Genomic DNA, 72,089 nt, shown 5'->3' on the forward strand with positions numbered 1-72,089 from the left:
TGAAAAAGTAGGAGCCTGTCTAGTTGCACTGCCACTGTTGCAGAACGTTAGCCAGTAGCTAGCTGTTCATAAAATGTAGATGGCTGCTAGCAAACTGACAGGCTAAGTTAGTATTGTTTGCATAAATTGAGAAGTTGGCCAAAACACACAAGTGCTTTCAAAAGCTCGACGTTTGTCAGCAGCAGCAGGGAGAGAGAAGAGTGAAGTGAGCTTGCTGCTCCCCCATGTTTTTTGAGAAGGTTTCAGGAGTTTACAGAAGCAACCAAACGCGTCAATTTCAGACGTGATACAATGTACATTATTGATGAAGCCACATACATTAGACTGCCTAGAGCTTGAAACAATGTGACAGACGTAACTGGTGGGTTATGTCAGAACTTGAAGATCCCATTTTTATTTAACCAGGTAAGCCAGTTGAGAACAAGTTCTCATTTACAACTGCGACCTGGCCAAGATAAAGCAAAGCAGTGCGATAAAAACAACAACACAGTGACATATGGGGTAAAACAAAACATAAAGTCAAAAATACAACAGAAAATATATATACAGTGTGTGCGAATGTAGTAAATTATGGAGGTAAGGCAAAAAATAGGCCATAGTGCAAAATAGTTACAATTTAGAATTAACACTGGAATGATAGATGTGCAAAATATGATGTGCAAATAGAGATACTGGGGTGCAAATTAGCAAAATAAATAACAATATGGGGATGAGGTAGTTGGATGGGCTAATTACAGATGGGCTTTGTACAGCTGCTCTGACAACTGACGCCTAAAGTTAGTGAGGGAGATAAGAGTCTCCAGCTTCAGAGATTTTTGCAGTTCGTTCCTGTCATTGGCAGCAGAGAACTGGAAGGAATGGCGGCCAAAGGAGGTGTTGGCTTTGGGGATGACCAGTGAGATATACCTGCTGGAGCGCAGACTACGGGTGGGTGTTGCTATGGTGACCAATGAGCTAAGATAAGGCGGGGATTTGCCTAGCAGTGATTTATAGATGACCTGGAGCCAGTGGGTTTGGCAACGAATATGTAGTGAGGACCAGCCAACGAGAGCGTACAGGTCACAATGGTGGGTAGTATATGAGGCTTTGGTGACAAAACGGATGGCACTGTGATAGACTACATCCAATTTGCTGAGTAGAGTGTTGGAGGCTATTTTGTAAATGACATCGCCGAAGTCAAGGATCGGTAGGATAGTCAGTTTTACGAGGGCATGTTTGGAAGCATGAGTGAAGGAGGCTTTGTTGCGAAATAGGAAGCCGATTCTGGATCTAACTTTTGATAGGAGATGCTTAATGTGAGTCTGGAAGGAGAGTTCACAGTCTAACCAGACACCTAGGTATTTGTAGTTATCCACATACTCTAGGTCAGACCCGCCGAGAGTAGCAGCGTTCGGTTGAAGAGCATGCATTTCGTTTTACTAGTGTTTAAGAGCAGTTGGAGGCTACGGAAGGAGTGTTGTATGGCGTTGAAGCTCGTTTGGAGGTTTGTTAACACAGTGTCCAATGAAGGGCCAAATGTATGTAACCGGTGTGAAATGGCTAGCTAGTTAGCGGTGCACGCTAGTAGCGTTTCAATCGGTGACGTCACTCACTCTGAGACCTTGAAGTAGTTGTTTCCCTTGCTCTGCAAGGGCCGCGGCTTTTGTGGAGCGACGGGTAACGGTGCTTCGAGGGTGACTGTTGTCGATGTGTGCAGAGGGTCCCTGGTTCAAGCCCAGGTAGGGGCGAGGAGAGGGACGGAAGCAATACTGTTACATGTATACAAAATGGTTTCATCCGCATAGAGGTGGATCCGAGCGTCACCAGCAGCAAGAGCAACATCATTGATATACACAGAGAATAGAGTTGGCCCGAGAATTGAACCCTGTGGCACCCCCATAGAGACTGCCAGAGGTCCAGACAACAGGCCCTCCGATTTGACACATTGAACTCTATCTGAGAAGTAGTTGGTGAACCAGGCGAGGCAGTCATTTGAGAAACCAAGGCTATTTAGTCTGCCAATAAGAATGCAGTGATTGACAGAGTCGAAAGCCTTGGCCAGGTCGATGAAGACGGCTGCGCATACTGTCTTTTATCGATTGCGGTTATAATATCGTTTAGGACCTTGAGCGTGGCTGAGGTGCACCCATGACCAGCTCGGAAACCGGATTGCATAGCGGAGAAGGTACGGTGGGATTCGAAATGGTCGGTGATCTGTTTGTTAACTTGGCTTTCAAAAACTTTCGAAAGGCAGGGCAGGATGGATATAGGTCTGTAACAGTTTGGATCTAGAGTGTTACCCCATTTGAACAGGGGGATGACCGCGGCAGCTTTCCAATCTCTGGGGATCTCAGACGTTACGAAAGAGAGGTTGAACAGGCTAGTAATAGGGGTTGGGACAATTTCGGCGGCTAATTTTAGAAAGAAAGGGTCCAGATTGTCTAGCCCAGCTGATTTGTAGGGTTCCAGATTTTTCAGCTCTTTTAGAACATCAGCTGTCTGAATTTGTGTAAAGGAGGAGCGGGTGGGGGGGGCATGGGCAAGTTGCAGCGGAGGGTGCAGAGCTGGTGGCCGTTGTAGTGGTAGCCAGGTGGAAAGCATGGCCAGCCGTAGCAAAATGCTTGTTGAAATTCTCGATTATTGTAGATTTATCGGTGGTGACAGTGTTTCCTAGCCTCAGTGCAGTGGGCAGTTGGGAGGAGGTACTCTTATTCTCCATGGACTTTACAGTGTCCCAAAACTTTTTGGAGTTAGTGCTACAGGATGCAAATTTCTGTTTGAAAAAGATAGCCTTTGCTTTCCTAACTGATTGTGTATATTGGTTCCTGACTTCCCTGAAAAGTTGCATATCGCGGGGGCTGTTCGATGCTAATGCAATACGCCACAGGATGTTTTTGTGCTGGTCAAGGGCAGTCAAGTCTGAGGAGAACCAGGGGCTACATCTGTTCTTAGTTCTAAATTATTATTTTTGAATGGGGCATGCTTATTTAAGATTGAGAGGAAAGCACTTTTAAAGAACAACCAGGCATCCTCTACTGAAGGAATGAGGTCAATATCCATCCAGGATACCCGGGCCAGGTCAATTAGAAAGGCCTGCTCGCTAAAGTGTTTTAGGGAGCGTTTGACAGTGATGAGGGATGGTCGTTTGACCGCGGACCCATTACGGATGCAGGCAATAAGGCAGTGATCGCTGAGATCCTGGTTGAAGACAGCGGAGGTGTATTTAGAGTGTACATTTGTCAGGATGATATCTATGAGGGTGCCCATGTTTACAGATTTTGGGTTGTACCTGGTAGGTTCGTTGATAATTTGTGTGAGATTGAGGGCATCTAGTTTAGATTGTAGGTTGGCCGGGGTGTTAAGCATGGGCAAGTTGCAGCGGGAAAAAAAAAGCATATCCCAGTTTAGGTCACCAAGCAGTACGAACTCTGAGGATAAATGGGGAGCAGTCAGTTCACATATGGTGTCCAGGGCACAGCTCGGGGATGAGGGGGGTCTGTAGCAAGCGGCAACAGTGAGAGACTTATTTCTGGAAAGGTGGATTTTTAGAAGTAGAAGCTCAAACTGTTTGGGCACAGACTTGGATAGTATGATAGAGCTCTGCAGGCTATCTCTACAGTAGATTGCAACCCCACCCCCTTTGGCAGTTCTATCGAGACGGAAAATGTTGTAGTTGGGGATGGACATTTCTGCATTTTTGGTGGCCTTCCTAAGCCAGGATTCAGACACTGCTAGAACAGCAGGGTTGGCAGTGTGCTAACGCAGTGAATAACTCAAACTTAGGGAGAAGGCTTCGGATGTTAACGTGCAAGAAACCAAGGCTTTTACGGTTACAGAAGTCAACAAATGATAACGCCTGGGGAGTAGGAGTGATACACCATTTTGTATACATCTGGCCCTTCATTGGACACTGTGTTAACAAACCTCCAAACAAGCTTCAATTCCATACAACACTCCTTCAGTAGCCTCCAACTGCTCTTAAACACTAGTAAAACTAAATGCATGCTCTTCAACCGAACGCTGCTTGCACCCGCCCACCCGACTAGAATCACTACTCTCGACGGGTCTGACCTAGAGTATGTGGACAACTACAAATATCTAGGTGTCTGGTTAGACTGTAAACTCTCCTTCCAGACTCACATTAAGAATCTCCAATCCAAAGTTAAATCTAGAATCGGTTTCCTATTTCGCAACAAAGCCTCCTTCACTCATGCTGCCAAACATGCCCTCGTAAAACGGACTATCCTACCGATCCTTGACTTCGGCGATGTCATTTACAAAATAGCCTCCAACACTCTACTCAGCAAATTGGATGTAGTCCATCACAGTGCCATCCGTTTTGTCTCCAAAGCCCCATATAATACCCACCACTGTGACCTGTACGCTCTTGTTGGCTGGTCCTCACTACATATTCGTCGCCAAACCCACTGGCTCCAGGCCATCTATAAATCACTGCTAGGCAAATCCCCGCCTTATCTTAGCTCATTGGTCACCATAGCAACACCCACCCGTAGTCTGCGCTCCAGCGGGTATATCTCACTGGTCATCCCCAAAGCCAACACCTCCTTTGGCCGCAATTCCTTCCAGTTCTCTGCTGCCAATGACTGGAACAAATTGCAAAAATCTCTGAAGCTGGAGACACTTATCTCCCTCACTAACTTTAAGCATCAGTTGTCAGAGCACCTTACCGATCACTGCACCTGTACACAGCCCATCTGAAATTAGCCCGCCCAACTACCTCATCCCTATATTGTTATTTATTTTGCTCATTTGTACCCCAGTACCTCTATTTGCACATCATCTCTTGCACATCTATCATTCCAGTGTTAATACTAATTGTAATTATTTTGCACTATAGCCTATTTTATTGCCTTACCTCCATAACTTGCTAAATTTGCACACACTGTATATTATATGTATTTCTGTTGTATTTTTGACTTTGTTTTGTTTTACCCCATATGTAACTCTGTGTTGTTGTTTTTATCGCACTGCTTTGCTTTATCTTGGCCAGGTCGCAGTTGTAAATGAGAACTTGTTCTCAACTGGTTTACCTGGTTAAATAAAGGTGAAATAAATAAAATTAAAATAAACTGGGGGCTACAGGGCCTAGGTTAACCTCTACATCACCAGAGGAACAGAGGAGGAGTAGAATAAGGATACGGCTAAAGGCTTTAAGAACTGGTCTTCTAGTGCGTTGGGTACAGAGAAAAAAAGGGGCAGATTTCCAGGCGTTGTAGAATCGATTCAGGGCATTATGTACAGACAAGGATATGGAAGGATATGAGCACAGTGGAGGTAAACCTAAGCGTTGGGTAACGAGGAAAGAGATAGCATCACTGGAGGCACCGATTGAGTCGGACGCAGGCAATAAGGCAGTGATCGCTGAGATCCTGGTTGAAGACAGCGGAGGTGTATTTAGAGGGTACATTTGTCAGGATGATATCTATGAGGGTGCCCATGTTTACAGATTCGGTCTCCGCGTGTATGGGGGGTGGGACAAAGGAGCTGTCTAAGGCAGGTTGAGCTGGGCTGGGGGCTCTACAGTGAAATAGTACAATAAGAAATAACCGAAACAGCAATAAGCAAGGCATATTGACATGGGAGAGAGGTATAAAGCAATCACAGGTGTTATTCGAGAGAGCTAAGACAACAGCTGGTAATGGCGACAAAATTTGGGCTGAGGCTAAACATAAACAGGATGCGGTACCGTATAAAGGAACAGTCCAGCAGGCATCAGCTGTATAGCTGAGTTATCATAAGGTCCGGTGAACAGCAATAGGAGAGTTCGGAGGTAGTTCGGGGGCTGCTACAGCACTGGCGAGCAAGAGGCCCGGCTTGCGTGTGCTAGTGGGCCGGGGCTAGCAGATGGATCTTCGTGGTCGACGTCGTAACGGGAAGCCTGTTGAAACCACATCAGACGATTTCGTCGTCAAACCAATCGTGTTAGATCGGCGGGGCTCCGTGTCAACACTAGGAGGTCCCGTCCGGTTGACAGAGAGGTAGATAGCCGGGAGATGGGCCTGGCTCGAGGCTAGCTCAAGGCTAACTGGTGCTTGCTAATGGGGCAATGGTAATTAGCCAACGACAACAGCCATTTGGTTACAGCTAGCTGGTTGCGATGATCCGGCGCTAGGGTCCAGTGATTCCGGCAGAAAATCCGATATGCTCTGGGTTGATAGCACGCTGTGAAGACTGGCCGACAAATTGTCCAGGCTAGAGCTAGTGCAGTAGTGGGTAGTGCAGGCCACGGACAATGGTGAAGACGCTAACGGTGGCTAATAGCAAGTAGCCATTCGGTTGCAGCTAGAATAGTTTCAGCTTAAGGTTCTTAATAAAAGTTATAAAGAAATAATAGAATCCTTTCCACGTTGGGTAAGGCGGGTTGCAGGAAAGTATATTTAGTTATAGAATGAAAAGTAAAATTGAGAAATATATACAAAATAGACAAAAAACTAAAAAAAACTGCCAATTTACACAAGGACACAGACAAAAACACGATCGCACTGCTACACCATCTTGGATTGATGACCCCCCATAAGAAGCAATGCTGTGTAGCAAAGAACACATTCTAAACAGATGATATTGTCAAAGCTGAAGTTGGACTGCTAAGGAGCCAGGTCAGGTGAGTTTCATTGGGTACAACAGGTGTATGCTGATAACTTGCCAGCAAGTCTTGTGGTTGATTGTTTTGAGAGGTTGCACAGACTTTGTGTATGAGACCTGTCAGCAGGATAGAGATGTTTAGATTTTATTTAACCTTTATTTAATCAGTTTAGTTATCCTAATAGAATTGTACTTATACCGACTGCATATAGCTTAGTCTGTCATGCTTTTGAACATCAGAGACTGGACCTTCACATACTCGTTATGCTGAAGAGCAAGTTTATCAAGTCTCTCACACACTCCTCTTCCTAGACTGCCCATCTTAATCTTTTATTTTTATTGGCCAGTCTGAGATATGGCTTGTTCTTTGCAACTCTGCCTAGAAGGTCAGCATCCCGGAGTCGCCTCTTTGACGTTGAGACTGGTGTTTTGCGGGTACTATTTAATGAAGCTGCCAGTTGAGGACCTGTGAGGCACCTGTTTCTCAAACTAGACACTCTATTGTATTTGTCCTCTTGCTCAGTTGTGCACCGGGGCCTCCCACTCCTCTTTCTATTCTGGTTAGAGCCAGTTTGCGCTGTTCTGTGAAGGGAGTAGTACACAGTGTTGTACGAGATCTTCAGTTTCTTGGCAATTTCTCGCATGGAATAGCCTTCATTTCTCAGAACAAGAATAGACTGATGAGTTTCAGAAGAAAGTTCTTTGTTTCTGGCCATTTTGAGCCCATAATCGAACCCACAATTGCTGATTCACCAGATACACAACTAGTCTCAAGAAGGCCAGTTTTATTGCTTCTTTAATCAGCACAACAGTTTTCAGCTGTGCTAACATAATTGGAAAAGGTTTTTCTAATGATCAATTAGCCTTTTAAAAAGATAAACTTGGATTAGCAAACACAACGTGCCATTGGAACACAGGACTGATGGTTGCTGATAATGGGCCTCTGTACGCCTATGTAGATATTCCATTAAAAATCAGCCGTTTCCAGCTACAATAGCCATTTACAACATTAACAATGTCAACACTGTATTTCTGGTCAATTTGATGTTATTTTAATGGACAAAAAAATTGCTTTTCTTTCGAAAACAAGGACATTTCTAAGTGACCCCAAACTTTTGAACAGTAGTGTATACACAGTACCAGTCAAAAGTTTGGACACACCTACTCATTCAAGGGTTTTTCTTTATTTTTGCTATTTTCTACATTGTAGAATAATAGTGAAGACTTCAAAACTACTACAGTTCAGCATTCAACACCATAGTGCCCTCTAAGCTCATCACTAAGCTAAGGATCCTGGGACTAAACACCTCCCTCTGCAACTGGATCCTGGACTTCCTGACGGGCCGCCCCCAGGTGGTAAGGGTAGGTAACAACACATCTGCCACACTGATCCTCAACACGGGGGCCCCTCAGGGGTGCGTGCTCAGTCCCCTCCTGTACTCTCTGTTCACCCATGACTGCATGGCCAGGCACGACTCCAACACCATCATTAAGTTTGCCGACGACACAACAGTGGTAGGCCTGATCACCGACAACGATGAGACAGCCTATAGGGGAGGAGGTCAGAGATCTGGCCGTGTGGTGCCAGGACAACAACCTCTCCCTCAACGTGACCAAGACAAAGGAGATGATTGTGGACTACAGGGAAAAAAAAGAGGACTGAGCACGCCCCCATTCTCATCGACGGGGCTGTAGTGGAACAGGTTGAGAGCTTCAAGTTCCTTGGTGTCCACATCACCAACGAACTATCATGGTCCAAACACACCAAGACAGTCGTGAAGAGGGCACGACAAAGCCTATTCCCCCTCAGGAGACTAAAAAGATTTGGCATGGGTCCTCAGATCCTCAAAAAATTATACAGCTGCACCATCGAGAGCATCCTGACTGGTTGCATCACCGCCTGGTATGGCAACTGCTTGGCCTCTGACCGCAAGGCACTACAGAGGGTAGTGCGTACGGCCCAGTACATCACTGGGGCAAAGCTTCCTGCCATCCAGGACCTCTATACCAGGCGGTGTCAGAGGAAGGCCCTCAAAATTGTCAAAGACTCCAGCCACCCTAGTCATAGACTGTTCTCTCTGCTACCGCACGGCAAGCGGTACCGGAGTGCCAAGTCTAGGTCCAAAGACTTCTCAACAGCTTCTACCCCCAAGCCATAAGACTCCTGAACAGCTAATCATGGCTACCCGGACTATTTGCACTGCCCCCCATCTTTTTACGCTGCTGCTACTCTGTTAAGTATTTATGCATAGTCACTTTAACTCTACCCACATGTACATATTACCTCAACTACCTCAACTAGCCGGTGCCCCCGCACATTGACTCTGCAACGGTACCCCCCTGTATATATAGTGGTCCTCTGTAGCTCAACTGGTAGAGCCTGGCGCTTGTAACGCCAAGGTAGTGGGTTCGATCCCCGGGACCACCCATACACAAAAATGTATGCACGCATGACTGTAAGTCGCTTTGGATAAAAGCGTCTGCTAAATGGCATATTATTATATAGCCTCCCTACTGTCACTTTATTTTACTTCTGCTCTTTTTTTCTCAACACTTTTTTTTGTTGTTGTTTTATTCTTACTTTTTTGTTTAAAATAAATGCACTGTTGGTTAAGGGCTGTAAGTAAGCATTTCACTGTAATGTCTGCACCTGTTGTATTCGGCGCATGTGACCAATACAATTTGATTTGATTTGATTTGAAAACTATGAAATAATGTAGTAACCAAAAAAGTGTCCTATTTGGTAAAAGACCAAGTCCATATTATGGTAAGAACAGCTCAAATAAGAAAAGAGAAATGACAGTCCATCATTACTTTAAGACATGAAGGTCAGTCAATGACTGAGTAGCACATGGAGGGGGAACCTGAGGACCAAGAGGAGGAATCTGAAGCCCAGGGAAGGTCCACTTTCCCTCAGTCCTCTGTGCTTTGGGAGAAGTGTATCCAGCAGAGTATCTATGTGGACCTGAGTGAAGACGAGAGCCTCCACTTCAGTGACCTGGAGGGCTCCTTCAAGGTGAATCTCTCCCAGGCAGAGTCGGCTGCCTCTGGGAATAGCATCCATCTCAATGGTAAGACATACCCTGTTAACTTGCTCTTATATCTGTCTAGTAACTCTGTAATTACTCTAGTAATCTCGGTTAACCCAGAACTAAAATCTTGCTTAATGTGTTCAGATGCTTATGTTTACGTTGTCTATCCATGAGAGATTATTACTCTAGCAACACTATTGTTGTTCTTTAGCAACTGCGTTGTAAAAAAAAAACTTTAAAAACTATGCAATTACTAATGTAGACGCTATGTAACAACATGAATCCATAAAATGACTGGAGCTAAAACTGTTCCTGAGGAGAATTGCAAAATAGCTGACGTTCTGTCAAGAGACCAAGCTGGAGCATTGCATTTAAGACACAAAGTTAGGTTCTGATTTGCCAGCAATGGTTGGAGAGGTCAATATCATACAAGGTTCCCTCCAGATAGAAATCACCACTATGATCCCTGCATCTTTGACTCCAAAGGAGAGAGAGAGTAATGTTGCTTTTATTGACTCTTAAACACCAGAGGCTGTCCCCACATGCAGTTGTCCTGTCGGTGAAACCCCACACCCAGATATCACCCAGCTGCTGCTCCGCCACTTCTCCCAGGGCGAGCTGCTCTGCTCGGGCAGGCTGATCGAGGCAGAGACCCTGCCGGAGGTGTCTCTCCTGGAGAGCATGGACGAGACAATGCTGAGCAGGGGCCCCTGGCGCAGCAGCACAGGGAGCCCCAGTAATAATAGTGAAGCAGCCCCACGACGCAGCAGCGCAGGGAGCCCCAGTAATAATAGTGGAGCAGCCCCATGGCGCTGCAGCGCAGGGAACCCCAGTAATAATAGTGAAGCAGCCCCACGACGCAGCAGCGCAGGGAGCCCCAGTAATAATAGTGGAGCAGCCCCACGACGCAGCAGCGCAGGGAGCCCCAGTAATAATAGTGGAGCAGCCCCACGATGCAGCAGCGCAGGGAGCCCCAGTAATAATAGTGGAGCAGCCCCATGGCGCTGCAGCGCAGGGAACCCCAGTAATAATAGTGAAGCAGCCCCACGACGCAGCAGCGCAGGGAGCCCCAGTAATAATAGTGGAGCAGCCCCACGACGCAGCAGCGCAGGGAGCCCCAGTAATAATAGTGGAGCAGCCCCACGACGCAGCAGCGCAGGGAGCCCCAGTAATAATAGTGGAGCAGCCCCACGACGCAGCAGCGCAGGGAGCCCCAGTAATAATAGTGGAGCAGCCCCACGACGCAGCAGCGCAGGGAGCCCCAGTAATAATAGTGGAGCAGCCCCACGACGCAGCAGCGCAGGGAGCCCCAGTAATAATAGTGGAGCAGCCCCACGACGCAGCAGCGCAGAGATAACACATCTCTCTCATATCGCTCTTTTAGGCTGAATATGATAAATTGCTGACTAAATATGCAGAGGCTGAAAACCTCATTGATCAGATGAGACTCTACAATAGTCTTGTCTTTGTTCTGTTAAATAGACTTAGATAACCTTCATACTATTGTCACTTTTGAAACAATCTCAAAAGGTGTCAATAGAAATGTTGTACAACTTGTAACCATTTCTTTCAACAGACACAAGCGCTATCTGATCTTACCCTGGAGTTTGACTGTGGTGACCAAGAAGACCTTCCGGGTCCTGTTGGAAGCCATTTTGGATCTACGCTCCTCCCCAACGCCCCATCTCCATCAGGCAATATGCTGTCTCTGACATCTGATATTATGACAGGTCTTCGCTCTGTTACAAATTAGCTGGCAAAGAGCCACCTGTTTCCTTAGTAACAAATGGGGTCGGATGACATATGATTCTGGTTACACACACAGTCACAACCTAAAAGTGAGGATTCACCCCCTAAAAATTTTTTTAAGACTGAGGATTCAAGGACAAAGTATTGAAAAATAAGAAATAAATAAAAGATGACAAACATATTACACAACCAGTTTACGTGAGATGATGCAACCATAGCAATGACTTTAGTTATTTCTCATTATATGATATTTTTTCACATTAAATCATCATCAATTAAAATAAAATACTTTCCATTTTCAATGCTGTAGAATTTAGGCCATAGCATAAGCTGGATCTGCATCGTCTCAGCTTTTGTTATGTTTGCAGGACAATTAGCTGAGGAGCCAAACCAACAAAACCACTCTAAACAGCCTAACACTTCTTCAACCCACACTGACCAACCGAGTCCCAGTGAAAGGGAAAGGATGGCCAGGGAGTTGAGGGATATTATCAGTCAGTTTATGTAGAAGGTAACCTGGAAAACAAACCAAAGCTTTATAGTGGTGCATTATCACCCTTAATTAAAATGATACTGAATTTAACAGGTGGATTAATTCTAAATGTATCTGAACACAATGTCAATTACTATTGAAGAGCAACAAATGGTTAATTGATCTACATTTACTTAAAAGGTATATTTCTGTTCAGGACTGTGTTCTAAAGTTTATAAAGTGCCTGGCTGAGCTGGTTAGACAGTGAATTGCACAGTCAGATGGAACAGAGTAAATAGGCATTTTAATGTCATAGATGTAGCTGGTGGTAACTTTTGGAATAGACACCGCTGGAATGCGGTTTTAAACAATCAGCATTCAGGATTAGACCCACCCGTTGTATAATAACAGTTGATTCTCATATCCTTGATTCTATAAGTATATTGTTGTGTCATAATGCTATATCCAACCATGGCCGTTGTCCTGTGTCCAGGTGTTTAAGAGTATGATGGATGCCCAGGACTAGCTGGAGAGGAGGTACATCTGTAAGAAAGAGGAGCACAGAGCTCTGGAGATGCAGAACTACATGGGCCTCGCCAGGAACACAGGCCAGTTCGACCCCGAGAGGTTAGAGGTCAACTGATGTACAGTATCTTATTGTGTGTGAGGAGGTTGAGTTAAACAGTACATGTCTGCCTGACTCACTGTCACGATCGTTGAGAGATGGGTCAGACCAAGGTGCAGCGTGGTATGCGTACATATTTATTAATGACGATAAACACTTGACAAAACAACAAAAGCAACGTAACGTGAAGCTCAAACAATGGCTACACACTAACAAGCCAAACACAAGTCAAGATCCCACAACTAAGGTAGGCAACATGGCTACCTAAGGATGATCCCCAATCAGAGACAACGAGCGACAGCTGCCTCTGATTGGGAATCACACCCGGCCAAACATAGAAATACACATTCTAAACATAGAATCTAATAACATAGATCTCAACCTGAACTCACACCCTGACCCAACCAACAAGAGTTCTCTAGGTCAGGGCGTGACACTCACACTAGGGCCAACCAGAACCGTACTGTGCTGGCTCGGCTGTTTTCTTTTCACATAGACCTTTCCAGCACTTTTCCAACAACAATGGTAGATGTATAACCAGGTCAGTACAGTACAGCATGGCTTTGCACAGTTTTGCCATATAGTGTGAATTAGGCAGTTCTGGCTGAAAGCAGAAACAGACTGACACCCAGGCTAGGTTTGTGTAGAATTCAGCATAATGCCAGGGATATTTTATGCATATTATTGCTTATTTTGTGTGTATGAAGTATCTTAGTCACTTTAATAATGTTTACATATCTTGCATTACACATTTCATATGTATATACTGTATTCTATACCATTCTACTGTATCTTAGTCCATGCCGCTCTGATATCGCTCGTCCATATATGTATATATTCTTAATTAATTCCTTACTTATATTTGTGTGTATTGGGTATATGTTGTGAAATTGTTAGATATCACTTGTTAGATATTACTGCACTGTCGGAGCTAGAAGCACAAGCATTTCGCTACACCCGCAATAACATCTGCTAAACACATGTATGTGACCAATAACATTTGATTTAATTTGATATTCAGGATAGGGATGCACCTAGGGGACATTAAAGGGCTGATTCACAGGAACGTGTGTGAGCAACGCCTCTCCCCTCCCCTCCCCACTCATCCTCCACCCCCACACCCCCGTCACTGTGTGGGGAGCCCAGTTCCCCGGGTCTGCTCACCCCCTCACCTCCACCACCCCTGCATGAGGTAACGTAACACACTCACTCACTTACTTCCTGCATCAACATGTGTTCTGTGAAGCAGTAGTCCTGATCCATGTTAGAGGGGTTTGTGTGAGCAACATGAGATATGGACGTTGACCAATGCAGCAGTAGTCCTGATGAACAGGGCTGCATTTCATTCCCAAAAGTTGCGTTCTCCCTTCTGCCACCGTTCACTCCCCCTCACAGATCTGATAGGACTGAGTAAGTGAAAGCAATATCATGTAAACTAGGAGGAGCTATTGACTAACCTATCAACACATCTGGGGAGGGGACAACTTGTTAGAGTGAAATGCAGCCCAATTCCTTGTTTTGTAAGTGGAGGCGTGTCTTGCTCTCTCATTGAGTGACAATCATTTCCGTGGCTCATGTTTTCACAGTGAGGACAGTCAGGACATGCTAGCTGCTCAAAGTGTGTGTGTGTGCGTGTGTGTTGTCTAATGAATCTCTCTTTGGTCAAGGTCTCACGTTCCAGGATCCAGGCCCCTGTTTTTAACACTGGGGGTTTGAGCCAGAGGAGAGGGAGGAAGAGCAGGAGTATGATGAAGAAGCCAGTGAGGTCCATGGACATGATGGTTTAGACCAGCGCTGCGATCTCACACCTGCTGACCCCCTACTGAACAGTACTGGACACAGCAGCGTCAGTTTACCGTACACATCCCACTTCTTTGTTTCTCTATATGCCTTTTACATTCTTCACTGTTTAGTGTTAATCATCTACAGTGGGGAAAAAAAGTATTTAGTCAGCCACCAATTGTGCAAGTTCTCCCACTTAAAAAGATGAGAGAGGCCTGTAATTTTCATCATAGGTACACGTCAACTATGACAGACAAAATTATTTAAACAATTCCAGAAAATCACATTGTAGGATTTTTTATGAATTTATTTGCAAATTATGGTGGAAAATAAGTATTTGGTCACCTACAAACAAGCAAGATTTCTGGCTCTCACAGACCTGTAACTTCTTCTTTAAGAGGCTCCTCTTCCTCCACTCGTTACCTGTATTAATGGCACCTGTTTGAACTTGTTATCAGTATAAAAGACACCTGTCCACAACCTCAAACAGTCACACTCCAAACTCCACAAGACCAAAGAGCTGTCAAAGGACACCAGAAACAAAATTGTAGACCTGCACCAGGCTGGGAAGACTGAATCTGCAGTAGGTAAGCAGCTTGGTTTGAAGAAATCAACTGTGGGAGCAATTATTAGTAAATGGAAGAGATACAAGACCACTGATAATCTCCCTCGATCTGGGGCTCCACGCAAGATCTCACCCTGTGGGGTCAAAATGATCACAAGAACGGTGAGCAAAAATCCCAGAACCACACGGGGGGACCTAGTGAATGACCTGCAGAGAGACACACTACGCCGCCAGGGTGTCAAGAATGCTGTAGGTGGGTGTAGTGGTGGAATCAAGCGCAGGACACCGAAGTATAGTCCAAAAGACTTTAGTTCAAATTCCAACAAGGAAAATACGAACAACACTTGCCCGAAGGCGAAACTACGCACGAAGGCGACACAAACAAAAGGCGCACTAAACATGTGCGTAAACGCTCCAACACAGTGGAGTGAAGCTCAACCGAGCGAAAGCAAAACAAGCACAACACACGACAGAAATAATCACACACAAACACAGACACACCCAACGAGACTTAAATAGAACACTAATGAGGACTAACTAGACACAGGTGTACAACATCAAAACCAAACCAAACGAACATGAAACATAGATCGGTGGCAGCTAGTACTCCGGGGACGACGACCGCCGATGCCTGCCCGAACCAGGAGGAGGAGCAGCCTCGGCCGAAACCGTGACAGTACCCCCCCCTTGACGCGCGGCTCCAGCCGTGCGCCGACCCCCGGCCTCGGGGACGACCAGGAGGACGCGGAGCAGGGCGCGGCGGGATGGTCCCGGTGGAACTCCGACAGGAGAGATGGGTCTAGTATGTCCCTCCGCGGCACCCAGCACCGCTCCTCCGGGCCGTACCCCTCCCACTCCACGAGATACTGGAGACCCCCCATCCGGCGTCTGGAGTCCAAGATGGACCGAACGGTGTACGCCGGAGCCCCCTCGATGTCCAATGGGGGCGGAGGAGTCTCTCCTATCTCATTGTCCTGGAGTGGACCAGCTACCACCAGCCTGAGACGAGACACATGGAACGAGGGGTTAATATTCTTATATTCAACAGGTAGATGTAACTTATAACACACCTCGTTCAATCTTCTCAGGACTTTAAAGGGCCCCACAAACCTTAAAATTAGAAGCAACATTCTGCTGGAAAGTCAAATTCCATTACAGTTTTGCTTTGTAACCCAGTCATCATATCATACCAATAACTTTAAACAGTTACAAAGCAAACACAGCGCCGGAAGAAGATGGCTGCCGTTTTACAGCCCTCTAACCAATTGTACTATTATGTGTGTTTTTCCGCGTTATTTGTAATTTATTTTGTACATAATGTTTCTGCCATCGTCTCTTATAACCAAAGAGAGCTTCTGGATATCAGGACAGCGATTACTCACCTCGCATTGGACGAATATTTTTTCTTCAACGAGGCGTTCGCGAAGGATATCATACAGACACCCGACAAGGCCCAGATCCCCGTCATTCGCGTGAGGAAGAGACGGAGATATCGCGGACGCAGATCCGGGTGCCTCGTAAGGATCCGACGGCGAGCGAGTAAACTGCCTCTCCCATCAATCCTATTAGCCAACGTTCAATCTTTTGAGAATAAAATTGACGATTTAAGATTACGGTTATCCTACCAACGGGACATTAAAAACTGTAATATCTTATGTTTCACGGAGTCGTGGCTGAACGACAACAATGATAACATTCAGCTAGCGGGCTATCAATCAATCAATTTTATTTTATATAGCCCTTCATACATTAGCTAATATCTCGAAGTGCTGTACAGACACCCAGCCTAAAACCCCAAACAGCTAGTAATGCAGGTGTAGAAGCACGGTGGCTAGGAAAAACTCCCTAGAAAGGCCAAAACCTAGGAAGAAACCTAGAGAGGAACCAGGCTATGAGGGGTGGCCAGTCCTCTTCTGGCTGTGCCGGGTGGAGATTATAACAGAACCATGCCAAGATGTTCAAAAATGTTCATAAGTGACAAGCATGGTCAAATAATAATCAGGAATAAATCTCAATAAAGCTATACGCTACATCGACAGGACAGAACTGCAGACTCTGGTAAGACAAGGGGTGGCGGTCTCTGTATATTTGTAAACAACAGCTGGTGCACAAAATCAAATACCAAGGAAGTCTCGAGGTTTTGCTCGCCTGAGGTAGAGTATCTTATGATAAGCTGTAGACCACACTATTTACCAAGAGAGTTTTCATCTATATTTTTCATAGCTGTCTATTTACCACCACAAACCAATGCTGGCATTAAGATTGCACTGAATGAGTTGTACAAGGCCATTAATCAACAGGAAAACGCTCATCCAGATGCAGCGCTCCTAGTAGCCGGGGACTTTAATGCAGGGAAACTTAAATCCGTTCTACCTAATTTCTACCAGCATGTTAAATGTGCAACCAGAGGGAAAAAAACTCTAGACCACCTTTACTCCACACACAGAGACGCATACAAAGCTCTCCCTCGCCCTCCATTTGGCAAATCTGACCATAACTCTATCCTCCTGATTCCTGCTTATAAGCAAAAACTGAAGCAGGAAGCACCAGTGATTCGGTTAATAAAAAAGTGGTCAGATGACGCAGATGCTAAGCTACAGGACTGTTTTGCTAGCACAGACTGGAACATGTTCCGGGATTCTTCAGACAGCATTGAGGAGTACACCACATCAGTCACTGGCTTCATCAATAAGTGCATCGATGATGTCGTCCCCACAGTGACCGTACGTACATACCCCCAACCAGAAGCCATGGATTACAGGAAACATCCGCACTGAGCTAAAGGGTAGAGCTGCCGCTTTCAAGGAACGGGACTCTAACCCGGACGCTTATAAGAAATCCCGCTATGACCTCCGACGAACCATCAAACAGGCAAAGAGTCAATACAGGTCTAAGATTGAATCATACTACACTGGCTCTGACGCTCGTCGGATGTGGCAGGGCTTGAAAACTATTACAGACTACAAAGGGAAGCACAGCCGCGAGCTGCCCAGTGACACAAGCCTACCAGACGAGCTAAACCACTTCTATGCTCGCTTCGAGGCAAGCAACACTGAAGCATGCATGAGAGCACCAGCAGTTCCAGACGACTATGTGATCACGCTCTCCGTAGCCGATGTGAGTAAGACTTTTAAGCAGGTCAACATTCACAAGGCCGCAGGGCCAGACGGATTACCAGGACGTGTACTCTGAGCATGTGCTGACCAACTGGCAAGTGTCTTCACTGACATTTTCAACATGTCCCTGACTGAGTCTGTAATACCAACATGTTTCAAGCAGACCACCATAGTCCCCGTGCCCAAGAACTCTAAGATAACCTGCCTAAATGACTACCGACCCGTAGCACTGACGTCTGTAGCCATGAAGTGCTTTGAAAGACTGGTCATGGCTCACATCAACAGCATAATCCCAGAAACCCTAGACCCACTTCAATTTGCATACCGCCCCAACAGATCCACAGATGATGCAATCTCTATCGCACTCCACACTGCCCTTTCCCACCTGGACAAGAGGAACACCTACGTGAGAATGCTATTCATTGACTACAGCTCAGCATTCAACACCATAGTGCCCTCTAAGCTCATCACTAAGCTAAGGATCCTGGGACTAAACACCTCCCTCTGCAACTGGATCCTGGACTTCCTGACGGGCCGCCCCCAGGTGGTAAGGGTAGGTAACAACACATCTGCCACACTGATCCTCAACACGGGGGCCCCTCAGGGGTGCGTGCTCAGTCCCCCTCCTGTACTCTCTGTTCACCCATGACTGCATGGCCAGGCACGACTCCAACACCATCATTAAGTTTGCCGACGACACAACAGTGGTAGGCCTGATCACCGACAACGATGAGACAGCCTATAGGGAGGAGGTCAGAGATCTGGCCGTGTGGTGCCAGGACAACAACCTCTCCCTCAACGTGACCAAGACAAAGGAGATGATTGTGGACTACAGGAAAAAAAAAGAGGACTGAGCACGCCCCCATTCTCATCGACGGGGCTGTAGTGGAACAGGTTGAGAGCTTCAAGTTCCTTGGTGTCCACATCACCAACGAACTATCATGGTCCAAACACACCAAGACAGTCGTGAAGAGGGCACGACAAAGCCTATTCCCCCTCAGGAGACTAAAAAGATTTGGCATGGGTCCTCAGATCCTCAAAAAATTATACAGCTGCACCATCGACAGCATCCTGACTGGTTGCATCACCGCCTGGTATGGCAACTGCTTGGCCTCTGACCGCAAGGCACTACAGAGGGTAGTGCGTACGGCCCAGTACATCACTGGGGCAAAGCTCCCTGCCATCCAGGACCTCTATACCAGGCGGTGTCAGAGGAAGGCCCTCAAAATTGTCAAAGACTCCAGCCACCCTAGTCATAGACTGTTCTCTCTGCTACCGCACGGCAAGCGGTACCGGAGTGCCAAGTCTAGGTCCAAAAGACTTCTCAACAGCTTCTACCCCCAAGCCATAAGACTCCTGAACAGCTAATCATGGCTACCCGGACTATTTGCACTGCCCCCCCACCCCATCCTTTTTACGCTGCTGCTACTCTGTTAAGTATTTATGCATAGTCACTTTAACTCTACCCACATGTACATATTACCTCAACTACCTCAACTAGCCGGTGCCCCCGCACATTGACTCTGCAACGGTACCCCCCTGTATATATAGCCTCCCTACTGTCACTTTATTTTACTGTATATATAGCCTCCCTACTGTCACTTTATTTTACTTCTGCTCTTTTTTTCTCAACACTTTTTTGTTGTTGTTGTTTTATTCTTACTTTTTTTGTTTAAAATAAATGCACTGTTGGTTAAGGGCTGTAAGTAAGCATTTCACTGCAATGTCTGCACCTGTTGTATTCGGCGCATGTGACCAATACAATTTGATTTGATTTGATTTGATTTGAATTTGACTTTCCAGCAGAATGTTGCTTCTAATTTTAAGGTTTGTGGGCCCTTTAAAGTCCTGAGAAGATTGAACGAGGTGTGTTATAAGTTACATCTACCTGTTGAATATAAGAATATTAACCCCTCGTTCCATGTGTCTCTTCTCAGGCCGGTGGTAGCTGGTCCACTCCAGGACAATGAGATAGGAGAGACTCCTCCGCCCCCATTGGACATCGAGGGGGCTCCGGCGTACACCGTTCGGTCCATCTTGGACTCCAGACGCCGGATGGGGGGTCTCCAGTATCTCGTGGAGTGGGAGGGGTACGGCCCGGAGGAGCGGTGCTGGGTGCCGCGGAGGGACATCCTAGACCCATCTCTCCTGTCGGAGTTCCACCGGGACCATCCCGCGCGCCCTGCTCCGCGTCCTCCTGGTCGTCCCAGAGGCCGGGGTCGGGCGCACGGCTGGAGCCGCGCGTCAAGGGGGGTACTGTCACGGTTTCGGCCGAGGCTGCTCCTCCTCCTGGTTCGGGCAGGCATCGGCGGTCGTCGTCCCCGGAGTACTAGCTGCCACCGATCTATGTTTCATGTTCGTTTGGTTTGGTCTTGATGTTGTACACCTGTGTCTAGTTAGTCCTCATTAGTGTTCTATTTAAGTCTCGTTGGGTGTGTCTGTGTTTGTGTGTGATTATTTCTGTCAAGAATGCTGTAGGTGGGTGTAGTGGTGGAATCAAGCGCAGGACACCGAAGTATAGTCCAAAAGACTTTAGTTCAAATTCCAACAAGGAAAATACGAACAACACTTGCCCGAAGGCGAAACTACGCACGAAGGCGACACAAACAAAAGGCGCACTAAACATGTGCGTAAACGCTCCAACACAGTGGAGTGAAGCTCAACCGAGCGAAAGCAAAACAAGCACAACACACGACAGAAATAATCACACACAAACACAGACACACCCAACGAGACTTAAATAGAACACTAATGAGGACTAACTAGACACAGGTGTACAACATCAAGACCAAACCAAACGAACATGAAACATAGATCGGTGGCAGCTAGTACTCCGGGGACGACGACCGCCGATGCCTGCCCGAACCAGGAGGAGGAGCAGCCTCGGCCGAAACCGTGACACAGGGACTCAAATCCTGCAGTGCAGACGTGTCCCCCTGCTTAAGCCAGTACATGTCCAGGCCCGTCTGAAGTTTGCTAGAGTGCATTTGGATGATCCAGAAGAGGATTGGGAGAATGTCATATGGTCAGATGAAACCAAAATATAACTTTTTGGTAAAAACTCAACTCGTCGTGTTTGGAGGACAAAGAATGCTGAGTTGCATCCAAAGAACACCATACCTACTGTGAAGCATGGGGGTGGAAACATCATGCTTTGGGGCTGTTTTTCTGCAAAGGGACCAGGACGACTGATCCGTGTAAAGGAAAGAATGAATGGGGCCATGTATCGTGAGATTCTGAGTGAAAACCTCCTTCCATCAGCAAGGGCATTGAAGATGAAACGTGGCTGGGTCTTTCAGCATGACAATGATCCCAAACACACCGCCCGGGCAACGAAGGTGTGGCTTCGTAAGAAGCATTTCAAGGTCCTGGAGTGGCCTAGCCAGTCTCCAGATCTCAACCCCATAGAAAATCTTTGGAGGGAGTTGAAAGTCTGTGTTGCCCAGCGACAGCCCCAAAACATCACTGCTCTAGAGGAGATCTGCATGGAGGAATGGGCCAAAATAACAGCAACAGTGTTTGAAAACCTTGTGAAGACTTACAGAAAACGTTTGACCTGTGTCATTGCCAACAAAGAGTATATAACAAAGTATTGAGAAACTTTTGTTATTGACCAAATACTTATTTTCCACCATAATTTGCAAATAAATTCATAAAAAATCCTACAATGTGATTTTCTGGATTGTTTTTCCTCATTTTGTCTGTCATAGTTGACGTGTACCTATGATGAAAATTACAGGCCTCTCTCATCTTTTTAAGTGGGAGAACTTGCACAATTGGTGGCTGACTAAATACTTGTTTTCCCCACTGTACATTCCTGTAATACTACACTGTGTACCATTTACATACTTGTTTTTATGCCTCATGGCCCTAAGTAGAAATCCTGTCTAGGGGAGTGATATTATCTCTATTTTCCATGACATTGACATGAATTGCAAGTTACTGTACATTCAGATATTCTGATAATCATCTGTGGACCGTTGATGGATGATGTAAATGGATAGTATGTGCATGCTTGTATGCCCCTGTCCACACGTGTGTGTGTGTGTGTGTGTGTGCATGCGTGCGTGTGGGTCCGTGCGTGTGCGTTCACGCGTGTACATGTTCATGTGTGCTGATAGCAGGCATGCTCCCGGCCCTCCCATGGGAGATTTTGTTACATCCAGGTACAGAGGTAGTGGTGGGTTTCGTAAAGAGTAGGAAAAGTTTGTTTTAGTCTCTGTGTTTCTCTCTGTTCCCCCTGAGGCTTTCACAAGCTCTCTGGAGAGACATCACCAACACAGAGGAAGAGGAGGAGGAAGAAGAGGAGAGGAGCTCGGGTTTATCTGAGGGGATAGCTCATGATAGGGTTCTGGAGTATTTGGCTCGCCAGAACCCGGTATCGCAAGATAGACTATGGACGCCTGACAGGTTAGTGTTTTGGTATTGTTTTGGTAACCCAGACAGTGAGTGTGATCTGGGAGGTAGTGGGAGTCTGACTTGTCTCCTGCTCCTCTGATGTCATGACCCAGTCCCAGACCCTCACCACATCCCAGGTTAGTGACAATACATTGACTAATTCCCTAACTGGCACAGATGGCTGTACTATAGGTAATACAGCTTACTACTTCCTGAGTGTTGGAAGTGACGCTGATGTTTGGGGTTCTTTCTGGGATGTAGAGGATGGTGACTCCTGAAACAGACAGTGGGTTTGGGAGCTCTGATTTGAGTCGTCCAGCCACAGGACTTTCCCAACCAAAACTTGATACAGAAAGGTCCAGGTACATGCATACCTGGAGTGAGACAAGCTATCTGAGTGGACAGGAATGTGTTAATAATTCAACTGGGTGAAATTCATGTTATTGTTTTTATCACCCATCCTCAGGCTCCTGCTCCAGTGTGATGCGACCGCCAGTCCTGTGAGTGACAGTGAAGGCTCCTGCTCCAGTGTGATGGGACCGCCAGTCCTGTGAGTGACAGTGAAGGCTCCTGCTCCAGTGTGATGGGACCGGCAGTCCTGTGAGTGACAGTGAAGGCTCCTGCTCCAGTGTGATGGGACCGGCAGTCCTGTGAGTGACAGTGAAGGCTCCTGCTCCAGTGTGATGGGACCGGCAGTCCTGTGAGTGACAGTGAAGGCTCCTGCTCCAGTGTGATGGGACCGCCAGTCCTGTGAGTGACAGTGAAGGCTCCTGCTCCAGTGTGATGGGACCGCCAGTCCTGTGAGTGACAGTGAAGGCTCCTGCTCCAGTGTGATGGGACCGCCAGTCCTGTGAGTGACAGTGAAGGCTCCTGCTCCAGTGTGATGGGACCGCCAGTCCTGTGAGTGACAGTGAAGGCTCCTGCTCCAGTGTGATGGGACCGCCAGTCCTGTGAGTGACAGTGAAGGCTCCTGCTCCAGTGTGATGGGACCGCCAGTCCTGTGAGTGACAGTGAAGGCTCCAGTTCCAGTGTGATGGGACCGCCAGTCCTGTGAGTGACAGTGAAGGCTCCTGCTCCAGTGTGATGGGACCGCCAGTCCTGTGAGTGACAGTGAAGGCTCCAGTTCCAGTGTGATGGGACCGCCAGTCCTGTGAGTGACAGTGAAGGCTCCTGCTCCAGTGTGATGCGACCGCCAGTCCTGTGAGTGACAGTGAAGGCTCCTGCTCCAGTGTGATGCGACCGCCAGTCCTGTGAGTGACAGTGAAGGCTCCTGCTCCAGTGTGATGGGACCGCCAGTCCTGTGAGTGACAGTGAAGGCTCCTGCTCCAGTGTGATGGGACCGCCAGTCCTGTGAGTGACAGTGAAGGCTCCTGCTCCAGTGTGATGGGACCGCCAGTCCTGTGAGTGACAGTGAAGGCTCCTGCTCCAGTGTGATGGGACCGCCAGTCCTGTGAGTGACAGTGAAGGCTCCTGCTCCAGTGTGATGGGACCGGCAGTCCTGTGAGTGACAGTGAAGGCTCCTGCTCCAGTGTGATGGGACCGCCAGTCCTGTGAGTGACAGTGAAGGCTCCTGCTCCAGTGTGATGGGACCGCCAGTCCTGTGAGTGACAGTGAAGGCTCCTGCTCCAGTGTGATGGGACCGCCAGTCCTGTGAGTGACAGTGAAGGCTCCTGCTCCAGTGTGATGGGACCGCCAGTCCTGTGAGTATGAGTGACAGTGAAGGCTCCTGCTCCAACCTGCAGACAATGGTCCATGCGGCTGGGGATATTGGAGAGAGGAGACCCAGCCTGCAGATGCCTCTTTAGTTGTGCAGGACTGCAGTGGACCACTGGCTGACCAGACCTATTCAGAGTGTACCTGCTAGACTGCATGGTGAGGGGTGAGGATTCACACAGCTTCCGCTGTGGTTGTAGTGGAAGTGTTGATGTATTCCAGTAGAGGCAGTACAGCTGGGCAAACACTGACCTAAATGCCCTAATGTACACACAGAGGGTGACTCCCACACTCCCAGTCAGCTCAGTCACCACGGCCCCACTGACCAATCACAGCCCATGCACGGCATCACCATGGTCACGCCATGGACATGCCCACATCTGCTCCTGTTACAGGTTAGTCTAAAAGCACTGAGTATTCAATTCAAGAGTAAACTTTACCATATGAAATCGGTAACCAGGTCAGGCTACCAGGTAATAGGGCTTACATCATAGTGGCCAAAACCCTAATGTTTTTCAGCTGACCAACCTCTCTCTCGCTGTGTCTCTCCAGTGAGGTGATGCAGGCCCTGCAGTCGGAGGTGTCCCAGCTGAGGAGAGACCTGGAGGTAGGTCTGGTCCAGCTGCCTCACCTCTCCCAGAGGATGGACTACTTGACCTCCAGATACAGACAGGACAGACAGGACAAGATGCTCAAGACCAGGCCCAGGACATCCCACAGTCCCACAGGGAGCAGACAGTCTGACCAACACCAACTCCAAGAAAGAAGACTGGATCTCCTCAGACACGGACCACAGCAAGAGCAAAGGTACTCTACACGACTGTCCACCATTATGCCTTCAAAACCAATTTGTTGATGCCTGCATGTGCCAATGTGTAATTTAGTAGCATTTCAGTTAGCATGTAATTGAGATATTGCTTATATTAGCATATAATGTTAGTCATTGTAAATGTAATCTAAACTAAAGTTTTGCGTTATTGGTCAGATGCTCAATTAAGTTCTTGGTCCATACATGTTACGAGAAGAGATGAAGAGACGATAGAATGAGGTGCTCCACCCTCTCTCTCTTTGTAAGTTATGGGCAAGTGTATGGGCCAAATGTCCCCTCCCCTTCTGAAATTCGAAAGATGCTAACAGCTCCGAAATCATGATTTGTCCAAATAACCAGTGACGACAAACCCAAGCACCGGAACTATTGCTGCTCATTATCAATCGATGACAGTAATATAAAAACGGATCTATGGTACCATTTATGTTTACGTAGTCTGCCCACCAGAGATTATTGTAAATGTAATGTTGTGTTTAATTGTCAATTTCATTGTGTACGAAGTTACAATTCCCTGGCCTGTGTATGGGCCTTTTTTCCAGGTATAGACAGTGTGGAGTCAGACCGCTCTGGGAACATGCTGCCATTCTACAGTACACCACTAGGTGGCAGGAGAGGGAGTAGCAAGCCCTACTCCTGCTCGGACAGACCAGGGAAAACCCAGAGCAAAAAACACTCCAATACAGGTTGGTAGTCCTGGTATTGACTTTCTCCTAATGGGTGTAAAATACAGGGAACTGTTGGAAAAACAAGAGTGATTTTTACATCCTTTGTGGCTCAGTTGGTAGAGCATGGGGCTTGCGATGCCAGGGTTGTGGGTTCAATTCCCACTGGGGACCAGTATGAGAATGTATGCCCTCACTACTGTAAATTGCTCTGGATAAGAGCATCTGCTAAATGACTAAAACGTAAATATGTTTATCAAAGGATAAAATCAGTTGTTTAGTCAGATTTTGGCCCTTCAGCTTGCAGAATTTGCCTTAAAGTTGTCTTTGGTGGTCCTTAAGGTAGTTGTGTGTGTTTCTCCATCCCTCTTAGCATCAGAGGAGAACTGTTCTCTGGAGACTCCAGTCCTCTGGCCCTCCAGTCCTCCGGCCCTCCGGTCCTCCGGCACTCCGGCACTCATACAAGAACCCCAGATCTCCAGGGAAGGACCAGCAACCAGCCCACTCCTGTCCATGTGACACTGTCATGACTGGGTCTCATCATGACTACTTTATTCGTTTCATTATCACGTCACAATTTAAAGCTGCACTATGCAGAAATCGCTCCACCATTTCCTTGTTGCTAAAATTCTAATACTTTGCTTAATTTCAGTATACTTAGTACTTCGTCTTTTCAGCTGTTTGAAGCTGGTGTACAAAACCGAAAATAAAAGACACAAAAACAAAACTTAAGAACGGGAAGCATAGAAATAGCGCACATAGAATATATCTACCGCTTCTTAGACTTGCTTTCATTGGGAATGACATATCTATAACACACATTTCTATGTGAATTTGGTCGGGTTCCATGTTGCAGCTGTAACAGATTCATTGGGGATGTGATGTTGATGCTGTCTTGTTTCCGTTCTGACTTTCGTCATTGTAGCAGCACCAGGTGTAGAATGTCTACTCTAAGGGCAGGTATCCTGTCTCCTCTCAGCCTCTACAGAAGCCATCATCGGCTCCTCCTGTAGATTACCCGCTGGGTAAGATATGGTTTCAGCTTTTAATACCATCGTCTATTTGCCTTATTTGAATCCATATTTATCCTCCATATTGCGTGAACCTTAATCAGCAAAGACCAAACAGAAGAACAGCTTAGATGCAACCTACCCAGGGACTATTCTACTGATGCTCTCTCTCAATTCAATTCAATTTCAATTTAAGGGCTTTATTGGCATGGGAAACGTGTGTTAACATTGCCAAAGCAAGTGAAGTAGATAGTAAACAAAACTCTCTCTCTCTCTCTCTCTCTCTCTCTCTCTCTCTCTCTCGCTCTCTTCCGTGGTCTCACAGTTTCTGTCTCACACCACGGGAGGAGCTCCACCCAGTCAGACTCAGCTCTACTGTCCAGCGGTAACTTCCCCCCCCAGCTCTCCCCCCCCCAGGACCGGAGGCAGAGCAAGCAGGCACAGGGCCAACAAGGTGAGGCTGCCACATGGAGATAGGAGAACATTCTTTCAACATCAATCGGTGCCAATCATGTTTTACCTGGTATTTACTGAGGTATTATGAGGTAACAAGGGGTTCTGTAAACACGTACGAATTTAACACAGCTCATACCCGTACTGTAATGGTTATGTCAATGAATTATACAAAGAATTGTAATCCTAAAGGAACCAAATAACTATTTGTAGGTTATTGTCATGTCATTATCGTTTTCTATGCCTTTTGTATGTAAATAAAACCTAAGTAGGATACTGTGAGATAGAAGTGTAACATCAACAGGACATTGGGCAGGGCTATCGAGGCAGACCACAGTATGAAGAGGACTACTGAAAGATGGCCAAAAGCCTGTCAGCTGACCTGGCCGAGGCTGAGCTGTACAGGAAGTAATACGGCCTTCACCCACTGACGGGAAGGAACAACACTGGCTGGTAATAACACCCCGACTGACACACCTGAGATACTGCTGCTACTATAGGGCTGCAACAGGATCAGCTAACCAGTAAATTTAGGAGGGATATTTGGTACATTTGTTAATACTATAATACTAGCTCTAATACAGCTAGCCATGGACTGGAGCTAAGGCAACTTCCAACCCAAAGCTAACCCTCATTACACCATCAGTTTACAATTTGAAAAACGTTGAATGTATTTTAGTGAGGAAAACATGCTTTCCCAATGTTAAAGTTTTTAGAAAATTGTTGTATTTGAGAAATTTCACAGAATCTGATCATTTATTTTGAATTCAATTTTTAGTAACCATTTGGTGCCATTAGTTATTTTGTAAATGTCATATGTTTTAAAAGAGGGGGCACCAGCGCTGCTCACACAGGAGTCTACCCTAACTATATAACTATGTAACCGTTGGCTTGGTAACAACAACTACCTCAGTACTACTACTATTACTACCACTATCATTCAGCCACCTCAACCTATGGCCGCAGAACATCCCTATCACATTGTTCTAGTGCTACCCAGCCAACTGTCCGTCCACCATTCCCCAACACAGAAGGACCGAGATTATGTTGATTAAAAACTAAGCCAGATTTGGAATATGACATTACAGAAAAGCCCCTTCACTTCTTTATGAGAATGGATATCGACTTTTGTTCTCTTAGCTAGAATTTGTTCACCTGACACCCTCCTGCCCAGTCCCTTCGTCCTGTGGATACCGCAGACAAAACCGTCGCTTATTGAGTTTCTATCAGACATCTTTGTGTTCCACTCGCTGTGTCCCAGCCTGGTGCCAAGTTGTGTGTTTTGTTGTAGAATATTCTGTTTCCCTGTTGTTCTCTTATGGGTGTCTGAGGAGAAGTATCCAGGCAACATGCCTAACCGTCCCGTCCAAAAAATGTTTTGATACAGGGGATTTCCCTAAACCTAACTCACATACACACACATTGGCCTACACACATAAACACACACCCCTTCTCTTAGATATGATCTTAAACAACACAAAGCAGTTCCTTTTCCTGGGGGCTTGGGATCCTTTCATGCCCTGTGGTCATTTTATGTATCTCTCATTAGTAGGTAAGGAGGTCAGTTAGGGTGGGTTAGGATTGCTGTTCATGTGTAAACCACAAATGTAAATTTGACAGAGAAGTAATTTATTTGACCCTACTGTAAAGTAGATAATGTTAGTATGATAAAAACAAAACAAAAAACTGTTAGATTCAACTCACATCCACCAAACACACACATCAAAAATACTGTATGGCAGGTCAAAACCAGTGGTGGCCAGATCAGCTCCGGGTCAACCCCTGATCCATAAAACGTCACTTTCACAGCTATCACACTGATACTGTCCATGTGTCCTCCCAGAGGTGTGAAACTGCCCTGTGGCCTTGAGGTGTCTGTTAATGCCTTGATTTCGCTAGTTGGATGTCCTCCAGCGAAGCCACCTACTGTATCTACCATTCTGCTCCCTCTCTGGGCTGTGTACTGGCACCTCTGGGGGGGTGGACCATGGTCCACCGTGACATCCACATAAAGGAGCGGAAACTAGTGCAAGTGGAAATCTAAGTGCTGTACCCCCACAGTGTTAAACCTGATCCCTACACAATCAAACACACACACGTACAACTTTAAGGACATATTGTGCAGCCACATTCAAACCTGAACTAAGAGGACGGACCACCAACTTCTTCAGTCCCCTGCCACCGGTCAGTACTTGGTGTTTGTGTATGTCTTGTCATAGCAGTAGTGCTAACACACAATAGCACACTTTACACATTTTACACTTTACACGTGACAGTCACACCTGACAATAATCCGCCAAACTGCATGTGAATGAACCCCCATGGATGAGTGCTTCAACTCCTTTCTGCCTTGAATAAGTCCTTTAGGAAGTTTTTCTAGATAAGCCGTTTTGTTGAACTCTCAATGGGCAAAGGGAGATATAACTTATAGTAGCCATAACACCAATACAATGGGGCTGGAGATAGCCCAGTGGTTAAGGGTGTTGGGCCAGTTACCGCAAGGTTGTTGTTTTGAATCCCCAAGTCGACTAGGTGAAACATTTGTTGATGTACCCTTGAGCAAGGCACTTAACTCTAATTGCTCCTGAAAGTCTCTCTGGATAAGTGCGTATGACATATGTACTGATAGCGTATGGTGGCATTCCCCAACTGGTGAAACACCAGTGAAATTATTTGGCCTCCCACGTTTTCTGAACAAAAATATTTCTAATTTTCTATTTTTATTATTTTTATTGTTGGACAAAAAAGACTGTAAAAACACCAGCAAATCAGCTCCAAGTGATAGAAATTTTGGAAATCTGTTCCAATGTATTCCCATGCATAATAGAGAGATACAGTGGGGAGAACAAGTATTTGATACACTGCCGATTTTGCAGGTTTTCCTACTTACAAAGCATTGTAGAGGTCTGTAATTTTTATCATAGGTACACTTCAACTGTGAGAGACGGAATCTAAAACAAAAATCCAGAAAATCACATTGTATGATTTTTAAGTAATTCATTTGCATTTTATTGCATGACATAAGTATTTGATACATCAGAAAAGCAGATCTTAATATTTGGTACAGAAACCTTTGTTTGCAATTACAGAGATCATACGTTTCCTGTAGGTCCTGACCAGGTTTGCACACACTGCAGCAGGGATTTTGGCCCACTCCTCCATACAGACCTTCTCCAGATCCTTCAGGTTTCGGGGCTGTCGCTGGGCAATACGGACTTTCAGCTCCCTCCAAAGATTTTCTATTAGGTTCAGGTCTGGAGATCAAATACTTATGTCATGCAATAAAATGCAAATTAATTACTTAAAAATCATACAATGTGATTTTCTGGATTTTTGTTTTAGATTCCGTAAGTAGGAAAACCTGCAAAATCGTCAGTGTATCAAATACTTGTTCTCCCCACTGTATATGTGGTCGTATACAAATGTAAGCAAGGTTTAAAATGATGATGTTTTAGTCAAATATTAAATCTGTTTGGGCTTCTTGCTGTCAATTTCCAGTCTACAAATGATTTTTTATTATGTTCCGGACCCCTGAACATCCACTCAAGAAAATATCAGCCCGTTACTGAATGTAGTTGATGATCCCTGGCATATGGTATCCCTCATATTTTTTATTTATATGTATTGTGATCATGTCTCTGTCTGATAACCTCCCATTCTGAGGCATACATCTAATGACCCTTATCTTACCCTGGTGTTAATCTATACTCTATCTATTAATATAATAACCTATCTGAAAGATAGGTTATTATATAACATACATTTGTTTTCTTCTTTTGTTGGCCGATTTGAGTGAGGTGGAATTACATGCAGGATCTCTGTGGTCTGCAATTTGTCCAATACACACAGGTTCGCAGGTTGGTTCCTGGAACTTCACAGTCCAGGTCAACTTCACGGTTGGTTCCTGGAAAACACTGGTTCCTGACAATAAAAAAAACATCAAGAACCAGGAACTTAATGCTCTCGCCTTGAATAGTGGACAATAGTATTAGTTTGGCTGAAACAAGGAAGGACATTTTCTGTCCTGTTTCCCCTATTTATAAAACTATCTATATGACCTCAACTTTCCATCACCAAGCCTTGGGATTAATCTGTCATTTATAGCTAGAGCTACAACTAGGGAAAGAAAGAATGTAAATGAAGCATCAAATATCAGTTGTGTGCCATGGACAGGGGTACAGGTCTCCCCTAAAGGGACAATTCTAATCTTGATGGAATCACCGATAAGGCTGTAATAAATCATAACAATAGAAATATGACAATTAGATCAAGTTTCAGATCTATCGCTGTAAAGTTTAATTTGCTCAGATTTCTCTCTTTGTCCTCAGCACACAAAAAGCCTTATTCACGCGTGATCCTTTGGGATTTTATATGTACACACCCACACCTGTACATGCTTAGAATTAGTAGGGACTAGTCAATGGTTCATATTTGCACCTTCAATTAGTTAAGGGGTTCTTGGAGAAACATTTAATGGTTCGACGTAGCAAAGGGTTCCTGGAGGAACCCTGGAGTGGAAGCGTGGCTTAGTAGGAGTGTGGCTTTAATAAGATAGATGTTTTGTTTGGCCACCCGTTAGAGTAAATGTCATTCCTGTTCATATGTTCTGTTGTATTGTCATCACATGTTAAGGTTGAACACTGACAGTTTTGTAGCTTTAATGATGCTAACAGAGGTGTATGAGGTCCTCAAATCTGAAAGTTGGAGTAGTTACCACTTTATTACTATAGATAATCAGCAATGTGAATATTATTAATATTATATTCAAAAATGTAATATGTAAAGATATTCAAGGACGTTTTTTTAACGGGTGGCCAACAATATCTATCTGAAAGCCACGCTTCCAATAAGTTTGAACCTTTACACAGGGGTTCCTCGAATAGACCCTTTTCAGAACGGTTCCTCAAGGAACCTTTTTGAACTAGAAAGGTTCCACTGGTGTGGCAACCCAAAAGTTTCTTCCAGACGCCTTGTAGGATCTGACTCAGATAGCCAAGCATGACAGAGATAGTCACTGGGGAACAGGGAGTGTTCAGTTCAAGCTCTACCATTGAATTACATGTAAAAAAAAAAAAAAAAAAAAGAGGCATCTCACATGTAAAGAGGTGTCTGTGTCTTTCACATGTATATAGTTGTCTTTGTCAGTACCAAACAATTAACCTGCACTGTATGACTTGGAACAACTGGTAGTATTCACGTTTCTTCACATCTAAATAGAGAAGCTTGTGAGGTTAATAACTTCCTTTATGACCAGACCAGTCATTGGCCCTTTGTATTCGATTTGAATGAATAGGGTAGGATAATAGGATAGGATGAACATTAATGTCACCTAGGGGGAAATAGTTTTGGACACTGGTACTGGTGTGGACTGTGGTGAGTAACAAAGTTAGCCTACTGGGTCAGATAATGGGTGATACTGAGGCCTGTGACCAATCAAATCAAGTGGCATATAGGCTAAATAACTAATTAAATGTTGGTGTTGTTCCCAACATATTCCTAGCCTGGTTCCAGATCTGTTTGTGTTCTTGTCAACTCCAAATATTTGGCGCCTCGGCTTACACCCTGACCACATACTATACATTAACAACATGTATTGTCATGACTATTTATATAGATTGGGTCCTACTTTGACATATTTAAGGGAAAGTGACAAATTGATCTGACAAATTGATCTGTCAAATGAGCTGTCAGTTCCATTTCATTCAAGAGACAGTGTTTTAGGGGAAAACCCTCTGGCCAGTGGCTGTCCATCCATGAGAGGTGCCTTCCACAAAACTCTCAATACAGAAAGAAATAGGTCATGAAACACTGTATTGGACAAAGTGAACAGGAAGTCATGTCTTGTGGCTATGTTTTTGTGTCTTGCCACAACAATAACAGCGCTATAGGTGACCACCTTAGGATATATGCTTCTCTCCGTTTCAAAGGGTATGAAGGCCTACATTTGAGAGATAATTATAGGAATTCCCAACATTCCTGTCAAATGATTTGAAGAACTGTTTATCTTAAGTAAGCAACTGAGTAGCTGGCCTCCACCCATCTGGTGAAACAAATAAATCATAGCCCTTATAATGGCCTGGTATAGGCTAAACTAAAGCCTAGTGTCTTGCTTTTACTGTAGAGTTATTTTGAGCTATTAGCTTGCTTGTAGGCTAGATTGGGCTGTAGCTAGCATACCATTCTCAAGTAATACTCACAGGAGGTGTAGAATAACACGTAGCAACACAGTATAACTGGCACGAATCTCTGGTTTATTGTACACCCTTGGTTGTACACTCTTAGAAAAACAAGGTGCTATTTAGAACCTAAAAGGGTTCTTTGGCTGTCTCCATAGGAAAACCCTTAGAAGAACCCTTTTTGGTTCCAGGTAGAACCCTTTTGGTTCCAGGTAGACCCTTTTGGGTTCCACGTGGAACACTTTTGGGGGTTTCATGTAGAACCCTTTCCACAGAGGGTTCTATATGGAACCCAAAAGAGTTTTACCTCAACCAAAAAGGTGTTCTACCTAGAACCAAAAAGCGTTATCCTATGGGGACAGCCGAATAACCCTTTTGGAACCTTTTTTTCTAAGAGTGTAGAGGCAGGTGCTGTAGATCCAGCACAACAGGACATTATCCACCGTAATGCAGAGCCATGCAAGCATCATGTTACCATTATACAACCAGATATTCAACTCATCAACACACAGCATGCAGTACACAGATAGCACACATGAACACACCTGTCATATGACTGTAACACTATAGCTAAACCATTATACATACATTTACTTTACTGCCGTTGTTGACTAATGACAGTAGCCTTTTAATGGGGCACCATGGACACAGTGTAACAGTACACCTGTCTCCATCTAGTACTACAGTTGAGTAGGCTATCCTTCCTCCTCCTTCTCTGATAGGCCTGCTGGCACCCCGCCAGGGGGAGTGCTCACGCAACTGGGCTCTTTGGTATTCGCTGAAACGATAAAAGACTTGTAGTTTCACCCCCCCAAAAAAAAATAAAAAAACGAAAAACGTCAAAGTTAAGCCCCTGACACTACCCTGCAGTCATAATCAGAAATAACATTAGCCTACTATACATCTTTAGCCTCAAGGCAGAGGCTTTTCAGGAAGAATGGGAGCAACTGATTTTAAAGTGTTACAGCTTTTGCTTTTAATCAGTTTATCTGAGGTAAGAACAGATCTTTACTAATTAGACCTACAAATAATGTGTTGCTTAAACAATCTTAGTGTTGATTATTGCGGTTGTACATTATATTGTTATTCTGCTGTGTCATTGTAACCATCTGAAAACATGCACATTGTATGATTATAGAAATGCATAGAGAGACAGAGAGAGACGTTTGAGTAATAAGAACGAGGGTTCTTTTGAGTAACACTGCTTTCAGCGAGTGCCCGACCTTGGCTCAATGGACAAATTCATTCAGAGAGGAGAAGAAAACCTTGAGCTCACTGACCTGTCCTGAAATCTGTGTTGCGTGAAGAAAAAAATGTGCTGCCTCTCGGCCTCTCATGCAGGGAGAATATTATATATATATATATATATATATATACCATTTCAACGGTAGCAGTGGTAAATATTATTATTTACCACTGCTACCGTTGAAATGGCTTCTGTTAGCGTTTTTTTCAAAAACAGCTTTTTTGATTATCCAACTAACTATTGACGTTTGTGTTTGGTTTTCAGATATGTGGAGCGCAAAAAGGTAACTAAAACAACCCTTTATTAACTTTTTAAAATGAACTTTCCCACAGAATTGTTTGTGAGACGCACAAAATAACATTCTCTTTGATTTCACTGTTATTACACCATTATAAACTACATGCAAATAATAAGCCTAAAATTGATTTAATGATTTCTGTTCTTTCACAACTTTGCAGACATAACATTATCCGTGTTCCAAGTGACCACAAAAAGTATGACAGTGCAATGGAGTCGTTACTCTGGCGCCAGCTCCTACAAAATCACTGCCACACCAAAAAACTCTCCTCAACCGTCCGCCTTCGCCCAGTTCAGCGGGAAATCCGTCATTGGCTCCGTTAACTCTCTCTCCGCCAATACAGTGTACACTATGCGGGTCGATGCCATGGACAAAGCGGGCAACGTCCTGAGCAGTGCAGAGTTGGAGGGGAGCTCAGGTATGCATGCATAATGGCCATGTGTGTGCGTAATGGACATATTATGAAGTATGTATAACGCATTGCAGGCCTACTATTCTCTCAATGCTTTGAATACGGTATTTTAATAAGACGATGATGATGATGATCATGGTGATGATTATGATGATTATGATGATGATAATTATGATGATGATGATAGTTATGATGATCATGATGATGGTGATGATCATGATGATCAATCAATCAATCAAATGTATTTATAAAGCCCTTTTTACATCAGCAGATGTCACAAAGTGCCATACAGAAACCCAGCCTAAAACCCCAAACAGCAAGCAATGCAGATGTAGAAGCACGGTGGCTAGGAAAAACTCCCTAGAAAGGCAGAAACCTAGGAAGAAACCTCAGGCTCTGAGAGGTGACCAGTCCTCTTCTGGCTGTGCAGGGTGGAGATTATAACAGTACATGGCCATTAAGGCCAGATTTTTCTCCAAGATGTTCAAACGTTCATAAATGACCAGCAGGGTCAAACAATAATCACAGTGGTTGTAGAGGTTGCAACAGGTCAGTACATCAGGAGTAAATGTCACTTGGCTTTTCATAGCCGGGCATTTAGAGGTTGAAATAGCAGGTGCGGTAGAGAGAGAGAGAGTTGAAAACAGCAGGTACAGTGGGGGGGAAAAGTATTTAGTCAGCCACCAATTGTGCAAGTTCTCCCACTTAAAAAGATGAGAGAGGCCTGTAATTTTCATCATAGGTACATGTCATCTATGACAGACAAATGGAGAAAAAATTCACATTCACATTGTAGGATTTTTAATGAATTTATTTGCAAATTATGGTGGAAAATAAGTATTTGGTCAATAAAAAAAGTTTCTCAATTCTTTGTTATATACCCTTTGTTGGCAATGACACAGGTCAAACGTTTTCTGTAAGTCTTCACAAGGTTTTCACACACTGTTGCTGGTATTTTGGCCCATTCCTCCATGCAGATCTCCTCTAGAGCAGTGATGTTTTGGGGCTGTCGCTGGGCAACACAGACTTTCAACTCCCCTCCAAAGATTTTCTATGGGGTTGAGATCTGGAGACTGGCTAGGCCACTCCAGGACCTTGAAATGCTTCTTACGAAGCCACTCCTTCGTTGCCCGGGCGGTGTGTTTGGGATCATTGTCATGCTGAAAGACCCAGCCACGTTTCATCTTCAATGCCCTTGCTGATGGAAGGAGGTTTTCACTCAAAATCTCACGATACATGGCCCCATTCATTCTTTCCTTTACACGAATCAGTTGTCCTGGTCCCTTTGCAGAAAAACAGCCCCAAAGCATGATGTTTCCACCCCCATGCTTCACAGTAGGTATGGTGTTCTTTGGATGCAACTCAGCATTCTTTGTCCTCCAAACACGACGAGTTGAGTTTTTACCAAAAAGTTATATTTTGGTTTCATCTGACCGTATGACATTCTCCCAATCCTCTTCTGGATCATCCAAATGCACTCTAGCAAACTTCAGACGGGCCTGGACATGTACTGGCTTAAGCAGGGGGACACGTCTGGCACTGCAGGATTTGAGTCCCTGGCGGCGTAGTGTGTTACTGATGGTAGGCTTTGTTACTTTGGTCCCAGCTCTCTGCAGGTCAGTCACTAGGTCCCCCCGTGTGGTTCTGGGATTTTTGCTCACTGTTCTTGTGATCATTTTGACCCCACGGGGTGAGATCTTGCGTGGAGCCCCAGATCGAGGGAGATTATCAGTGGTCTTGCATGTCTTCCATTTCCTAATAATTGCTCCCACAGTTGATTTCTTCAAACCAAGCTGCTTACCTATTGCAGATTCAGTCTTCCCAGCCTGGTGCAGGTCTACAATTTTGTTTCTGGTGTCCTTTGACAGCTCTTTGGTCTTGGCCATAGTGGAGTTTGGAGTGGAGGACAGAGGAGCCTCTTAAAGAAGAAGTTACAGGTCTGTGAGAGCCAGAAATCTTGCTTGTTTGTAGGTGACCAAATACTTATTTTCCACCATAATTTGCAAATAAATTCATTAAAAATCCTACAATGTGATTTTCTGGAATTTTTTTTCTCAATTTGTCTGTCATAGTTGATGTGTACCTATGATGAAAATTACAGGCCTCTCTCATCTTTTTAAGTGGGAGAACTTGAACAATTGGTGGCTGACTAAATACTTTTCCCCCCACTCTATGAGACAAGGTAGCACGTCCAGTGAATAGGTCAGAGTTCCATAGCCGCAGGCAGAAGAGTTGAAACTGGAGCAGCAGCACGACCAGGTGGACTGGGGACAGCAAGGAGTCATCAGGCCAGGTAGTCCTGAGGCATGGTCCTAGGGCTCAGGTGCTCCGGGAGGGGAGAGAGAGAGAGAGAGAGAGAGAGAATTAGAGGGAGCATACTTAAATTCACACAGGACACTGGATAAGACAGGAGAATAACACCAGATATAACAGACTGACCCTAGCCCCCCGGCACATAGACTATTGCAGCATAGATACTGGAGGCTGAGATGATGATGATGGTAATTAGGATGATGATGATGTCTGTATCCCTGTGTGTGTATGATGCTCTGTTCTGCTCTGCTCTGACCACCAGCCCCCGAGGTACCTACCATTGAGCAGGCCTACTCCAAGCAGAGCGACAGCATCACTGTGCAGTTCAGTGAGGTGATGGGGGCGAGTGGCTACATCCTGCGAGCCGAGTCTGAGGTGGGAGACTTCTTCTCAGAGACCATGGTGACCAGCTCCCCCGGCACCGTGCTGCAGCTGCAGCCATACACTGACTACACCCTCAGCGTCATGTCTGTCAACAGTGCGGGACGCAGCCAGCCCTCATTACCCGTCCAGATCAGAACAGGTGGATGGTTTAGATACATACACCTGTTCACATACACCTGTTTAGATACATACACCTGTCCAGGTTTATACACCCGTTCACATACACCTGTTTAGAGACATACACCTGTCCAGGTTTATACACCTGTTCACATACACCTGTTTAGAGACATACACCTGTCCAGGTTTATACACCTGTTCACATACACCTGTTTAGAGACATACACCTGTCCAGGTTTATACACCTGTTCACATACACCTGTTTAGAGACATACACCTGTCCAGGTTTATACACCTGTTCACATACACCTGTTTAGAGACATACACCTGTCCAGGTTTATACACCTGTTCACATACACCTGTTTAGATACATACACCTGTTCACATACACCTGTTTAGATACATACACCTGTCCAGGTTTATACACCTGTTCACATACACCTGTTCAGATTAACAAAAAAAAAAAGTACGTTTGTTACAATAATTAGAAAGTAAAAGGACAATTATCCCGCAACTTTCAATCACTCTTCAACTGAAATTAAAAGTTGTTTACTTAAGACCGTAATGACTGTATCATGACTGAAACGCTACCTCTCCATACTGTCTGAAAGACAAAGGGCTGCTATCTCCTACCTAGAGTCATAATGGAGTGCAGTTTCACAGCTCTATTGTCATAGTGGGTGCCTGGGGTGGAAACTGTATCTCCCCATTTAAGCCTTAAAACATATCAGAATTTGAAAAGGGAAACCATGAGAACTAGGTTCTCCTCTCCCCAAGGAGAACTGGACGTATCATAAGGACAGGAAAAATGATTATGTTTCACTAGCAAACAAAAAAGAAGACTCTCTGTTTGGCTAGGTTTGTTTCCTTACAGGATAGTATTCTCTCTCTCTCTCTCTCTCTCTCTCTCTCTCTCTCTCTCTCTCTCTCTCTCTCTCTGCCTCTCTCTCTCTGCCTCTCTCTCTCTGCCTCTCTCTCTGCCTCCTTTCATCACATCCATCTATTAGTTTATTAATCTACCTTTTATCTCCCTTACCCCTCTTCAGTGGTGATGGCCCCACAGCTCAACTCCACCTCTCCCAGTAATGACACCATCCTGGTGACCTGGTCTCCGGTCGACCACGCCGTCCTCTACACCCTCTGCATCATCAGGGAGGGCTCCAACTCTCGCCTCAAACTCAACACCAGCGACCCCTTCATGACCTTTGATGACCTGGAGCCTGGCACCATCTACTGCATCAAGGGCACAGCCTGGGACCTGGACGGTCGCCCCGGAGACGACCTCACCGTGTGTCAGATCACCCGTAAGCATAGCAACTGGGTGTTTGGTTAATAATATTAACTTAATATACTGTAGCTTGTATTAAAACCTCTCAGGAGAAGTTTCAACATCTCCCGAGAGAGAGAGAGACCTGGCAAGATGCCAGAAAGGGAAAAGTTATTTATGCTTTGTGTGTAGAGACGCAGTACTGAACAATAGACATAATGTAACACATAATCAGCATATAAAATCAGTCCTTCAAATTGTCAAAACCTGGAAGAGTCACTTGGTGTGAGGAGTCTGCTATGGTGCTGGTGCAATTTTCCGTCATAGCCTGTCCACTAGTGGTAGGCACAGTTCATTAGAACCCAGGTATGACTGTAAATGCCATCTAGATGAGTGTGTCTATGTGAATATGTTCATATCAGTAAATGTATTTTTTGTGTCGTTCTTTGAATAACTGTATGTGTCTCTCTGTGTCCCCACTAGGTCCTCTCAGCCCTGAGGCCATCCAGCTGTTCTTCACCCAGAGCAGGTCTGTGGGGTTGGCAGTCTCCTGGCAGATGGTGCGTGGGGCAGACGTCTACTTGGCCAGGACTTCTACTGGTCAGAACTGCTCTGCCTCAAAGATGTTCTGTACCATCATCCCGCTGAGCTGCGGTCAGAACCACAGTGTGACTGTTACTGCCGAGAACAGCGCTGGACCCAGCAACCCCTCTGACCCTGAGGAATTCATCACATGTATGTTTACCCCCTGACCCCTGACCCTTGACCTCTTACCTCTAGCTCTGACCCCTAACACCAAAATCCTAGCGATAAATCAAATAAAAGTTTATTGGTCGAGTATACAGATTTGCAGATGTTATCACAGGTGCAGCAAAATACTTGTGATGCTAGCTCCAAATGTGCAGTAATACCTAACAATAAAAATAATACACTCATAATCCAGAAAAATAAAGAAAATGGTTATATAGGATGAGCCATAACAAGAATACAGTATCACCATATAAAGTGGGTGAAACAGTATGAAAACGTTATTAAAGTGACCAGTGTTCAATGACTCTATGTACATAGGGTAGCAGTCTCTAAGGTGCTGGGTAGAGTACCGGGTGGTAGCCGGCTAGAACAGTGACTAAGGTTCAGGGCAGGGTACTGGGCGGAGGCCGGCTAGTGGTGACTAAGGTTCAGGGCAGGGTACTGGGCGGAGGCCGGCTAGTGGTGACTAAGGTTCAGGGTAGGGTACAGGGCGGAGGCAGGCTAGTGGTGACTAAGGTTCAGGGTAGGGTACAGGGCGGAGGCCGGCTAGTGGTGACTAAGGTTCAGGGTAGGGTACAGGGCGGAGGCAGGCTAGTGGTGACTAAGGTTCAGGGCAGGGTACTGGGCGGAGGCCGGCTAGTGGTGACTAAGGTTCAGGGTAGGGTACAGGGCGGAGGCCGGCTAGAACAGTGACTAAGGTTCAGGGCAGGGTACAGGGCGGAGGCAGGCTAGTGGTGACTAAGGTTCAGGGTAGGGTACAGGGCGGAGGCAGGCTAGTGGTGACTAAGGTTCAGGGCAGGGTACAGGGCGGAGGCCGGCTAGTGGTGACTAAGGTTCAGGGCAGGGTACAGGGCGGAGGCCGGCTAGTGGTGACTAAGGTTCAGGGCAGGGTACAGGGCGGAGGCAGGCTAGTGGTGACTAAGGTTCAGGGCAGGGTACAGGGCGGAGGCCGGCTAGTGGTGACTAAGGTTCAGGGCAGGGTACAGGGCGGAGGCCGGCTAGTGGTGACTAAGGTTCAGGGCAGGGTACTGGGCGGAGGCCGGCTAGTGGTGACTAAGGTTCAGGGCAGGGTACAGGGCGGAGGCAGGCTAGTGGTGACTAAGGTTCAGGGCAGGGTACAGGGCGGAGGCCGGCTAGAACAGTGACTAAGGTTCAGGGCAAGGTACAGGGCGGAGGCCGGCTAGTGGTGACTATTTAACAGTCTGATTGCCTGGAGTTAGAAGCTGTTTCTCAGTCTCTCGTTCCCAGCTTTGATGCACCTGTACTGTCTTGGCTGTGGCTCAGGTGGCTGAGGTCCTTGATGATCTTCCTGTGACACAGGGTGCTGTAGATGTCCTTGTGGGCAGGCAGATACAGTGTATTGGCATGTACTTGCAACACTACACTGTAGCCCTACTAACACAAGTCTTTCCAGTGTTATTACAATGGTATGAGGTCAATGTAAGATGACCTTCAGAGGTGAACTCTGTATAATTCCCCAATGTTATTACTACGATTATAAGGTAATGTAATTTTATGCTAATATCTCTTGTCTCTCTCTGTCATCAATGTGCAATAGTAATGTATTTTATTACTATGGTATAAGGTCTATATAATATAGAGTCATGTCTGGAATTATATGTATATCGCTCTTGTGTCTCTCTGTCAGTCCCGTGCCCTCTGGAGCGTATCTGGGTAGAGGAGCGCCAGGCGGGCAGCTGCTGGATAACGTGGACTGAGATGCCCCTGGTGGAGAACTACATTGCCTTTATCAAGAGAGACGATGGGTCTGAAGAGCGTTGTAACACAACTGACACCACCTGTCACTTCCACTGCATGTGTGGCTACACCTACCTCATCACCATGTTCAGCTACAACCTGGCTGGCTCCAGTCCACAGGGAGAAGTGTTCAACTATACGACCGGTAAGAGTTATAATACTGTCCACACACACACACACACACACGCACGCACGCACGCACGCACGCACAAACACACAGACACACAGACACACAGACACACACACACACACACACACACACACAGACACACACACATACACACACACAGACACACACACACACTAGACACACACACACACACACACACGCACGCACGCACAAACACACAGACACACAGACACACACACACACACACACACACACACAGACACACACACATACACACACACAGACACACACAGACACACACACACATAGACACACACACACACATACACACACACACACACACACACACACACACATACACACACAGACACACATACACACACAGACACACACAGACACACACACACATACACACACACATAGACATACACACACACACACACACATAGACACACACACACACACAGCTTTGTCAAGTCACTCATCTCTCTTTTCTTCCTCCCCAGTTCCCTGTTGCCCAGAGGATATTACCATAGCACTGGTTTCCACGGAGACCCTGGAGATCATGTGGTTGTCGGTGCGGGGGGCGGAGCTATACGAGACGACGGCGGAGGAGATTGATGATGTCATCCACTGTAAGGACACAGCGCCTGTGTGTGCTCTGTCCGACCTGCGCTGTAACACACAGTACAGTGTGGTGGTGACACCATGCAGCGAGATACGAGGCTGCAACCGCACCTGCAAACCTCACACACATGAGACAGGTAAAACACACATCAATACAATAGGAACAAACATAGACATAGAAAACATTTTATTTTAAGAATGAGATCAGCTCTTCTTCAACTTTACTGTCTTTATTCTATACGGCATCTCACTTTACCATTACAAGACCAGTGGAGACTGCTGAGGGGTGGACGGCTCATAATAATGTCTGAAACGGAGCAAATGGAATGGTATCAAACACATGGAAACCATGGAAACCATGTATTTGATGTGTTTGATACCATTCCACTTTTTCTGCTCCAGCCATTACCACATTACCATTACCACCTGTTCTCCCCAATTAAGGTGCAACCAAACTCCTGTGTACAATACAAGGATAAGCTTTAGCCAATCAACTAATTAGCCAATCACCCAATTAACCTATCAACAAATTAACCAATCAACCAATTAACAAATCAACCAGTCCATTAACCTCTCGTCTCTCCTCTAGCTCCCTGTTCTCCAGAGATCCTGAGTGTGTCTCAGAACAACTCATCCTCGAGTGTCAGTGTCCTGTATACTGCCCCTAACACCCCCAACACCACCTACACTGTCACAGCCGTGAGCCACACAGACACACTCACCTGTCAATCACGCTCCACCTCTTGCCAGCTCACACAGCTGCCCTGCGGAGTCACCTATGATGTCACAGCGTACGCCAGGACAGCAGTGGGGACAAGCCTGCCCAGCTATAGCGTGCCCCTGGAAACAGGTGCGGGAAACCCTGTATGACAGAGTGAATGTGTATGTTAGGGCAAATCTAAAATGACATCCTGTTTGGTCATAAGTAGTGCAATATGGGGAATAGGATGTTATTTGAACCATAGATATACAGACCATTGATATATAGACCATAGATATACAGACCATAGATTATACAGACCATAGATATACATACCATAGATATATAGACCATAGATATACAGACCATAGATATGCAGACCATAGATTATACAGACCATAGATTATACAGACCATAGATATACAGACCATAGATATACAGACCATAGATATACAGACCATAGATTATACAGACCATAGATATACATACCATAGATATATAGACCATAGATATACAGACCATTGCTATATAGACCATAGATATACAGACCATAGATTATACAGACCATAGATATACAGACAATATATATACAGATAACTCTCGGGCTGTCTCATATGACACTGTATTCCCTATGCAGTGCACTAGTTTTAACCAGATACCTAAGCCTCTGTTCTGTTCTGTTCCCTCGCCAGGTCCCTGCTGCCCCCCCACCCTGACAGTAGACCAGGTGACCCAGGCCATGACCAACGTCACCTGGTCCCCCGCTACAGGGGCGCGCTCCTATGTCACAGCGCTGACTTCATCGCGGGGACACGCCAAGTGCCACACCATGGACACACACTGCCTGATGGGATGCATCACCTGCGGTACCAACTACAGCGTGAGCATGGAGGCCATCAGCAGGACAGGCCACAAGGCAGAATGCAACTATCATGGCTTCTCATCCAGTTAGTACGCATAGGCTACACACACACACACACACACACACACACACACACACACACACACACACACACACACACACACACACACACACACACACACACACACAAACACACAGAGACACACACAAACACACAGAGACACACACAAACACACAGAGACACACACAGACACACAGACACACAGACACACACAGACACACAGACACACAGACACACACACACAAACACACACACAGACAAACACACACACATACACAGACACACACACACACACAGACAGACACACACACACAGACACACACACACACACACACTGACACAAACACACAAACACACACAGACACACACACACACAGACACACAGACACAAAGACACACACAGACACTCAGACACACACACACACACAGACACACCCACACACACGCACACACACACACACACACACACACACACACACACACACACAAACACACCCACACACACATACATGCATGAACACACGCAACATTCTTGTTCACTCAACAAACTGCAAAAAAATTACCAACAAACACCAATATTTTCCCCCAATTTGCATCCTGTCCATTCAAGACCACGTCATATAAATCTTCAATCTTTGCTCCCAGGCGCCTGTTGTCCATCGAGTGTCAAACTCTACCAGATGGCCAACAACTCTCTGAGGGCATACTGGCGCTCCTCGGGCCCCCAGAACCACACGGTGGACCTGATTGGGACAGGCACCAATCACACCTGCGTCCCCTCGCCCCTCAGCAGCTCCTGTGAAGTGACGAATGTCATATGTGGGGACATCTACACCATGGTGGTGGCACCTGTCAATCAGGACGGGAGCAAAGTCACATTCTGTCCCCGCAGGATCTACTCTGGTGAGTGAGTGTGTGTAGTTAGTTAGTTAGTTAGTAGTTAGTAGTTAGTTAGTTAATTGTTATTTAGTTAGTTAGTAGTTAGTTAGTTAGTTAGTAAGTTAGTAGCTAGTAATTAGTTAGCTAGTTAGTAGTTAGTAGTTAGTAGTTAGTTAGTTAGTTAGTTAGTTAGTTAGTTAGTTAGTTTGTTAGTTAGTTAGTTAGTTAGTTAGTAGTTAGTAGTTAGTAGTTAGTTAGTAGTTAGTAGTTAGTTAGTAGCTAGTAGTTAGTTAGTTTGTTAGTCAGTCGTTATTTAGATGGTTAGTAGTTTGTTAGTGGTTAGCTTGTAGTTAGTTATTTAGTTAGTAGTTAGTAGTTAGTTAGTGGTTAGTTCGTTTGTAGTTCATAGCTAGTTAGTTGGTTAGTTAGTTGGTTAATTAGTTAGTTAGTTAGTTAGTAGTTGGTTAGTTGATTAGTTGTTAGTTAGGTGATTAGTTGATTAGTTATTTACTTTGTTTGTTTGTTTGTTCGTTCGTTAGTAGTTTGTTAGTTAGTTAGTTAGTTAGTTAGTTAGTTAGTTAGTTAGTTAGTTAGTTAGTTAGTTAGTTAGTTAGTTAGTTAGTAGTTGGTTAGTTGATTAGTTGGTTAGTTAGGTGGTTAGTTGATTAGTTATTTACTTAATTACTTAGCAGATAAATAGATTATGTGGTAGATCAAACTGGGAATGTCTACAGTGAGTTTGTGTCTAATGGCATTGTTCTCATTCTCTTACAGTGTCCTGCTCCGGAAGCAATGTAGGAATGGGTAAGTGTCCGGCGTCCACTAGTAAACTTCACCGGGAAACTCAGCTAGCATACTTTACTGACATTGTATATCCTACCCAATACACTCTAAAAAGAATAGGTTCCTGGAAGCTCTTTTAGGGGTTCTTCAAATTGAAACTGTGGCGGAACCTCTATAAGTTCTTCAAAGAACCCCCTTTAATTGTTCCTCAAATAACCTTTTGGGGTTCATCTCCAATGTTCATCTACATGTGATCTGCATAACATTATGCGACAAACCAAAACCAATTGTACATACCTTTATGTGCGTCCTCGTCTGTATACCTGCAGACACACACTAATTAGCGGGCCGTTCAGTCATCTGCGCCCAATGCAGCTATAGCCCTCAACATATTCTTACCTCTTTGTTGATTGACATCCATTGAATTGTGTCCATTTCTGTTTTACACAGAATTTTTAAAGGGAGTAAATGCCAAACAACACAGCCATTTGCACAAATATGAAAAGATAGATGGTATCATCATATGGTCCTCTGTAGCTCAGCTGGTAGAGCACGGTGCTTGTAACGCAAAGGTAGTGGGTTCGATCCCCGGGACCACCCATACACAAAAAAAATTATGCACGCATGACTGTAAGTCGCTTTGGATAAAAGCGTCTGCTTAATGGCATATTATTATTATAAAACAATATCAATTTAGATCATTCAAGGGAGAAACCTTACCTTAAATTAAGGGGATCTTAAAAATGTTCAGTTATGTGCTTGCACCTGCTGTTTTCTCAAATTCAAATCCACATTTTTCAGTTGGGCAGTTAGGTTCCTGCAAGAACCCCCAAGAACTAAGGAGGTTCCTCGATGAATCCCACCTCCTATGGGGTTCTTGGAAGTACCTTTTGGGGGCATTTTTCAGTGCCAAGAACCCAAAGGTAGAACACCTAATTTGTAGAGTGCATGTTGAACTTTATCTTTCTCTTCTTTCTAGTGATCTATCGGGGAAAGAGAAGTGTCGATTAGAGGTGAGTTAAAATTGTGTATAACAAAATCATCAACATCGCTGTAAAAAAAAACATGAACTGAACATAAACTGTGTAAACTTTTGAAACGTTCATTGTGTCATACTTTATACAGCATCATCTACTACATCAAATTATGAAAGAAGCAGAAGAAAGGTGCTTACACAAGACCTGTCCTTTGTGTTACCGCACGTCATAAAGAGTATCGCGTAACTTCATAAGCATCCATAAATTGCATCAGTCTATATGAGGTTGGCAACAACAATAACAGAGGCAGATAGTCTAGCGGTTAGAGCGTTGGGCTAGTAACCGAAAGGTTGTAAGTTCGAATCCCTGAGCTGACAAGGTGAAAAATCTGTCGATGTGCCCTTGAGCAAGGCACTTAACCTTACTTGCTCCAGGGTTGCCGTTGATAATGGTTGGTCATGACCCCACTATCCGAGGGAGAGTTGGGATAATCATAAAAACACTTTTCCAATTCAGAAATGCGTCTTAATACACACTGAAATTAGGACAAATATAAGCACACACCAAATTAATTATTTTATAAGACCAGACCTCTTTGTATAGAAAGGTCAATGTCCCAGTGGAACAACAGACTGAGAGGACAGGTCAGACAGGCATTCTTAGAAGAGGTGAGACAGTATTCTTAGAGGTGAGACAGTATTCTTAGAAGAGGTGATACAGTATTCTTAGAGGTGAGACAGTATTCTTAGAGGTGAGAGTATTCTTAGAGGTGAGACAGTATTCTTAGAAGAGGTGAGACAGTATTCTTAGAAGAGGTGATACAGTATTCTTAGAGGTGAGACAGTATTCTTAGAAGAGGTGAGACAGTATTCCTAAAAGAGGTGAGACAGTATTCTTAGAAGAGGTGATACAGTATTCTTAGAAGAGGTGATACAGTATTCTTAGAAGAGATGATACAGTATTCTTAGAAGAGGTGAGACAGTATTCTTAGAAGAGGTGAGACAGTATTCTTAGAGGTGAGACAGTATTCTTAGAAGAGGTGATACAGTATTCTTAGAAGAGGTGATACAGTATTCTTAGAAGAGGTGAGACAGTATTCTTAGAAGAGGTGATGCAGTATTCTTAGAAGAGGTGATGCAGTATTCTTAGAAGAGGTGATGCAGTATTCTTAGAAGAGGTGATGCAGTATTCTTAGAAGAGGTGATACAGTATTCTTAGAGGTGAGACGGGTACTGTACTCTTGGGACAGACAGGTGAATGACATGTTTACTGTAGGGAATCCTGTGATGTACTGTAGATCTGTCCATTAAACATGGAGAGAAGGAAGGAGGAGAAAGGAAGGAGTGTCATAGATAATAGAGATATGAGAGAGATGTCAGAGAGGTGTAGCTAAAAATGCTTGAATAACGCAGTCAGAGGTCTGCGACCTGGATGGAAAACGTGTTGGAAACGTGAGGAACCGGACCGAGGGCCTCTTGCATTAAAGAGCGACTGAACCGAACAACCAACTTCTCTGGTTGAAAACGGCCTATGTGGCATCGATATGAGTCGGAAACATTTATTCTAGTGTCAAAATTGACTACAAAGTGTAAATAGGATAATTCTGGTCATAAAGTCAGTATTCCAAAACAGATTTTTGTGAGATTTGTGTAACTGAAGATGTCACAACTTACATGAGGGTTAGGTTTTGATTTCAATCCTGCCCACACTGCCTGGCACAATCTAATCAAGGCTGGCAGTAATCAAATCATCCACATCTGTTTAGATAGTGGTAATGAAAAACTTAGAAGAAGAACAGGGAAAACAGGAAGAAACCTTGACAGCAGAGTGACTGACATTCCGTACAGACAAGAGGCTTGAACAACAGCAGCACATAAACACCAACTCTAATGTTCTACATCTGTCCCTCTGCTCTGGGTCTTGTATTGCAGGTAATCCCCTGGAAAGACACGAAATTGCATCCACTAATATCAACGTCTGTCACGTCTGTCAAGAAATCAGCTGAAATGTCACTCTTTTTATTCAGTACCTCTCCTTTGATTCTAACTTCATCTATCTATGCTTTTTGGGATCAACATGTGTCCTAATGTCAAACCATCATTAAGTTAATTATTAAAGGTGTGTTATCTTCAGTGTATACCTGAAAAAGACTTGATGCCATTTTATATGACTGTAAAGAGACATGCAAGCTTGTGAATTATACATTCTAATCTCTACAATCAAAACGACTCATTAAATGTGTTAAATTACAAATGCTTGTAATTGCTCGTTATCTGTATCCGCTGTGGTCTTTTCTCCGACATTTATTGTTTTTTACTAACAGACTGAAACTGGTTTTGATCCTACTGTCTAGCAGAGAGAAATCATTACAACGTGTGTCCTTTATGTAAGTCTCCCTTTATGACCCAAGAGAAACGAGAGAAACTGTGTGCCCCATAATACATCTTTCTGTGAAATATACAGTACACAGATTTTTTTTTTTTTAAGTACATGAAATAACACAAGTATCCCTAAGTAGGAAGCCTCCATAGGGTTGTTGTTAAGCATGTTATGTAACAGTGGTCGCTGTTTGTTGGTCACTGTGAAAGAGGAGCAGAGAGAACTACTAGAATACCACTGGACCACAGGCGGCTGCTGAGGGGAGGACGGCTCATAATAATGTCTGGAACGGAGCAAATGGAATGGAAACAATGTGTTTGATGTATTTGATACCATTCCACTTACACTGCTCCAGCCATTACTACGAGCCCGTTCTCCCCAATTAAGATGCCACCAACCTCCTGTGCACTGGAGTCATGCCTGGAGTCATACATGTCATATGGATGATACGTCAGATCAGATTGCAGGGCAGAGAATGTTCCCATTGCATTCATTGTTGTCCCCTGCCTGACGGTGTTCAAACAATAAAACACACCCTATTGCATTACCACACTGTGTGGCGTCAATCAATGAACCTCTTGGAGTAATTCAGAATGATCTCTGAAACATTAATTATAAAGCTATTATATATAGAGAGAGAGAGTTGAACCACACAGCATAATATTACACAGTATTGTGGCTGTTATAAAGCTGGTTTGGGATAAGGACCCTAGTCAGAATGCATAACAAAGAACAGATATAATGTCACTACATAGGAACAATAATTGTCACTAAATTGAAATGGAAAGTTAGAGAATAACTCCATGGAATAAGAGCATGTAGATACAATATGAACTATACCCAGGGACCCCCTCCCACGCGAAGCGACGACCCAGGGACCCCCTCCCACGCGAAGCGACGACCCAGGGACCCCCTCCCACGCGAAGTGACGACCCAGGGACCCCCTCCCACGCGAAGCGACGACCCAGGGACCCCCTCCCACGCGAAGCGACGACCCAGGGACCCCCTCCCACGCGAAGCGACGACCCAGGGACCCCCTCCCACGCGAAGCGACGACCCAGGGACCCCCATCATACGTTAGCAAAACATTTTTCTTTCGCATGTCTGGTGTTATCTTCAGATGAATGATAATGGCAAGAGAAGTAATCCACATTATTAAATGAATAGAATTGGATAGATGGTTTTTCATTATTTTGACCTACCCACATTATAATTGGAAGAGGAATTGTAAACTCTAACATAGCCTATTAGCTAGAAAGTTAACTTCAAACACATTATCGCTAAGAGTAGCTGTTTAGCTGGTTAAACAAGGGTTAGTCATGTGTTGACAAAAACGTATGTCCAAGTCAAGAAATCTTTCCAGCAGCCAGCGGCACTTGCTGCACTGTCAGATACAGATAATTTGCTCATATTTGGAGTTGATGAATAAAATGGACATCATTAGAATGAAGAAAATGTCCTCTTTTGTACTATAGGTATGTCATTCAAAATCTGTTTATTCTGTTGTTGCTAGCGATATTCATATAAACATTGGCACACCTACTCATTCCAGGGTTTTTCTTTATTTGTACTATTTTCTACATTGTAGAATAATAGTGAAGACATCAAAACTATGAAATAACACATATGGAATCATGTAGTAACCAAAAAAGTGTTAAACAAATCAAAATATATTTTAGATTTTAGATTCTTCAAAGTAGCCACCCTTTGCCTTGATGACAGCTTTGCCTACTCTTGGAATTTTCTCAACCAGCTTCATGAGGTAGTCACCTGGAATGCATTTCAATTAACAGGTGTGCCTTGTTAAAAGTTAATTTGTGGAATTTCTTTCCTTCTTAATGCATTTGAGCCAATCAGTTGTGTTGTGACAAGGTAGGGGTGTTATATAGAAGATAGCCCTATTTGGTAAAAGACCCAGTTTCATATTATGGCAAGAACAGCTCAAATAAGCAAAGAGAAATTAAAGTCCATCATTACTTTGAGACATGAAGGTGTCAATCCGCAAAATGTCAAGAACTTTGAACGTTTCTTCAAGTGCAGTTGCAAAAACCATCAAGCGCTATGATGAAACTGGCTCTCATGAGGATCGCCACAGGAAAGGAAGACCCAGAGTTACCTCTGCTGCAGAGGATAAGTTCATTAGAGTTAACTGCACCTCAAATTGCAGCCCAAATAAATGCTTCACAGAGTTCAAGTAACAGACACATCTCAACATCAACTGTTCAGAGGAGACTGCATGAATCAGGCCTTCATGGTCCAATTGCTGCAAAGAAACCACTACTAAAGGACACCAATAAGAAAAAGAGACTTGCTTGGGCCAAGAAACACAAGCAATGGATATTAGACTGGTGGAAATTAGACCGGTGGAAATCTATCCTTTGAAAGTTTATTCAAGTGCAGTCGCAAAAAAACATCAAGCGCTATGATGAAACTGGCTAGGACACCGCCTGTCCGCGTCAGGTGTGGAGATGGAGATTGACCGCTGTCACGCCCTGACTCAGGGGACTCTTATATGTTGAGTCCGGGTGTGAATATTCTATGTTGTGTATATCTATGTGAATGATCTAGTATGTGTAGATCTATGTTGGCCGGTGTGGTTCCCAATCAGAGGCAGCTGTCGCTCGTTGTCTCTGATTGGGGATCATACTTAGGCAGCCTATTGGCACTAGTTAGTTGTGGGATCTTGTTCCGTGAGGAGGCTTGTTTTGTGTTTAGCCTTAGGACTTCACGTTTCGTTGGTTTGTTGTTTTGTCGTGTGTTTATCATTTAAATAAACATGTACGCATTTCACGCTGCGCTTTGGTCTGACCCGTCCTTAAACGAACGTGACAACCGCATTTCGGCCGTGCGTAATTGGTCGACTCCAACCACTGTAAAGGAGGTGCAGCGATTCTTGGGTTTTGCCAATTACTAACGGAGGTTTATCCGGGGCTTTGGTCAGGTAGCGGCTCCCATTAGCTAAAGGGAGGACCGGTGCGTCTACAGTGGTCAGCTGAGGCGGACAGGGCTTTTGGGCATCTGAAGGACCTGTTTACTTTGGCTCCGGTGCTGACTCATCCGGATCCTTCCGTGGCATTCCAGGTTGAGGTGGATGCGTCCGAGGCTGGGATTGGAGCTGTACTGTCTCAGCGCTCGGGTACGCCACCAAAACTCTGTCCCTGTGCTTTCTTTTCTAAGAAGCTCAGTCCGGCGGAGCGCAACTATGATGTGGGGGACAGGGAGCTGTTAGCTGTGGTTAAAGCTCTGAAGGTGTGGAGGCATTGGCTTGAGGGGGCTAAACACCCTTTTCTCATTTTGACTGACCATCGTAATCTGGAGTACATCCGGGCGGCGAGGAGGCTGAACCCTCATCAGGCAAGGTGGGCCATGTTCTTCACTCATTTTGTGTTTACTCTCACTTACAGACCAGGTTCCCAGAACGCTAAGGCAGACGCCCTGTCCCGACTGTATGACACAGAGGAGAGGTCCATTGAGCCCACTCCCATACTTCCGGCATCGTGTCTGGTGGCACCGGTGGTGTGGGAGGTTGACGCAGACATCGAGCGGGCGTTACGTACCGAGCCCACTCCCCCCCAGTGTCCAGAGGGTCGGATGTACGTGCCGCTCGAGGTTCGTGATCAATTGATCTATTGGGCTCACACGTCACCCTCCTCTGGTCATCCTGGCATCGGTCGGACAGTGCACTGTCTTAGTGGGAAGTACTGGTGGCCCACTTTAGCCAAGGACGAGAGGGTTTATGTTTCCTCCTGCTCAGTGTGCGCCCAGTGTAAGGCACCTAGACACCTGCCCAGAGGGAAATTACAACCCCTACCCGTTCCACAACGGCCGTGGTCCCACCTATCGGTGGATTTTGTGACGGACCTTCCCCCCTCACAAGGGAACACCACGATCCTGGTCGTTGTGGATCGGTTTTCCAAATCCTGCCGTCTCATTCCTATGCCAGGTCTCCCTACAGCCCTACAAACTGCTGAGGCCCTGTTTACACACGTCTTCCGGCACTACGAGGTACCTGAGGATATTGTGTCGGATCGGGGTCCCCAGTTCACCTCAAGGGTCTGGAGGGCGTTCATGGAACGTCTGGGGGTCTCGATTAGCCTTACCTCAGGTTTTCACCCCGAGAGTAATGGGCAGGTGGAGAGAGTTAACCAGGATGTGGGTAGGTTTCTGCGGTCCTATTGCCAGGACCGGCAGGGGAAGTGGTCGGGTTATATCCCCTGGGCAGAGATAGCCCAAAACTCACTCTGCCACTCCTCTACTAACCTTACACCTTTCCAGTGTGTGTTAGGTTATCAGCCGGTCCTGGCACCTTGGCATCAGAGCCAGATCGAGGCTCCTGCGGTGGATGAGTGGTTTCGGCGCTCGGAAGAGACCTGGAACGCTGCTCATGTACATGTGACGATCCCGGCTGTCTGAGTCGGGTCCTGTCTGGTGACTAGTGTTCCTGCTCGTATTCTCCAGTTTCCCGAGGGTTGGGGAACGCTCCGAGAGCGCTCTGGTTTTCCGCACCTGCATCCCATCAGCAATCTGCACACCTGGTCCTGATCATCACCCTTCTTAGGCTCTGGCCCAACATCCAGTTCCTGCCGGATCGTTAGCCATGAACATCTCTCACCGGAACCTTCACCCAACCTCTGCCTGATGGTCGGCGGCTGCCGAGACCAGTACCCAGACCAACCACTGCACCCTCAACAACCCATCCACGCCACCCGCTCTGTTCCCTGGATTATTCAGCTTCACTCGGACTCTATAAATAAACACTCACCTTTGTCTCACGTACCGTGTCCTGGTCTGCTTCTGGGTTCTGGCTTAGTTAACGTGACAGAGCGATCCGGCCAGTAGTGAACCCAGCGGACCTGGACTCTGTTCGCCATGCTATTACCCAGCAGGAGAAGATGTTGGGCTATCATATGCACGGTACTACAGGAGATCGCGTTGTCGTTCGGAACCTTTCTACCGGTCTGACGGGGTCCAGAACCACGCAAGTGTCGGTGGAGGATCCACTACCGTTTCACCCATCTCGCCTGCCGCTTCTGAAGCTGTGTCCATCCGTGAGCCCAAGGTTCCGGCGCCGGATAAGTATGAGGGAGAGCTGGGAAGATGCCGTTCCTTCCTTATGCAGTGTGGACTAGTGTTCGATCTACACCCTACTCTTATGCCACAGACAAGGCTAGGATAGCCTTTGTGATTGAGTTGCTGCGTGGTCGGCGCTGGAGTGGGCTTCAGCCGTTTGGGAGCGACAGGATCCCTGCATGGCTTCATACCAGGGGTTCACGGCCGAGATGAGGAAGCTCTTGACCATTCCCGTCCGAGGGAGGGAACGCAGCTAGGCGCCTGTTTTCGCTTCGCCAAGGAACTCGCAGCGTGGCCGACTTCGTGATCGAGTTCAAGGCGTTGGCTGTGGAGAGTGGGTGGAAGGAGTCTCTGCAAGCGGCCTTTTACCAGGGTCTGTCGGAGCAGCTCAAGGATGAGTTGATCTCCTATCCGGAGCCTAGTGACCTGGACAGCTTGGTAGCTTTGTCTATTCGGGTGGATAATCGAGTCCGAGGCCGAAGGAGGAGAAGCAATGGGGGTCCGTCCAATCGATCAGCTTCTCAGTTCCCAGTCGGGTCGGGTGGTGGACCGAACACGTCGATCATTCTCCACCACAATGGATTAGTGGAGAGGTCCTCTCTCCCGATGCTGAACCCATGCAAGTGGGGCGGCACGGGGTTAACCAAGGAGGGCGTCAACATAGGCGTCAGACCAACTGCTGCCTCTACTGTGGTAGCTCGGGACATTACATCTCCCCTGTTCCCGGCGGTCGTCAAACTGCCCGGCTCGCTAAAGTTGGGAGGACTTTTAGCGAGCCAGTTTCCAACCTCTCAGTACCTCTGTCAGACCCCGTTTCCCGGCTACCCTTGTGAACAGGAATCAGAGCTTAGCGCTTAACGCTTTTATCGATTCAGGTGCCGATGGAAGCTTTCTTGATGCCGAGTTGGTGGAACAGCTGGGGCTTTCCAAGGAGCAATTGCCGGAAGCCATTGAAGCGACCACTCTGAGCGGCAGTAGTCTGGCACGTATCGGCGATGAGGACTGAACCCGGTTAAGATGCGGTTGTCGGGGAATCATTCTGAGATGATTTCATTCTTCATTCTGCCCGTCTTCCCATGTTCCTCTGGTCCTTGGATCCCCTGGCTGAAGGAACACAATCCCACGTTCGATTGGGTGACGGGCAGGTAGCGAGTTGGAGCCTTGAGTTGTCATGCTAACTGTCTCAAGACTGCCTGCCCCCATTCGGTTCCCAGTCAGGTGATTGAGGCTAAACCCCCAGATTTGTCCCTGGTTCCCGAGACATATCACGATTTGGGGAAGTTTTCAGTAAGCAGAAGCTCTGTCACTCCCTCCCCACCCACCATATGATTGTGCCATCAACCTGGTCCCTGGAGCTGTCTACCCCAAGGGAAGGTTATACAGTATCTCCCGACCTGAACGTGAGGCGTTGGAGACCTACATCAAGGAGTCCCTAGCTGCTGGTCTCGTTAGTCCCTCGTCATCACCCCTGGGGGCAAGGATTCTTCTTTGTGGGTAAGAAGGATGGCTCTCTTCGACCGTGTATTGATTATCGGGGGTTGAATGACATCACGGTCAAGAACAAGTATCCCCTGCCCTTGATGAGTTCTGCCTTCGACTCCTTACAGGGTGCTACGGTGTTCACCAAGCTAGACCTACGCAATCGTATCACCTGGTCCGGATCAGAGAGGGGGACGAGTGGTTGACGGGTTTCAATACACCGATGGGTCACCGAGTATCAGGTGATGCCGTTTGGACTGACCAATGCTCCAGCGTATTCCAGAGTATGGTGAGCAACGTCCTGAGAGATATGATCGGTCTCTTTGTGTTTGTTTACCTGGATGACATTCTGATCTTCTCGAAGGAACCTTCCGACCACGTCCACATGTCCGGCAGGTTCTGCAGCGATTGTTGGAGAATCGCCTGTTCGTGAAGGCCGAGAAGTGCGAGTTTCACGCCCACACGACATCCTTTCTCGGGTACATCATCTCCAGGGGAGAGATTAGGATGGACCAGGAGAAGGTTAGAGCGGTTCTGGAATGGGCCCAGCCCGGTACGAGATTGCAGCTCCAGAGATTTTTGGGGTTTGCGAATTTCTACCGCAGATTCATCCGGATTACAGCCGTGTGGCCTCCGTTAACTGCCTTAACTTCCAGTATCAGGACCTTCAAGTGGAATCCGGAGGCGGATCGGCGTTTCTGGATTTGAAGAGGCGATTCACCAGCACCGATTCTCTCTCAACCGGACCGGCCCGTCAGTTACGTCGTTGAAGTGGGCCGCGTCTGATGTGGGAGTTAGCGCCATCCTGTCGCAGCGATGCTCCACGGACAGTAAACTCCATCCCTCGCCTACTACTCTCTACGCCTTTCGCCTGCGGAGAGGAATTACGATGTGGGTAACCGGGAGCTTCTCGCGGTGAAACTTGCCTTGGAGGAGTGGCGCCACTGGTTGGAGGCGGAGCAACCGTTTATTGTCTGGACTGACCACAAGAATCTTGCTTACGTGCAATCGCCTAAACGTCTCAACTCCCGTCAGGCCAGGTGGGCGTTGTTTTCGGGACGATTCAAGTTTGCCCTGACGTTCCGACCTGGATCTAAGAACGGCAAGGCGGACGCCTTGTCCCGGATGTTCTCCAAGACGGAGGAGGGTGGGTCCAAGACCGAGACAATCCTCCCCCGGAACTGCGTCATGGGAGCAGTTATGTGGAAGATTGAGGAGGAGGTGCTGGCGGCCCTTCGGACTCGCCGGTCGTAGCGGTCCACCCGGTCGGTTGTTTGTGCCTGAGTCGGTTCGTCCTGCTGTCCTCAAATGGTCCCACGCCAGCAAGATGGCTTGTCACCCTGGCGTGGCTCGGACTATGGCGTTTCTTCGCAGGCGTTTTTGGTGGCCTGCCATGGCCGAGGATACTCGGGGTTTTGTTGCTGCCTGTCCAGTGTGTGCGCAGAATAAGAGTACCAATCGGCCCAGCTCTGGACTACTTCACCCCCCTTCCTATTCCCGGCGACCATGGTCGCATCTGGCCCTGGACTTCGTCACGGGGTTGCCCGCTTCTGAGGGAACACGGTCGTTCTGACTATCGTGGACGATTCAGCAAGTTCGCCCACTTTGTGCCAATTGCCAAGCTTCCCTCTGCCTCGGAGACGTCCGAGATCCTGGTTAGGGGAGGTTTTCAGGGTCCACGGTTTGCCCAGTGATATCGTTTCCGACCGTGGCCCTCAGTTTACCTCTGCTGTCTGGAAGTCCTTCTGTTTGGCCATTGGAGCTACGGTCAGTCTCACATCTGGTTTTCACCCCCCAATCCAATGGTCAGGCGGAGAGAGCCAACCAGAAGATGAATCAACGCTACCTGTCTGGTCTCTTCCAACCCCACCTCCTGGGTCTCTCAGTTGCCTTGGGTTGAGTATGCCCACAATACTCTTCCTACATCTGCCACTGGGATGTCTCCCTTCCAGTGCCTGTATGGCTACCAACCTCCCCTGTTTCCTTCTCAGGAGAAGGAGCTCTCAGTGCCTTCTGTTCCAGGCCCATATTCGGGCGTTGCCACCGGACCTGGCATCGGGCCAGAAAGGCACTCCTTAGAGTTTCGGACCGGTATCAGCTCCGGCGAATCGTCGCGGATTCCCGCTCCCACCTATACCATCGGAGATAGGGTTTGGTTGTCCACACGGGATCTTCCGTTACGGACTGAGTCTAGGAAGTTGTTGCCGAGGTTCATTGGTCCGTTTGTGGTGGAGAAGGTGATCAATCCAGTGGCAGTTCGACTCAAACTACCGAGACGCTCAGAGTCCATCCCACCTTTCATGTCTCCTGCCTCAAGCCTGTCTTCCTCAGTCCTCTGTTGCCTCCTCCGCCTCCTCCTCCTCCTCCTCGGATGATCGGGGTGGTCCTGCCTACCGGTGCGTCGCATCATGGATTCCAGACGGCGGGGCCGGGGTTTCCAGTATCTCGTGGACTGGGGGGGTTGGTCCTTGAAGAGGGAGTTGGATTCCGCGCGACAGGTCCTAGACGCAGACCTCATCAGTGACTTCTACCGCCTCCATCCTGGCGCTCGGGAAGTCCGCCCGGTGGCGTTCGTCGGGGGGGTACTGTGACGATCCCGGCTGTCTGAGTCGGGTCCTGTCTGGTGACTAGTGTTCCTGCTCGTATTCTCCAGTTTCCCGAGGGTTCGGAAACGCTCCGAGCGCTCTGGTTTTCCGCACCTGCATCCCATCAGCAATCTGCACACCTGGTCCTGATCTCACCCTTCTTAGGCTCTGGCCCAACATCCAGTTCCTGCCGGATGGTTAGCCATGAACATCTCTCACCCGAACCTTCACCCAACCTCTGCCTGATGGTCGGCGGCTGCCCGAGCCAGTACCGGACCAACCACTGCACCCTCAACAACCCATCCACGCCACCCGCTCTGTTCCCTGGATTATTCAGCTTCACTCGGACTCTATAAATAAACACTCACCTTTGTCTCACGTACCGTGTCCTGGTCTGCTTCTGGGTTCTGGCTTAGTTAACCGTGACAGTACACCTGCAGCGGGCAATCAGGCGACAAAAGGCAAGCGCCGATCGCCACCGCAGTGAGGCCCCGGTGTATGCACCGGGGTCCGGGTCTGGCTCTCGACCCGAAACCTGCCCCTTCGCCTGCCCTGCCGGAAGCTGTGTTGGCGGTTTGTGGGGCCATATAAAGTCCTGAGGAGATTGAACTAGGTTTGTTATAGGTTACAGCTTCCTATTAATTACCGTATTAACCCCTCGTTCCATGTGTCTCTCCTCAGGCCGGTAGTAGCTGGTCCACTCCAGGAGTCTGAGGTACGGGAGGTTCCTCCGCCCCCACTGGACATCGAGGGGGCACCGGCATACTCGGTCCGTTCCATCTTGGATTCGAGGCGTCGGGTGGGGGGCCTGCAGTATCTCGTGGAGTGGGAGTGGTACGGTCCGGAGGAACGGTGCTGGGTCCCTAGGAGGGACATCCTCGATCCCTCCATGTTGAGGGATTTCCACCAGAGTAATCTGCTCCGCGTCCTCCTGGCCTTCCCCGAGGCTGGGGTCAAGGGGGGTACTGTCGCGAATTCAGCCGGGGCTGCCCCTCCTCCTTGCTCGGGCAGGCTTCGGCGTTCGTCGTTACCGGAGTACTAGCTGCTACCGATCCATGTATCTATGTTCGACTTGTTTTGTCTTAATTGGTCACACCTGTTTCCCATCATGTAGTTATGTCTTCCCTATTTAACCCTCTGTCTCACACTGTGTGTTGTGCGTGTTTGTTCATGTTTTGGTTGTCGTTAGTGTGCGGGTTTGTTCCCTCCCTGCGTGGAGGTTGTTGTTCATTATTTTACCTACGAGTAAAGTACGCCTTCTGATTAGCTCTGTCTCCTGCGCCTGACTTCGCCTACCGCATTACACTGACGCCTTGACAAAAACAAATATCTATTGGGTGAAATACCACAGTGTGCCATCACAGCAGCAAGATTTGTGACCTGTTGCCACAAGAAAAGGGCAACTAGTGAAGAACAAACACCACTGTACAACCTATATTTATGTGTATTTCTTTTTCTTTTTGTACTTTAACTATTTGCATACCATTATAACAGTGTATATATACATAATATGACATTTGAAATGTCTTTATTCTTTTGGAACTTTTGTGAGTGTAATGTTTACTCTACATTTTTTATTTTCTATTTATCTTTTGTTTATTATCTATTTCACTTGCTTTGGCAATGTAAACATATGTTTCCCATGCCAATAAAGCCCTTGAATTGAATTGAATTGAGAGAGAGAGAGAGAGAGAGAGAGAGAGAGAGAGAGAGAGAGAGAGAGAGGTGTGGACCCATTGTTAGCCCGCTGCTTGGCCTTTACAAGAAGCTACACGCAACAGGCTATATCACATTCACCTACATAACACCCATACCGGAATACAGTTCATCATCATCATCATCTGGATATATATTAATGCCTGTAGATATTGTTTATCCAATAGTAATTAATATAGGTGACATTTAAATTTTGTTGTTAATGTTGTTGTTGTGGAGTCTTATGGTCTCATTCAAACATAAAATGGTCATGTATTCCATAAACATACAGTAAACATTCCATGTATAGGCTTTCTCCAGAATGATTCATCATATCAAGAGCCTCCAAAGATTTGAATCTCAGCTGTATCCTTGATGTATACCGGTGATCCCACTGAGATTACACAAGTTGTTTACAAAAGACCTGGCCTGCAAATGTTGTTATTTGGTTTTGAAAATAATAACGTGATGTTGGTCTGAATTCTGGTTCTTCTTCCTTGAGTTCCTTCATCTGTCTGTCGTGGATGGGCTTTGGTTCCAAGTCTACCAGTAAGAGTAAAAGAGAACAGGTGGCCTATTTGGGGTTGGCCTACTGGGCTGAGGTAGATGGACTGGGGTAGATGGACTGAGGTAGATGGACTGAGGTAGATGGACTGAGGTAGATGGACTGGGGTAGATGGACTGAGGTAGATGGACTGAGGTAGATGGCTTGATGTAGATGGACTGAGGTAGATGGACTGGGGTAGATGGGCTGAGGTAGATGGACTGAGGTAGATGGACTGAGGTAGATGGACTGAGGTAGATGGACTGAGGTAGATGGACTGAGGTAGATGGACTGATGTAGATGGACTGAGGTAGATGGACTGAGGTAGATGGACTGAGGTAGATGGACTGGTATAGATGGACTGAGGTAGATGGACTGAGGTAGATGGACTGAGGTAGATGGACTGGTATAGATGGACTGAGGTAGATGGACTGAGGTAGATGGACTGATGTAGATGGACTGAGGTAGATGGACTGAGGTAGATGGACTGAGGTAGATGGACTGAGGTAGATGGACTGAGGTAGATGGACTGAGGTAGATGGACTGAGGTAGATGGACTGATGTAGATGGACTGAGGTAGATGGACTGAGGTAGATGGACTGAGGTAGATGGACTGAGGTAGATGGACTGATGTAGATGGACTGAGGTAGATGGACTGAGGTAGATGGACTGAGGTAGATGGACTGATGTAGATCGACTGATGTAGATGGACTGAGAGAATGGACTGAGGTAGATGGACTGATGTAGATGGACTGAGGTAGATGGACTGAGGTAGATGGACTGAGGTAGATGGACTGAGGTAGATGGACTGATGTAGATGGACTGAGGTAGATGGACTGAGGTAGATGGACTGATGTAGATGGACTGAGGTAGATGGACTGAGGTAGATGGACTGAGGTAGATGGACTGAGGTAGATGGACTGAGGTAGATGGACTGAGGTAGATGGACTGAGGTAGATGGACTGAGGTAGATGGACTGAGGTAGATGGACTGAGGTAGATGGACTGAGGTAGATGGACTGAGGTAGATGGACTGAGGTAGATGGGCTGAGGTAGATGGACTGGGGTAGATGGACTGAGGTAGATGGACTGAGGTAGATGGACTGAGGTAGATGGACTGAGGTAGATGGACTGAGGTAGATGGACTGAGGTAGATGGACTGAGGTAGATGGACTGAGGTAGATGGACTGAGGTAGATGGACTGAGGTAGATGGACTGAGGTAGATGGACTGAGGTAGATGGACTGAGGTAGATGGACTGAGGTAGATGGACTGAGGTAGATGGACTGATGTAGATGGACTGAGGTAGATGGACTGAGGTAGATGGACTGAGGTAGATGGACTGGGGTAGATGGACTGAGGTAGATGGACTGAGGTAGATGGACTGAGGTAGATGGACTGAGGTAGATGGACTGAGGTAGATGGACTGGTATAGATGGACTGAGGTAGATGGACTGAGGTAGATGGACTGAGGTAGATGGACTGAGGTAGATGGACTGAGGTAGATGGACTGAGGTAGATGGACTGAGGTAGATGGACTGAGGTAGATGGACTGAGGTAGATGGACTGAGGTAGATGGACTGAGGTAGATGGACTGAGGTAGATGGACTGAGGTAGATGGACTGAGGTAGATGGACTGAGGTAGATGGACTGAGGTAGATGGACTGAGGTAGATGGACTGAGGTAGATGGACTGAGGTAGATGGACTGAGGTAGATGGACTGAGGTAGATGGACTGAGGTAGATGGACTGAGGTAGATGGACTGAGGTAGATGGACTGAGGTAGATGGACTGAGGTAGATGGACTGAGGTAGATGGACTGATGTAGATGGACTGAGGTAGATGGACTGAGGTAGATGGACTGAGGTAGATGGACTGAGGTAGATGGACTGATGTAGATGGACTGAGGTAGATGGACTGAGGTAGATGGACTGATGTAGATGGACTGAGGTAGATGGACTGAGGTAGATGGACTGAGGTAGATGGACTGAGGTAGATGGACTGAGGTAGATGGACTGAGGTAGATGGACTGAGGTAGATGGACTGAGGTAGATGGACTGAGGTAGATGGACTGAGGTAGATGGACTGAGGTAGATGGACTGAGGTAGATGGACTGAGGTAGATGGACTGAGGTAGATGGACTGAGGTAGATGGACTGAGGTAGATGGACTGAGGTAGATGGACTGAGGTAGATGGACTGAGGTAGATGGACTGAGGTAGATGGACTGAGGTAGATGGACTGAGGTAGATGGACTGAGGTAGATGGACTGAGGTAGATGGACTGAGGTAGATGGACTGAGGTAGATGGACTGAGGTAGATGGACTGAGGTAGATGGACTGATGTAGATGGACTGAGGTAGATGGACTGAGGTAGATGGACTGAGGTAGATGGACTGAGGTAGATGGAGATGGACAGGGGGAGTGGAAGAGAGGGACAGAGGGACAGAGGGACAGAGGGACAGAGGGACAGAGGGACAGAAGGACAGAGGGACAGAGGGACAGAGGGACAGAGGGACAGAGGGACAGAGGGACAGAAGGACAGAGGGACAGAGGGACAGAGGGACAGAGGGACAGAGGGACAGAGGGACAGAGGGACAGAGGGACAGAGGGACAGAGGGACAGAGGGACAGAGGGACAGAGGGACAGAGGGACAGAGGGACAGAGGGACAGAAGGACAGAGGGACAGAGGGACAGAGGGACAGAGGGACAGAAGGACAGAGGGACAGAGGGACAGAGGGACAGAGGGACAGAGGGACAGAGGGACAGAGGGACAGAGGGACAGAGGGACAGAGGGACAGAAGGCCTAACAGTGAGGGGTAGGTCCGGTACAGAGGAGTGACACTGAAGGAGAGGGAGCTGAGTATTGTCTCACACTGTATCTCTCTCAGTATCTCTCTGTTCACATCACTTTGCCCTTAATCATAGATCAACACAATTTCCACTCATTGTGTAAGGTTTGAGTTTCAGGCTCTGAATCAAGGTGGCATATTTGTTTTCACACGCAACTCTTTATCTCAATCTCTAGAATCTCAACCACAATGGATGCATTATAGATGTGTAATCCCTCATTGTCTTCTGACAAAGACAGGCAGTCAAGGTTAGATGAGATGTGCAAATATGGAGAAAGAGTCATTTTAAATCCCATCATTCAGCCCTTCCCATATTCACACACGGAACACCGCACAACTTCTAGTGTCTCTAGTTCACCATGAAATAACCAAGTCAAAATCCCATATTCTCTATCTGGCCTTTCTTTCTCCCCATAGAGATAGACATAAATGTGTTGCTTCATTCCTTAATACAGGTTTATTCTCATCTATTCTGAACTAGGCCATTCACTTAGAATAATAATATTTCGGTTGGGTTTCTAGGTGCCAAAGTCTTTGTAATTCACAGTACATGATCCCTGGTGAGGTCTAATCCTACAACAAGAGGAAGATGTAACCCACTGACTGACATTATGATGCGAAGGAAGAAATGCGGAGAGTAAACTGGCTTCTTCCCATTGACTGTAAAGCAAACACAATGGACGCAATAAACAACAACCTGTACACAAGGTAAAATAGGGTACTTTACTTGTGGCTGCTAGGTCAATGTGAAATTCAAACGGAAAAGCTCTTAACACGTGTGTATAAACATTTCTAGGAAACACATTTCTATTGTCACCAAACCAGGATGTACATTTGGGAATTCCACAGTACATTTAGGAATTAATTTACTTATAATGACCACTGAATTTCAAGTCACTTCTGTAATCCAATATGTCCCACACACAGTGAAAGCAATATTACTTTATTGCATGCCAATGGGTTTAAAACAGGAAGAGAATATCATTAAAAAAACATCCTTAGAGACATTCTCAGAAACATAACTTCCAACAAAACACTCAAATTAGGGGGAAATTAGGCAGAAATTAGGAGGAAATTAGGCAGAAATTAGGATTACAGTGGCTTGGGAAAGTATTCACCCCCCTTGGCATTTTTCCTATTTTGTTCCCTTACAACCTGGAATGAAAATTGATTTTTTGGGGGTTTGTATCATTTGATATACACAACATGACTACCACTTTGAAGATGCAAAATATATTTTTTTGTGAAACAAACAAGAAATAAAACAAAAAAACAGAAAACTTGAGCGTGCATAACTATTCGTTTCTTGAGAACAAAGATCAGGTGTAGGGTGTGTGGACATCACCTGGCACCCCCCTCACACACACACACACCTTCACTTATTCCCATCATGATACCTGTACACTGACCTAAGCCCACAGGCAGGGAGGAGATTACACCTGTCCTCATTTGGGGTTCTCTGATTGGTTCCCACAGAGCTGATCTACCCGTGCCCTGCCGTTAAAGATTCCAGATGAGCTCCTGGATCCAACCTCCCATATACCTATAAATGTAACTGACAGTCATCATGGAAAAGCTTGGAGCTTTATATTTACCTTTCATCTTATTGTCATTGACTCAGGTAAGCGTCAATTCTAATGCATTCTTTAGTTTTTTGTTTTTTTATTTGAGGATGATGGAGATAGGTACTGTGATTTGTCTTGTACATAAAAAAAAAAAACTTTTGTCCTTATTGCTTTTTCAGATACAGCATGCATTGGCAGGTGAGTTAGCTGGGCTCATATTAGAAGTATTTGAAGAGTTTATTTCCAAAACGCTATATCCACAACTTTTTCACATTTGTGTTTTTTCATCAGAAATTAGTGCTTATTGGTACCTGTATGTGTGTGTAAAATATCACTGTTCTCAGATTTTTAATTAATAGATTTTAGATGTATATTAAAATGGGTTTTGTTGCAAAACGCTATATATCCATTGTTTAGCTGGAATGGAATGTTCGTATACTGGATAGCTAACATATAAATTCAACCCATCATATAAATCTAGCCTCTTGCTATAGTGTTTGGTTAGAGTTAGGTCTCATCCCAAATGGCACCCTATTCCCTATATAGTGCACTACTTTTGACCAGAGCCCAGATCTCATATTACTGTATTGATCATCTATTATATATTTTTAAATATTGACGTATCAAAAGTATCATATGTACAGTTCTTTATTAAAAATGTAATTATTTGTCACATTTGACTTTGTAAAACCTTTGCAGTGCTACTTTTTTCTCTAAGAGAGGCAGATATATCTAATTTTGCAACGAAATGTGTCTCTCTGAAATAAAACCATCTAGTAACAAATAAACATGTATGTCATTGAACAACCCCATACCATGACTAGATGTCGAAAAACACACTAATCTCTTTCATAAGTTCTTTAAACAAAAAAGTTAATTTACCAACATTTCTGAAAATTGATATATAGAGTTTTGGAATGAAACTATTCATTTTATTGTGCTGGAAGGTTTATTTATTTGTTATAAATAAAGAAGAGATTGTGCTACACTGGTATTTCAGGTTAAACAGTAATGTAATGTGGCAATGCACTGACATCAACCCTTAGAAATGTCTATAGATGTGGAACAAAAATTATTATTAATTTAATTCAATAACAATGTATTTTGTCTCTCAAATATACAGTGGGGAATAAAAGTATTTAGTCAGCCACCAATTGTGCAAGTTCTCCCACTTAAAAAGATGAGAGAGGCCTGTAATTTTCATCATAGGTACACGTCAACTATGACAGACAAATTGAGAAAAGAAAATCCAGAAAATCACATTGTAGGATTTTTAATGAATTTATTTGCAAATTATGGTGGAAAATAAGTATTTGGTCACCTACAAACAAGCAAGATTTCTGGCTCTCACAGACCTGTAACTTCTTCTTTAAGAGGCTCCTCTGTCCTCCACTCGTTACCTGTATTAATGGCACCTGTTTGAACTTGTTTTCAGTATAAAAGACACCTGTCCACAACCTCAAACAGTCACACTCCAAACTCCACTATGGCCAAGACCAAAGAGCTGTCAAATGACACCAGAAACAAAATTGTAGACCTGCACCAGGCTGGGAAGACTGACTCTGCAATAGGTAAGCAGCTTGGTTTGAAGAAATCAACTGTGGGAGCAATTATTAGGAAATGGAAGACATTCAAGACTACTGATAATCTCCCTCGTTCTGGTGCTCCACGCAAGATCTCACCCCGTGGGGTCAAAATGATCACAAGAACGGTGAGCAAAAATCCCAGAACCACACGGGGGGACCTAGTGAATGACCTGCAGAGAGCTGGGACCAAAGTAACAAAGCCTAACATCAGTAACACACTACGCCGCCAGGGACTCAAATCCTGCAGTGCTAGACGTGTCCCCCTGCTTAAGCCAGTACATGTCCAGGCCCGTCTGAAGTTTGCTAGAGTGCATCCAGAAGAGGATTGGGAGAATGTCATATGGTCAGATGAAACCAAAATATAACTTTTTGGTAAAAACTCAACTCGTCGTGTTTGGAGGACAAAGAATGCTGAGTTGCATCCAAAGAACACCATACCTACTGTGAAGCATGGGAGTGAAAACATCATACTTTGGGGCTGTTTTTTCTGCAAAGGGACCAGGACGACTGATCCGTGTAAAGGAAAGAATGAATGGGGCCATGTATCGTGAGATTTTGAGTGAAAACCTCCTTCCATCAGCAAGGGCATTGAAGATGAAACGTGGCTGGGTCTTTCAGCATGACAATGATCCCAAACACACCGCCCGGGCAACGAAGGAGTGGCTTCGTAAGAAGCATTTCAAGGTCCTGGAGTCTCCAGATCTCAACCCCATAGAAAATCTTTGGAGGGAGTTGAAAGTCCGTGTTGCCCAGCGACAGCCCCAAAACATCACTGCTCTAGAGGAGATCTGCATGGAGGAATGGGCCAAAATACCAGCAGCAGTGTGTGAAAACCTTGTGAAGACTTACAGAAAACGTTTGACCTGTGTCATTGCCAACAAAGGGTATATAACAAAGTATTGAGAAACTTTTGTTATTGACCAAATACTTATTTTCCACCATCATTTGCAAATAAATTCCTAAAAAATCCTACAATGTGATCTTCTGGATTTTTTTTCCTCATTTTGTCTGTCATAGTTGACGTGTACCTATGATGAAAATTACAGGCCTCTCTCATCTTTTTAAGTGGGAGAACTTGCACAATTGGTGGCTGACTAAATACTTTTTTTCCCCACTGTACATTTTAATCATTTTTTTGTAGTGTATTCTAATAATGGTCAGTCATTGTGAATTGATAAAAGAGAACTAGCTATTCAATACTGTGGTTATTTTGTAACTATACAGAATAAACATCACAATTTCATCATCAACATTTCAGCTGATTATGTCTATTCTATGCTCCTAGATTCATAATTCCTAACCTTTATTTGTAGCATACGGTCTAACTATAGCACTCATCAATGATTGATGAAATATTATTGGCCAATGTCTTCGTTTGTGCTGCTACATCATGTTATTTTTCATAACTGACAACTTTTCTGTTCTCTATTCAGCCTGTAGTATCACATCAATAACGTCTCCTTCAGCATCGACACTGAACGTGAAATGGAACAGTTACTCTGGAGCCACAAATTATTTTCTGGATTTGCGGGTCGTGAACTCAACAAGCATTGCGCCAGTTGTGGTGACGCTGCCTGCGTCAAGTACGCAAAGGCTGATCCAAGGATTGCGGCCAGGGAGCATTTACCAAGTCCAATTGAAAGCCTTTCAGTTTTATAATGTGATGTGCTCTAACATGCAAATTGCGACAACAGGTAACTCTCCTACATGTAATATTACCAGTAGTTAATTAGTAAATGTTTTACCTATTTAAATTGATTTATTTGAGTGTCAGTCATCAACAGTTTCCTTATCTTGTTTTCAGTTCCAGCAACATCCCAAATCACCTATTCCAAAGCGATGTCGAGCACCTCGATCAGATTCCAATGGTCCAGCGTCATTGGGGCTGACAAGTATTTCTTGGTTGTGGACGGGTCCAGTAACGGAGAGAGATACAACCACAGTTTCACTACGCTGAGTGGACAGGTGGATGGCCTCACACCTTCAAAGTCTTATGACTGCTATGTCTACTCTTCCAACCAAGCAGGACTGGGGGCCAGCAGCATGACCAAGACGATCACTACATGTAAGTCTGACAAATATAATCATACAGGCTATATGATACAGTATGTAAAACAGTGGAGGCTGCTGAGGGGAGGACGGCTCATGATAATGTCCGGAACGGTGCAAATGGAATGGTATCAAACACCTGGAAACCATGGAAACCATGTATTTTATGTATTTGATACCATTCCACTGATGCCGCTCCAGTCATTACCACAAGCCTGTTCTCCCCAAATAAAGTGCCACCAGCCTCCTGTGATGTAACAGGACAAACTCAAGTTGAGCATGTCTATAGCAAGGGCCCCAAGTTTTTCCTGGTCACATCAATTGTTCAGGAAAGACTCAGATGATCCCTAGTAATAATGGAGTCTGCAGTACTGCCTCTACTAATCAAACCATTATCTCTATCCCTACAGTGGTACAACCGCCAGCTGGTGTTGCCGTACTAGCGACAGGAAGGAGCACAGCCCGTGTAATTTGGCAGACGGTCAACAAAGTTCTGTTGTATCAGGTCAGCATTACAAACAGCAACAAACCCAGCGTGCCTGTACTGAAGAACACCACCACTACGTCCATGGACGTCAGTAATCTAGAACCCTGCTCCACATACATTGTAGGAGTGTCATCAGTCAACGCCTTCCTAGAGCCTGGAGAGCCCGCTAATGTCTCACACACCACATCCAGTGAGTACCGTTGGAAAGAAAGAGGGAAAACAAGATTAAATGACGGTCAGAGAGAGACGAAACCATGGACAGATAAAGATGATGGTCAGAGAGAGATGAAACTGTGGACAGATGAAGATGACGGTCAGAGAGAGACGAAACTGTGGACAGATAAAGATGATGGTCAGATAGAGACGAAACTGTGGACAGATAAAGATGATGGTCAGAGAGAGACGAAACCGTGGACAGATAAAGATGACGGTCAGAGAGAGATGAAACTGTGGACAGATAAAGATGATGGTCAGAGAGAGACGAAACCATGGACAGATAAAGATGATGGTCAGAGAGAGACGAAACTGTGGACAGATAAAGATGACGGTCAGAGAGAGACGAAACTGTGGACAGATAAAGATGATGGTCAGAGAGAGACGAAACCATGGACAGATAAAGATGACGGTCAGAGAGAGACGAAACTGTGGACAGATAAAGATGCGTGAACACATGTACTGTAGGCTACACATGCACACAGACAGACAGACTGCACACGCACACATGCAAACAGACAGACAGACAGACATGGCATAATCCATATTTGTCCTTGCTTTTAGCCATCAACAGGGTCATGTCCATCTCAATGGACTACAGCTGTTCTAGTGGGGTGGTGACAGTGACATGGGGACAGGTGTTTGGAGCCAACTTCTACAGGTAACTACTGTCTCTTATTTACCTGGATTGACTGTGCTGTTCTATGTGATTGCTACATCTTCCTCAGTTGAATGCCTTTATCTTAGGACCAATTCCTGATCACTTATCCAGGGTCTGGTGTTTTTCCCGGTCAGGTCACATGGTCAGGGTAAAACTCCTGTGTCCCCTCTCATTGAAAGTGTCTCTGAATAACACACATCTGTTCTGTACATCTGCTAAATGACTCAATGACCAAACTGTGAATGTCCAGGGCGGATGCTATAGATGTGAACGGGACTGCCCTGTCCTGCACCTCTGCCTCAAACACCTGTCAGATCACCATGTTGAACTGTGGAGAGAGATACCTGATCCAGGTCACTGCCATCTCATTCGACTGCCAGAGCACCTCCAACACATCCACATACTTTGAGACAGGTGAGGGACATGGGGGTGTACAGGATACCTCTACTACCTTTCTATCTCCTCTCTCTGGCTAGCTCTTTTTCTTCTATTTCATCTGTTATCTGTTCCAGTTCCTCTCACGTTCACACACACACACACACACACACACACACACACACACACACACACACACACACACACACACACACACACACACACACACACACACACACACACACACACACACACACACACACACACACACAAACACACACAAACACACACACACACTGAGGCACACACCTAGACATGTGTGAGGTATAGAGTGAAAACTCACAAAGGAATACGTTACCTACTGTACCTGCGTTGACAAGGAGAGACAAAGATAAAGAGATTCAGGTTTCAATATTGTTCTTCGTTATTGTTCTGGTTGACTTGGGAACATTAGAGTTGAACCTCCATCCAATTGGGTCTACTTCATACGATGTTACATATCTCACAGTTCCACATTCACTGCCCACTTTAAAGCAAGTTCAGTTGTTTGTTTCCCTTTTTTTAGGGCACTTTATACTTCCCCCTATTTCTCCAGTCCTATTTCCAGTTGACTGCCCTTTTCCATGTGCCCTAACCCCTAACCCCTAACCCCTTACTCTGTACCTTTGTCCCAACCTAACCCCTAACCCTCTCTCTCTCTCCCCCACCAGTGCCCTGCGCTCCCTCCCAGCTGACGACGTACCATGAGTGTTCTAGTAATGTGATCATCTTCTCCTGGGCTCCCACCAATAACACCAACTACTACATAGCTACGTCGTTGGCCTCGGACGGACAGGTGGTGGAGTGTCACACCAAGGACACAGAGTGCTTTTTCACCAACACGGGCTGCGGACACACCTACCAGTACACTGTTTACGCCGTCAGCAATTGCAACAGCGAAACCAGCTCCCCGAAGCACGTCCGGACCTGTGAGTGATGGGAAGGGGTGTAGGGAAGGTGTGGTGGGGGTAGGGGGAGGGACAGAAAGAGAGAGTTCTCCACCTAGTGGCTAACTGTGGTAATGCAAGGTCAAGTGTGTGTCTGTCTGTGTACTTGTCTGTCTGTGTGTGTGTACAACATGTGTGAATTCTCTAACCCTCCTCCCTCTCTCCCTCCCTCTCCTCCCCAGCCCCTTGTATCCCCCAGAACATAGAGACGTCAGCGGGGTGTTGGTCTGATGTGTTGATCACTACCTGGGACAAGGCAGCAGGGGCTCTGTCCTACACAGTGGAGGCTCAGGGGAACAACGGAGACAGCTACAACTGCAGCTCCTTCACCAACAGCTGTGCCATACCTGGTGTGGCCTGTGGAGAGAGTCTGAGTGTCTGGATCACTGCCTCAGACGATGACTGTACCACAGAGAAGGAGCTGGGAGAGGCTGCTCAGACTGGTGAGTGCTGGATGATGGACTGTGGACTGTTGGTGGAATGGGCCTTCTTGTTATGTAATAGTGTACAGAATAGAAGAGACTGTCAAGTCTGGTGGTGATTTGGATCTGCGGCTAGTTGAGCCACCTATAGGGAGGACTGGAGCTTCCATATCATAGCTGAGAAATAATGTCATCATATACACTCACTTGTTGTAACTTCAAACCTCTCTCCTCCTCCCTTCCCCAGTCCCCTGTACCCCTACCAACGTGTCAGCCTCTGTGGACTGCAGCCCCAACTCTGCCCTTATGAACTGGACGGTGAGCAAGGGCGCAGGGTTCTACATTGCCATGGCACAGCACGCAGACGGCACGGTGCGATCCTGCCACTCCCCGGGCCCTAACTGTCTCATACAGGGCCT

General features: G+C 46.0%; 2 protein-coding genes across 2 annotated transcripts in view; both read left to right on the plus strand.

Annotated features, from left to right (window-relative positions):
- The first annotated feature begins 24,298 nt into the window (after window positions 1-24,298).
- On the plus strand, window positions 24,299-48,954 carry LOC121534472 (fibronectin type III domain-containing protein 7-like). Its single transcript, XM_045206060.1, has 17 exons — window positions 24,299-24,429; window positions 24,587-24,841; window positions 25,899-26,040; window positions 26,505-26,550; window positions 26,861-26,989; window positions 34,869-35,126; window positions 37,696-37,956; window positions 38,981-39,238; window positions 39,685-39,936; window positions 41,600-41,854; window positions 42,346-42,603; window positions 43,056-43,316; window positions 43,859-44,113; window positions 44,735-44,992; window positions 45,743-45,772; window positions 46,731-46,764; window positions 48,660-48,954. The coding sequence occupies exons 1-16, from the start codon at window positions 24,299-24,301 to the stop codon at window positions 46,760-46,762; spliced, it is 3,081 nt and encodes a 1,026-aa protein (XP_045061995.1). The 3' UTR covers window positions 46,763-46,764; window positions 48,660-48,954.
- A 19,362-nt stretch (window positions 48,955-68,316) lies between these two features.
- The window catches only part of LOC121534473 (fibronectin type III domain-containing protein 7-like), a 7,825-nt gene continuing 4,052 nt past the window's right edge, over window positions 68,317-72,089 (plus strand). The window contains exons 1-6 of the mRNA XM_045206061.1: window positions 68,317-68,542; window positions 69,791-69,887; window positions 70,138-70,301; window positions 70,973-71,230; window positions 71,431-71,691; window positions 71,918-72,089. The exon at window positions 71,918-72,089 is cut by the window's right edge and continues 89 nt beyond it. Coding sequence (XP_045061996.1) covers window positions 68,317-68,542; window positions 69,791-69,887; window positions 70,138-70,301; window positions 70,973-71,230; window positions 71,431-71,691; window positions 71,918-72,089 — 1,178 coding nt within the window. The remainder of the gene's footprint in view (window positions 68,543-69,790; window positions 69,888-70,137; window positions 70,302-70,972; window positions 71,231-71,430; window positions 71,692-71,917) is intronic.

Source organism: Coregonus clupeaformis, chromosome 21, assembly GCF_020615455.1.
Source record: "Coregonus clupeaformis isolate EN_2021a chromosome 21, ASM2061545v1, whole genome shotgun sequence".
NCBI classification, from domain to species: Eukaryota; Metazoa; Chordata; class Actinopteri; order Salmoniformes; family Salmonidae; genus Coregonus; species Coregonus clupeaformis.

Excerpts from the sequence above, each read along its gene's own strand:
- LOC121534472 (XM_045206060.1), top strand. The coding sequence starts at position 24,299 with ATGTACACACAGAGGGTGACTCCCACACTCCCAGTCAGCTCAGTCACC. Across the intron at positions 24,842-25,898 it reads GGACCACAGCAAGAGCAAAG|CATCAGAGGAGAACTGTTCT; the intron begins GTACTCTACACG and ends CATCCCTCTTAG. Across the intron at positions 41,855-42,345 it reads AGTGTTCAACTATACGACCG|TTCCCTGTTGCCCAGAGGAT; the intron begins GTAAGAGTTATA and ends CTTCCTCCCCAG.